Source organism: Scyliorhinus torazame, chromosome 5, assembly GCF_047496885.1.
Source record: "Scyliorhinus torazame isolate Kashiwa2021f chromosome 5, sScyTor2.1, whole genome shotgun sequence".
NCBI lineage: Eukaryota > Metazoa > Chordata > Chondrichthyes > Carcharhiniformes > Scyliorhinidae > Scyliorhinus > Scyliorhinus torazame.
The window spans coordinates 119,878,519-119,950,045 of record NC_092711.1 but is presented as its reverse complement, the minus strand read 5'-3'; the positions used below and the strand labels follow the sequence as shown (position 1 = coordinate 119,950,045).

Genomic DNA, 71,527 nt, shown 5'->3' with positions numbered 1-71,527 from the left:
TAAGGGAGTTTGGGGAGTTTTCGGGCTATAAGCTAAATGTAGGGAAGAGTGAGCTCTTTGTATTACAGGCGGGGGACCAAGAAAGAGGGATAGGGGACCTACCGCTGAGGAGGGCGGAGGGGAGCTTTCGGTATCTGGGGATCCAGATAGCCAGGAGTTGGGGGACCCTACATAAACTGAATCTGACGAGGTTGGTGGAGCAAATGGAGGAGGATTTCAAAGGATGGGACACATTACCGCTCTCGCTGGCGGGTAGAGTGCAGTCGGTCAAAATGGTGGTCCTTCCGAGGTTTCTGTTTCTGTTTCAGTGCCTTCCCATCGTGATCACTAAGGCCTTTTTTAAGAGAGTAGGCAGGAGTATTATGGGGTTTGTGTGGGCGAATAAGACCCCAAGAGTAAGGAGAGGGTTCCTGGAATGCAGTAGGGACCGAGGAGGGTTGGCGCTGCCAAACCTGGGGAGCTATTACTGGGCAGCAAATGTGGCGATGATCCGCAAGTGGGTTATGGAGGGAGAGGGGGCGGCATGGAAGAGGATGGAGATGGCGTCCTGTAAAGGAACGAGCCTGGGGGCGTTGGTGACGGCACCGCTGTCGCTCTCGCCGACAAAGTATACCACGAGCCCGATGGTGGCGGCAACGCTAAGGATCTGGGGCCAGTGGAGACGGCACCGGTGTGCAATGGGAGCATCGGTGTGGTCCCCGATCAGCGGTAACCACCGGTTTGTCCTGGGGAAGATGGACGGGGGGGTTCCAGAGCTGGCATCGGGCGGGGATTGGAAGTATGAGGGACCTGTTCATCGACGGGACGTTTGCGAGCCTAGGGGCACTGGAGGAGAAGTTCAAGTTACCCCCGGGAAATACCTTTAGCTATATGCAGGTGAGGTCTTTTGTGAGGCGACAGGTGAGGGAATTCCCGTTGCTCCCGGCACAAGAAGTTCTAGATAGGGTGATCTCGGGTGTATGGGTCGGGGAGGGCAAGGTGTCGGAAATACACCAGGAGTTGAAAGAGGGGGAAGCGCTGGTAGAAGAGTTGAAGGGTAAATGGGAGGAGGAGCTGGGGGAGGAGATCGAGGAAGGTCTGTGGGCTGATGCCCTAGGTAGGGTTAATTCCTCCTCCTCGTGTGCCAGGCTCAGCCTGATACAATTTAAGGTGGTCCACAGAGCGCACTTGACGGGGGCGAGGTTGAGTAGGTTCTTTGGGGTAGAGGACAGGTGTGGAAGGTGCTCAGGGAGCCCGGCGAACCATGTCCATATGTTTTGGTCATGCCTGGCACTGGAGGGGTTCTGGAGGGGAGTTGCGGGAACAGTATCTCAGGTGGTGAAAGTCCGGGTCAAGCCAAGCTGGGGGCTAGCAATATTTGGAGTAGTGGACGAACCGGGAGTGCAGGAGGCGAAAGAGGCCGGCATTCTGGCCTTTGCGTCCCTAGTAGCCCGGCGAAGGATCTTGCTAATGTGGAAGGAGGCGAAGCCTCCCAGCCTGGATAAATGATATGGCTGGGTTCATAAAGTTGGAGACGATTAAGTTCGCCTTGAGAGGGTCTGCGCAGGGGTTTTACAGGTGGTAGCAACCGTTCCTAGACTATCTCGCGGAGCGTTAGAGGAAGGTCGGTCAGCAGCAGCAGCAACCTTGCGGGGGGGGGGGGGGGGGGGGGGGGGACGTCCTGGGGGGGGGACGACGACTGACTGGGAGGGTGGATGAGCAAGAGATAAGATGAAGGGTTGGGGAAACTGGCACGTACGGGTGAGGGCCAGTATACAAAGCTGTGTAAATATATCATTTTGCCATGTATATATCTTGCTCTGCGCGATTTCTCTTTTTTTTTGTTACGAGGGGGGAAGGGGGGGGTTATTGTTTGTAAGGGAGAAAAATTGTGTTAAAAAACTTTAATAAATATATTTATTTTTAAAGTGTATACGGTCCCAATTGGGACGATGTGGGATTCGCAAAGAAGGTGTTTGGGGCCACCCCCGACTTGGACACACACAAACTGATAGCGGGGGGGGGACTGGAACTTGATGCAGGAGCCAAGGTTGGACAGGTCACGGCCGCGCTCGCTGGTCCCATCGGGGGGGGGGGGGGGGGGGGGGGGGGGCAAAGGCGTTGGCTGGGCTAATGGTGGAAATGGGAGGGGTGGACCCTTGGAAGTTTCTGCACCCGAGGGAGTGGGAGTACTCGTTTTGCTCAGCAGTCCATAAGGTATATTCTCGGATCGGCATTTTCGTGGTGGGGAAGGCTTTGTTGGCTGGGGTCGAAATACTCGGCAATTGCAGTGTCAGATCATGCTCCGCATTGGGTGGATATGGTGCTGGAGAAGGGGGTAGCGCAGAGGCCGGGCTGGAAATTAGATGTGGGACTTTTGGGGAACCAAGTGTTGTGTGAGAAAATTGAAAAGGTAATTGAGGAATATGTAGGTTTCAACTGTACGGGTGAGGTGTCGAAGGCGGTCGTCTGGGAGGCTCTAAAGGTGGTGGTGAGGGGTGAGGTGATTTTGTTTAAGGCCAGGGTAGACAAAGAGAGGTTGGAGTGGCAGAGGGTAATAGATGGAGTTATGTTGGAGGTAGATAGGAGTAATGCAGAGGATGGGGACCCAGCAAAGCTGGAAAAGAGGAAGGAACTAAAGGCGAGCTTTGACCAACTATCTACCTGGAAGGCGGTACGTCAACTGAGGCGAACAAGGGGTGCAGTTTATGAACATGGAGATAAGGCGATGTTAGCAGGTCAGCTCCGGAGGGAAGCAGCGGCAAGGGAAATTGTTCAGGTGAGGGATAGGGCACAGAAGTTGGTGGTGGCTCTGGATTTGATTAACAAGGTCTTTGAGGAATTCTATGAGAAGTTGTACAGGTCAGAGCCACCTGGGGCAGACCGGGTGATGCAGTAATTTCTAGATGGGTTGGAGTACCTGAGGTTAGGGGAGGGGGACAGGGCTACATTAGAAGGAGCGATAGTGGAGCAGGAGATAAAAGATGCGATTGGGAGGAATTGCAGTCGGGGAAGGTGGCAAGGCCGGATGGGTTTCCGGTGGAATATTATAAAAAATTCAAGGATAAGCTGGTACTGCTGATGGTGGGGATGTTTGAGGAGGCGATAGGGAGGGGGATGTTGCTGCAAACCTTGGGGCAGGCACCGATTTCCCTTTTGCTAAAAAAACATAAGGACCAGCCAGAGTGTGGGTCGTATAGGCCCACATCACTTTTAAACGTGGACGCGAAAGTACAGGCTAAGGTACTGGCGGGTAGGCTGGAGGAGTACCTCCCGAAGGTGATAAGTGAAGATCAGATGGGGTTCGTGAGAGGGAGGCAGCTCTTTTCGAACATTAGGAGGGTATTGAACATGGTTATGGTACCGGCGGAGGGGAAGGAAACAGGTGGTTGTGGCATTGGACGCCGAGAAAGCGTTTCATCGGGTAGAATGGGGGTACTCCAGAGCGGTTTGGAATTGTACCCAGATTTGTGGACTGGGTAAAGCTATTATATAAGGAGCCGAGGGCCAGGGTCCCCACAAACAATACCAGCTCAAAATACTTCCTTCTCCACCGTGGGACGAGGCAGAGATGTCCTATGTCCCCCCTGCTCTTTACACTTGCGATTGAGCCATTGGCTATTGCATTAAGATGTTTGGGGATATGGAAAGGGATAGTGCGGGAGGGGATAGAGCATAGGGTGTCCTTATATGCTGATGACTTGTTATTATACATGTCGGAACCAAGTGTGTCAATAGGGGAATACTGGAGCTGCTTCTGGTGTTTGGGTCTTTCTCGGGGTACAAATTAAATCGAGACAAGACTGAATATTTTGTGGTGTCTCGGCCGGGGGTGGTGCGGCAGGGGTGAGGGGCTGCCGTTCCGTAGGGCAGGGACCTGGGGGTGCAGGTTGCCCAGCAGTGGGGCGGGGGGGGGGGGGGGGGGGGGGAGGGGGGGGGCTCCGCAGGTACAACATTTCTAGTTTGATGGGGAGAGTGAATGCTGATCTGGCAAGGTGGGATGGTCTCCCTCTGTCACTGGCGGGTCGGGTACAGGCGGTTAAAATGAATGTGCTGCCGCGATTCCTGTTTATTTTTCAATGCCTGCTGATTTTCCTGCCAAAGGCATTTTTTAGAGAGATTGATAGGATGATTGATCATTCATATGGGGAGGGAAGGTGGCTAGAATTAAAAAGGTGCTGCTACAGAGGGGAAGGCAGGCAGGGGGTTTGGGTCTTCCGAACCGGATGTATTACTACTGGGCGGCGAATGTGGAGAAGGTACGGAGCTGGGTCAGAGGGGTTGACTCCCAATGGGTCAGAATGGAAGAGAGTTTGGGTAGGGGGTCGGGATTGAAGGCGCTAGCGACAGCGCCGCTCCCGACGGCCCCGGGAGATACTTGGGGAATCCAGTAGTAATAGCTTTGTTGAGAATTTGGAGACAGTTTCGACAGCACGGTAGCCTTGTGGATAGCACAAATGCTTCACAGCTCCAGGGTCCCAGGTTCGATTCCGGCTTGGGTCACTGTCTGTGCGGAGTCTGCACATCCTCCCCGTGTGTGCGTGGGTTTCCTCCGGGTGCTCCGGTTTCCTCCCACAGTCCAAAGATGTGCGGGTTAGGTGGATTGGCCATGCTAAATTGCCCATAGTGTCCAAAATTGCCCTTAGTGTAAGGTGGGGTTCCTGGGTTATGGGGATAGGGTGGAGGTGTGGACCTTGGGTAGGGTGCTCTTTCCAAGAGCCGGTGCAGACTCGATGGGCCGAATGGCCTCCTTCTGCACTGTAAATTCTATGAAAGCTATCTATGAAAGCACTTCGGGTTGGGGGCAGGGTCAATGGAAATGCCGATTCGGGGGAACCTGAGATTTGAACCAGACAAGTGGGATGGAAATTTTCGGAGATGGGAGGAGAAAGGAATTAGGATACTAAAAGATTTATTTCTTGGGGGTCGTTTTGCGGGATTGAAGGAGCTGGGAGTGAAGTACAGGCTGGAGCAGGGGGAAATATTTAGATACATGCAGGTTCGAGACTTTGCCAGAAAGGAGATACAGAGCTTCCCAGTAGAGCCGGCTTCCACATTGCTGGAGGTGGTGCTGACGACAGGGGGACTGGAGAAGGGGGTAGTGTCGGCGGTTTACGGGACTATTTTAGAGGAAGAGAAGACACCGCTTGAAGGGATCAAGGCAAATAGGGAGGAAGAGTTTGGTGAGGGTATGGAGGAGGGGTTCTGGTGTGAGGTGCTCCGGAGGGTGAACGCCTCCACCTCGTGTGCGAGGTTGGGGCTGACACAGCTGAAGGTGGTGTATAGCGCGCACCTTAAAGGATGAGGATGAGTCGGCTCTTTGAGGGGGTAGATGTGTGTGAACGTTGCGGGGTGGCACCGCAAACCACGTTCATATGGTTTGGTCCTGTCCACAGCTGGAGGATTACTGGAAGGAGGTGTTCAGGCTAATCTCTAAAGTGGTGCAAGTAAAACTGGATCCGGGCCCTCGGGAGGCCATATTCGGGTGTCGGACCAGCCGGGGTTGGAAATGGGTGCGGAGGCAGATGTTGTAGCCTTCGCCTCGTTGATCGCCCGAAGGCGGATTCTGTTAGGGTGGAGATCAACCTCTCCACCCTGTGCACTGGCGTGGCGGGGGGACCTGCTGGAATTCTTAACGCTTGAAAAGGTCAAATTTGAACTGAGGGGAAGGATGGAGGGGTTCTACATTTCATGGGCGTTATTCATTGTGCACTTTCGAGAATTGGATCACATCGAACATTAGTGGGGTTGGGGGTTGGGGGCTGTGTGTGTTATTGGTGACTATGGGGGATTCCTGATTCCTTTTTGTCATTTGTTTATGTTAACATGCGGGCTAATGTCTGGGGTTTGGTGGGAGGGTGGGATCGTTGTTATTGATATATGGATTCGTATTACATTCGTTACTGATTGTTTATTGTTGGGTGTAAATTTGGGCGAAAATGTGAAAAAGGAGAATAAAAAATATTTTAAAAAAGAAATCTACAAGTTGTGAATCTTTGGAATTCTCTACCCCAGAGGGCTGTGGGAGCTCAGTCATTGAGTGTGTTTAAAGCAGAGACTGACAGATTTCTAAATACCAATAGCACAAAGGGATATGGGGATAGTCTGGGGGAAAAGGCATTGAAGTGAATGATTAGCCATGATCGTATTGAATGGTGGAGCAGGCTCGACGGGCTGAATGGCCAACTCCTGCTCCTATGTTCCAATGGTACAAAGATAGGTAGGAAAGTAAATTGTGAAGAGGACATAAGGTTAAAAAGCCATGTGTTAAATGAGCAGGATAAAATCTGGCAAATTGAGAATAATGTGGGAACATTTGTAATTGTCCACTTTGACAGGAAGAATATAAAGGTTTATTATCTAAATGATGAGAGATTGCAGAGCTCTGAGATTCAGAGGGATCTGGGTGTCCAAGAGCATGAATCACAAAAGGCGAGTATACAGGTACAGCAAGTAATTAGGAAAGCTAATAGAATGTTATTGTCTATTGTGAGGGGAATTGAATACAAAAGTAGGGAGGAAACGCTTCAGTTATACAGGACATTGGTGAGACCACATCTGGAGCACTGTGTACAGTATTGCTCTCATTTAAGGAATGATGTCAATGTGATGGACGCAGTTCAGAGAAGGTTTACTGGACTCATACCTGGAATTGGAGGCTGGTCTTATGAGGAATGAGTGGACAGGCTGGGCTTGTGTCCGATGGAGTTTAGGTGACTTGATTGAACCAGATAAGATCCTGAGGGGCCTTGACAGAGTGGATGTGGAAAGGATGTTTCCCCTTGTGGGAGAATCTAGAAATTGGAGTCACTTCAAAAGCAATAACTTGCCCATTTACGGCAGAGGATAACTTTTTTCTCTCAGGGTTGTGAGTCTTTGCAACACTCTTCCTCAAAAGGCAGTGGAAGCAGAGTCTTTGAATATTTTTAAGGCAGGTTGGATAGATTCTTGAAAATCAAGGGGGTGAAAGTTTATCGGGGTAGGTGGGAATAAGACCACACTAAGACCATAAGGAATAGGAGTAGGCCATTCAGCCCTTCCAGCCTGCTCCACATTTCAATAGGATCATGGCTGAAACCAACATTTCTCACGTTCACTTTCCTGCCCTTTCCCTGTAATCCTCGGTTCCCTGACTGATCAAGAATCTATCTCAGCCCGAAATATACACAAGGACTCTGTCCCCTCAACTCTCACTGTTCCAAAGACTCTCCAAAAGAATTTCCTCCTCATCTCAGTCTTAAATTGACATCTCTTTATTCTGAGACTATACCCTCTGGTCCTAGATTCTCCCACGAGGGGAAACATCCTCTCAGCATTTACCCTGCGAAGCTCCTTAAGAATCCTGTATGTTTCAATGAGATCACCTCTCATTCTTCTAAATTCCAATGAGTAAAGTCCCAACCTGTTTAATCTTTGCTCTATGACAATCCCTCCATACCTGGGATCATCCTAGTGAACGTTCTCTAATCAGCCTCCAATGAAATAATATCTTTCCTTAAATAAGGGGACCAAAACTGCTCTCAGTTCTCCAGATGTGGCCTCACCAGCACCTTGTACAGCTGCAGCAAGACTTCCCGACTCCTTAACTCCAACCCCCTTGGAATCAGGGCCAATATTCCATTAGCCTTCCTGATTACCTGCTGCACCTGTCTGCTAGCTTTCTGTGTTTCATGCACAAGTTCCCCCAAGTCCCTTTGTGTTGCAGCTTTCTGCAGCTTTTCTCCATTTAAATAATACTGTTCTTTTGTTCTCCCTTCCAAAATGAACTTCACATCTTCCCACATTATGCTCCATGTGGCAACTTTTTGTCCACTTGCTTAACCTCTCAATATCTCTTTGCAAACTGTTTGTACCCCCCTCACAACTTACCTGTCCACCTATTTTTGTGTTGTCTTCAAATTTGGGCACAGTACGTTCGCTTCCTTCCTCCAAGTCATTATTATAAATTGTACACAGTTGTGGTCCCAGGACTGATCCCTGTGGAACCTCACTGGTTACAGGTCACCAACCTGAAAAAGAACCCCTTATCCCCACTCGCTGTTTCCTGCTCATTAACCAATTCTCTATCCAGGCCAACACCATGGGTTCTTATCTCATGACTTAACGTTTTGTGAGATACCTTGTCAAAGGCCTTCTGGGAGTTTAAATACAACACATCTACTGGTCCCCCTCTATCCACTCTGGTTGAGACTTCCTCGAAACACTCTGATAAATTAGTCAGACACGGTTTCCCTTTCACAAAGCCATGCTGACTCTGCTTGATTAGATTATGATTTTCTCAATGTGCTCCTATTACTTCCTCATAATTGATTCCAACATTTTTTTCAACAATAAATGTTAGTCTAATCATCCTATAGTGTCTCATTTTTTTCCTCCCTCCCATTCTGAATCGGCGGGTTGTCACATTGGCAGTTTTCCAATCCTCTGGTACTTCTCCAGAATCCAAGGATTTTTGGAAAATTACAATCAATGCATCCACTATCTCTGTAGCCATTTCTTTTAGGATCCTAGGATGCAGCCATCCAGGGGACATATCTTATCCCCATCGGTTTGTCCAAAATGACTTCTCCAGTGATGGTATTTAATTGCTCCATTCGTATTCTTTAGTATTAAATGGGATAGTCAAAGTATCTTCCACCATAAAGACTGATGCAAAAAAATCTGTTTAACTCCTCTGCCATTTCCTTGTTCCCCATAACACAGCGGCGTGGAGGCACATGGTGATTAGCACTGTTGCTTCACAGCTCCAGGGACCCGGGTTCAATTCCCGGCTTGGGTCACTGTCTGTGCGGAGTCTCCACGTTCTCCCAAAACTGCGTGGGTTTCCTCCCACAAGTCCCAAAAGACGTGCTTGTTAGGTGAATTGGACATTCTGAATTCTCCCTCTGTGTACCCAAACAGGTGCCGGAGTGTGGCGACTGGCGGATTTTCACAGTAACTTCATTGCAGTGTTAATGTAAGCCTATTTGTAACAATAATAAAGATTATTATAATAAAGAATATTATTACTATCGCCTGAGATGTATTTTCTAAGGGGCCTCTGTGGAGTTGAGGTTACAATCAGATCAGCCGGGAACTTATTGAATGGTGGAGCAGGCTCGAGGGGCCGAGTGGCCTACTCCTGCTCCTAATTCGTATGTTATCACATCCTTTATAATAGATTGTCGCATTTTTCCTCCTACCGATGTCAGGCTAATGGGTCTGTGGTTCCCGTTTTCTCTGTCCCTCCTTAAATAGTGAGGTGACATTTACCACTTTCCAATCTGCAGGAACCATTCCAGAATCTATAGAATTTTGAAAGATGATCACCAATGTATCCACTATCTCTACAGCCACCTCTTTCAACACTCTGGGATGTAGAGCATCAGCTTTTGGGGATTTATTAACTTTCAATCCCATTAATTTCTCCAGTACTACTTTTTCACTAATACTAATCTCTTTCATTCCCTCGTGCTCACTGGTCCCTTGGTTCTCTGGTGTTTTTAGGATGATTTCTGTATCTTCCTCCGTGAAGACAGATTCACATTGTTTAGTTTCTCTGCCATTTCCTTATTCCCCATTATAAACTCTCCTGTCTCTGCCTGGAATGGACCCACATTGGTCTTTGCTAATCTTTTCCTGTTCACATTCCGATAGGAGCGTTTCCAGTCAGTTTTTATGTTCTTCCCCAGTTTGCTCTCGTATTCTATTTTCTGTTTATCAGTTTCTTGGTCCTTTGCTGAATTCTAAACCAAGTTCCCAATCCTCAGGCTCACTAATATTTTAGCCACTTTGAGTCTCCTCCATTGATCTAATAGAATCTAACTTTTCTTGTTAGCCACAATCGCTTCATTTTGCTGTTTAATTTTTGCTTCTTAAAGGAATCTATATTTTATGTAAATAAAATGCGAGAGGTTGCCTGTCTATCGTCATACAAAGATGAACAAAGAACAAAGGACAGTACAGCACAGGAACAGGCCCTTCGGCCCACCAAGCCTGCTCGGATCATGATGTTTGTCTAAACTAAAACCTTCTGTGCTTCCAGGGTCTGTTTCCGTCTATTCCCATCCTATTCATGTATTCATCAAGATGCCTCTTAAACGTCACTGTCATACCTGCTTCCACCACCTCCTCCGGCAGCGAGTTCCAGGCATTCAACACCCTCTGTGTAAAAAAAACCTCCCTCACACATCTCCTCTAAACTTTGCCCCTCACACCTAAACCTCTGTCACCTGGTAATTGACTTTTCCAACCTGGGAAAAAGCTTCTGACTATCCACTCTGTCCATGCCACTCAGAATTTTGTAAATTTTTATCAGGTCGTCCCTCAACTCCGTCGCTCTAGTTAAAACAATCCGAGTTTATCCAACCTCTCCTCATAGCTAATAGCCTCCAGGCCAGGCAAAATCCTGGTAAACCTCCTCTGTACTCTCTCCAAAGCCTCCACATCCTTTTGGTAATGTGGTGACCAGAATTGTAGGCAATATTCCACGTGTGGCCTAACTAAGGTTCTGTACAGCTGCAGCATGACTTGCCAATTTTTATACTCAATGCCCCAACCAATGAAGACAAGCATGCCGCCTGCCTTCTTAGCTCCTTATCCACCTGCATTGCCACTTTCAGTGATATGTTTATTGTAATTTCCCAATCTACTACAGACAACTTGCCCCTCAGACCATGACAGTTTCCTTCTGCTAGAAACACCCAGATAAATTAGGCAAAAGCACCATGTAACCACCATAGCCCATCTTCATGGCAACATGGCTGCTTTGGGAATTAAATATCTTCCAACGTGCAAACACCTTTTCATTCTGTGCTCCTCGTCACACATGGAACCAGGTAATCGCAACTAGCCTTAAAAATGGTCAGCCCACCGGAGGCAGAGGTGTTAGACCGGCCAGTCCAGCAGAAAGAAACCCTCCAATCATCACCATTCACTAGATGTCAGAATGAACAAAATGCAGTCCTGGATGTCAGTGAGAACAGAAACAATAACAACGGAGCCAACATCTGTAATTTATTGTGAACTTGTTGGAGTCACAACAGGTGTGATGAATCACAAACCCCCTCCCCACATTGAGAGCAGATGAATGGTCTCTCCCCAGAATTAACTCGCTAGTGTCTCGGTAGTTGGGACGGATCATTGAATGTCTCCCCTGCTCAGAGCAGGTGAATGGCCTCTTCCAGGTGTGAACTCACTCGTGATCCCGCAGGGTGTATGGATATCTGAATCCCTTCTCTCACTCAGAGCAGGTTAACGCCTTCTCCCCTGTGTGAACTCGCTGGTGTCTCTGCAGGTTGGATAACCAAGTGAATCCCTTCTCACACTGAGAGCAGGTGAACGGCCTCTCCCCAGTGTGAATTCGCTGGTGTGTCTGCAGGCTGGATAACTGAGTGAATCCCTTCTCACACTGAGAGCAGGTGAACGGCCTCTCCCCAGTGTGAATTCGCTTGTGTCTCTGCAGGCTGGATAACTGAGTGAATCCCTTCTCACACTGAGAGCAGGTGAACGGCCTCTCCCCAGTGTGCACTCGCTGGTGTGTCAGCAGGTGCGATGAAGTAGTGAATCCCCTCTCACACTGAGAGCAGGTGAACAGCTTCTCCCCAGTGTGAAATCGCTGGTGACTCTGCAGGCTGGATAACTGAGTGAATCCCTTCTCACACTGAGAGCAGGTGAACGGCTTCTCCCCAGTGTGAAATCGCTGGTGTCTCTGCAGGTTGGATAACTGAGTGAATCCCTTCTCACACTGAGAGCAGGTGAACGGCCTCACCCCAGTGTGAACTCGCTGATGTGTCAGCAGGTTCGATGAAGTAGTGAATCCCTTCTCACATTGAGAGCAGGTGAACGGCCTCTCCCCAGTGTGAACTCGCTGGTGTCTCTGCAGGCTGGATAACTGAGTGAATCCCTTCTCACACTGAGAGCAGGTGAACGGCCACTCCCCAGTGTGAACACGTTGGTGTGCCCGCAGGTCGGATGTTTGAGTGAATCCCTTCTCACACTGAGAGCAGGTGAACAGCCTCTCCCCAGTGTGAACTCGCTGGTGTTTCCGCAGGCTGGATAACTCAATGAATCTGTTCCCACACTGAGAGCAGGTGAACAACCTCTTCCCAATGTGAACTTGCTGGTGTTTCCGCAGGCTGGATAACTCAGTGAATCCCTTCCCACATTGAGAGCAGGTGAACGGCCTCTCCCCGGTGTGAACTCGCTGGTGTGACTTCAGGGCGGATAACTGAATGAATCCCTTCCAACACACCGAGCAGGTGAACGGCCTCTCCCCAGTGTGACTGCGTCGATGAGCTTCCAGCTGAGATGGGAATTTGAATCCCTTCCCACAGTCCCCACATTTCCACGGTTTCTCCATGTTTTGGGTGTCCTTGTGACTCTCCAGGTCTAACTATCAGTTGAAGCCTCGTCCACACACAGAACACGTGTACGGTCTCTCCCCGCTGTAAATGTGTGATGTCTTTTCAGGCTGTGTAACTGGTTAAAGCTCTTTCCACTGTCAGTGCTCTGGAACACTCTCACTCAGGTGCGTGTGTCTCGGTGCTTTTCCAGTCACAATGATGGTTAAAACCTTTTGAAGCCGACAGATTGGGCAAACATTTCTCCTTCTAGATTCAAAGTCCAGTGATATCCAGTTCCAAGGAATTGAGACTCAGCCAGATCGAGACGTGACGTTTGAGATTTCTGTCTGTAATTCCTCCTCTTCAAATATCCTGTCAAAACAATTCACAAAAGACATCACTGTCAGTACAGGATAGAAATTCAGAACAGACAATTCTAGTTCCTCGAGAACATTCTTTCCTCTCTCATTCCTCAAAATTAGTAAATCTCCATCCCACACACCCTCCCTCCATTCTCACTCTGCTGCATCTAATATTCACCCTCCCAATTCTCCTGACGGTGCTGATTCAGGCTGATTGACAGATCCATGCTCACTGCTTCCTGTCCTGGGCACAGAGATCATAACAAATAGGAGCTGCAGTTGGCCATTCGGCCCATCGAACCTGCTCATTTATTCTGTGGGATCATTGGTCGGTCTATGTCAGCGACATTCTCCGTGTTATTGACCAGAGGCTGGGTGTGCTGACTCAATATCTGTGAGCTCATGAAGCCGAGCTGTAAAACACCATGAAGAGGCTCGATGATGCGGAGGAGAAAATCCTGAACATTGAGCAAGATGCCTCCTCGGCGGAGGCAAGAATTCAATCCTTGGAGAACCAGCTGAGTGGCGTGGGGGAAGCCTGGCGAACTTGGAGAACAGAGGGTCAGAGAAAGAACATCCGAGTCGTCGGCCTGCCAGAAGGTGTGGAGGGTGAGGCTCCCGTTAGGTTCTTCAAGGACCGGCTGCCACGTTTTCTCAAGCTGGATGTGAAGCCTGGGTGTTTCAAATTAGAAAGGGCATTGGATCCTGTCTTTGAGGCCCAGGGATAGTTTTCATCCCAGGCCTGTAACCCTTCACTTCCACAACTTGAAAGATCACCAGAGGGTCCTGGAGACAGGTAAGGTGAGGTGGGACGTGGCTCCATAAGGAATGAGGATTTTCCTTATTCCAGGATTTTTCAACAGCAACGCAAACGAAGCATCGAGACTTTGATGAAGTTTGAAGGGAACTATGTTGCTTTATCCTGTGACCCTGAAAATTATATTGACAACTCCGTCAAGTCTTTCAATAATCCAACTACTGCCTTGGCCTTCATTAAATCCACGAAGCACAAGGATTTGGAGGGATGGTTTGCAGCTCAGACTAACTCAGGCTCTAATCTAGACTCTTTCCTTATCACTGTTTTGTTGTCTGAATTTGTTATCTTTTATCCTGTTGAAGGGAGTTGTTATTCTGAGAGAGCCGATTGAATGTCTTCTTCTTCTCCTCGAGTGTCCCAGGGACTCGGATTATCTTATCTCAGTTATGGTAGATGTGCCATATGCTTATTATCCGCCGTCTTTCTTCTATTATCCGAGCGTTAATCATGGCAGAACCGAGTGGGGCCATTGCTGAAGGGTGGGTGGTGGTGGATGCAGGTCTTCACAGGTGGGTATAAAATGCGGGAGGGACATTCGATCCCCATTCCCTTGTTAGCCCTTTTCTTCTCCTCATTTTGGAGAAGGTGTCCTGAGGGTAACGACAGTCTGGCCGTGGGGTTAATCCTCCGGGTCCTCAGTCTTATTGAGGAATGTCCCCTTGGATCTATTGTGGTGGTGATTCTTTTGTATTTTTGTTATTATGGAAGGGTTTATGTGTTGTTGACTTTATCCTACTCTGGTACAGATGGGGCTTTTATCTGTGAAAGGAGCAGTTTGGGGAGACTTTGGTGCCTCTGGTGCAAAGTGAGTTGGAGGAGGACGTAATGGCGCACGCTCGATTGTGGTGTGAAAATCTGTTCCTGTTCTCTCTGTCGTCTGACTAACGGCGGCAGTTAATCTGCAAATTTTCCCAGGGAATGTACGGGGCATCCATCACCCTATCAGAAGGAAAAAGATCCTCTCCTTACTTAAGGAGAAAGTCGACATAGGTTTATTATAGGAAACTCATCTGGATTACATAGATTACATAGAACATACAGTGCAGAAGGAGGCCATTCGGCCCATCGAGTCTGCACCGACCCACATTAATCCCTCACTTCCACCCTATCCCCGCAACCCAATAACCCCTCCCAATTGCACTACGGGCAATTTTTTTAGCATGGCCAATCCACCTAACCTGCACGTCTTTGGACTGTGGGAGGAAACCGGAGCACCCGGAGGAAACCCACGCAGACACGGGGAGAACGTGCAGACTCCGCACAGACAGTGACCCAGCGGGGAATCGAACCTGGGACCCTGGCGCTGTGAAGCCACAGTGCTATCCACTTGTGCTACCGTGCTGCCCACAAGATGATGGATGATGAGGAATACTTTAAATTGAGGCGGGATTGGGTGGGTCACGTTTTTTGCCTCCGTTTCGTCAAGCAGCAAGAGTGTGGCAATGCTTATTAATAAAAATATCACTTTTAAGGTTGAAACCTGCTCCAAGGACAAAGAAGGTGGATATGTGATCATTAGAGGTTCGGTGAATGGAGGTGTTGTTTCAATAATGAATGTTTCTGGATCCCCGGATTACTCCCCGGAGTTCATCATAAAGGATTTTGCAGAGTTAGCTTCAATTAACTCTTTTGTGGTTGGTGACTTCAACTGCCACTGAAATCCTCTGGTAGATAAGCTCCCGGTTACCACCAACATCCCCACGCTGCAGGCTTGGGCGTTGGCCTTGGCTTTTAATTTGATGACTGTAGGAATTTCAGAGTTTTTGTACTCTAGGTATTTGGCGCAGTAAGGGCTAAAAGCCTGAGTTAGTGTGTGTGACTGCTGCAGCCATGTTTCTAAAAGAAATCCTAGTTTGAAAGACAACTAGGTTCTGGAGCCAGAGGTGCAATTAAAGCATCATAAACATGTGGGCTCATGGTAAGTTGTTTTGATGAAGGGTATTCCCTGTGGAGTTAATTAGATTTCAGCTTGGTAAGATGATGTCAGTTCTGGGAGGAGCCACGGTATCAGGCGTTTGGCATGCAAGAAGTGTTTTAGTTGAGAATTAGTTCAAGATATGAGCAGAGGTCAAGCATCTCAGTTCAGTCTGGAGCTAGATTCGCAGTTTCTTTCCAAGCAGTTCAGAAGGTGAGCTGAAACAAGCTCACGTAGGCAGTAGGTAGCATAGTGGTTAGCATAATTGCTTCACACCTCCAGGGTCCCAGGTTCGATTTCCGGCTGGGTCACTGTCGGTGCGGAGTCTGCACATTCTCCCTGTGGCTGCATGGGTTTCCTCCAGGTGCTCCGGTTTCCTCCCACCATCCAAAGATGTGCGGTTTAGGTGGATTGGCCATGCTAAATTGCTCTTCGTGCCCAAAAAGGTTAAGTGGGGGTTATGCTGATAGTGTAGATACGTAGGCTGGAGTAGGGTGCTCTTTGTAAGGGCAGGTGCAGACTCGATGGGGCGAATGGCCTCCTTCTGCACTGTAAATTCCATGGTCTATGGTCTAAGCTGAAACAACTTCCCAAGTTTCTTCATGGTTCTGACAGGATTGAGACCTTGTCTTTAAAGCGGTGACACAAGATCTCTCTCAAAGAATATCTGCGTAAAGCAGGTATTGCTGAGGGCTAACTGTGTTTAACAGTGGATTGAGAGCTGAGATGGTGTTTTTGTTGTTCGAGTGGGAATAAAGGTAGCAGTTAAGGGTTACTGTATTCACTGTATTGATTAGCATTGTTTAAGGGCTAATTGTCAGCGGTTTCCTGGTGTGGTGTTAAATTTATTTTAATATTGTGTCAGTAATAAAGTTTGTTTTCATACAGCATGGCCCTATTTTTTGTAAAATCACTCCTGGAGTGAGGTATCCTTTCCTCACAGTCTGACAAAACACAAATAAAATATTAGGGTTTGTGTCCAGTATCCGAGCCACTGTTGGGGTCTGGTCCGGGATCATAACAGTGAGGAGGTGGGTTATGTGGATGTTTAGAGAACTTTGTACCCGAGGAGCAGAGATTTTACCTTCTTTCCAGCCCCACAGCAATGTCAGACTAGAATCGACAACTTTTTTGTGCCGAGGACGATCCTACACCTGGTGTCCACTTGCATCACAGGGAGCATCGTAATCGCAGACCTTCCCCAGTTTGTCTGGAGTTTCTGCTCGAGGGCTCACCCCCAGGTCGAGAACGTGGAGGTTTGGAGCCTCCCCGAATTCATTTATTATGCACTTTCAGGAAGAGTTTGAGTTCTTCCTTTTGGTTAACTCGACTCCTGGGATTTCCCTCTCCATTTTGTGGGAGACGTGTAAAGTTTATGCTCAGGGCTGATCATTTCTCACACTGCTAATAAAAGGTGCAGGATGCTGGAGAACCAGCGGCTTCTGGAGGTTTGTTTGGCGAAGGTGGAGGAGAATCATATGGAGGGCCCGAGTAAGCTATTGCTGAAGGAGGTTAACGCAGCAAGAGTGGCTTTGGACTCCCTGTTGACTCAGCAGGCCGAGAAAAGTTGAACGTTTGTGAGGTCGAAGTTTTCGAGTTTGGGAATAAGCCGAGCAAATACTTGCCTGTTTGACAAAGAAAAAGGCCTACCTTCGACCGAATCCCTCTGTGTGGCTTGGGGGATGGAAAAGGGTCATGAAGACGGAGGAGATAAACAGGGATTTTGGGAATTCTATGCGGGATTACACAAGTCTAAGCAGTCTGGTGATGTGTTGGTGGGTGTGGAGCATTTTCTCTCTTCCCTGAAGCTTCTGGAGGCCTCAGAAAATCTTAATGCTCCTTTTTCTTGGGGAGAAGTGTCAAAGGCCGTGAAGGAGTTGCAGCCAGGTAAAGCCCCGGGACCAGGTGGCTGTGGGTGTGAATTTTATCGGGGGTTTGAGGATTTGTTATTGGATCCGTTGGTGGATCTGTATTGTCACTCTTTTGACTCGGGGATGCTGCCACTGACTCTTTGTGAGGCTAATATCTCTTTGATTCTGAAGGTGGGCAAGGACCCAGAGGAGTGGGCCTCTTATTGCCAAATCTCTCTTTTGAATGTTGACTTGAAACTGCGATCTTATGTTTTGGCGAGAAGGCTGGCGGACATCCTTCCGACAATCGTGCGGGAGGACCAGACTGGGTTTATACGGGGAAGAGTTTCCAGTAACAATGTTGGAAGGTTGCTGAATGTGATTCAGGCTTTTCAGAAATATGCATTGAATGGGCTGGTGATCTCCTTCGATGCAGAGAAAGCTTTTGCTCGAGTTGAGTGGAATTATCTGGCGTATCCGCTGTGAGGCTTCGGGTTGGGTGAGGATTATATTGAGTGGATTCAATTGTTATATCACAGACCGGCAGCGGCGGTGCTCACCAATGGTATAAGGATGTCAAATTTTAAGCTTCAGAGAGGGACTAGACAGGGCTGCCCTCTGTCCCCCTTGCTGTTTGCGTTGGCCACTGAGCCCTTGCCGGAGGATATTAGATTGGATCCTCTGATATCGAGCCTGGAGGGTGGGGTGAGGCAGCACAAGATCACTCTGTGTGCAGATGACAGGCTGCTGTTTGTGTTGAAGCCCAGTGTTTCAGTCCTGGACATTATTGGAGCAGTGGATAGATTTAGTGGCTACTCTCGTATCAAGATCAATTTTGCTGAGTCGGAGGCCATGCCCGTGGGGAGGGGTTGAGGGGTAATCCCCCTCCTCTCCTCCTCTTGCTAACTTCCCCTTCAGGTGCACACCCACCCCCCCCCCCCCCCCCACTCCCTCCAAACCTGGGGATGTCAATGGCCCCTCTTTTAGGCAGCTATGTGAGGTCAACTTTCCACAGCTGATGATGACTATTAGGTGGGACCTTGCCTGGTGGTTGGCTCTTCCGATTTCATGGTGAGGGAGGATTGCCTTCATTAAAATGAATGTGTGCCCAGACTGTTGTACCCTCTGCAAATGCTGCCTATACTGCTGTCGACCAGAGTTGTTTGGGAAATTAATCAAATCAGGCCAGGACCTACTCAGTTAATGGTAGGGAGTTGGGGAGAGTTACAGAACAAAGAGATCTAGGAGTCCAGGTTCAGAGCTCCTTGTAGGTGGAGTCGCAGGTGGACAGGCTGGTGAAGAAGGCAGTCAGTATGCTCGGTTTTATTGGTTAGAATATTGAATACAGGAGTTGTGATCTCTTATTGAAGTTGGACAAGACATTGGTGAGACCGCACATGGATAGGCTGGGACATTTTTCCCTGGAGCGTAGGAGGCTTAGGTGTGACCTTATAGAAGTCTACAAAGTGAGGAACATAGATAAAGTATATAGTCAACATATTTTCCCAAAGGTGGAGGAGTCTAGAACTAGAAGGCATAGGTTTAAGGTGAGCGAAGAGAGATACAAAAGAGACCAGAGGAGAAGTTTCTTTACATACAGGGTGGTGAGCATCTGGAATGGCTTCCATAGTCAGTGGTAGAGACGGGTACAATTTTGTCCTTTAACAAGCAGTTAGACAGTTACATGGGCAGGGTGGGTACAGAGGGATACGGGCCAAATGCTGGCAAGTGGGACTAGCTTAGTGATAGAAACTGGGCGACATGGAAAAGCTGGGCTGAAGGGCCTGTTTCCAAGCTGTAAACATCTATAACTCCACCTGGAACAAAAATAAACCTCGCGTCAAGTTTGTTAAGCTCCAATCACCAGGAGCAAAGGGAGAAGATGGTCTCCCGAAAATCAGGCTTCATCAATTGGCCTCTCGTCTTATGTTCATAAGGGATTGGATTAGGATGGAGCCAACATTTATCTAGCTCAATACAGAAGCAGACCAGTCAGTTCTCCCTCTATCCAAAACTGGCATAGGCTGATTATGGAATGCATCTCCATTCAATTTTTAGTGTCTGTAATTCATTCTGAGTCTGATGCATTGTGTAAAGTGTGGTACTCCTATCTCAAATACATAGCCTCCAATTTGACTGACTTGCTCCTCCTGGGCTTTCCATGAGTGAATTCAATTTAACTTAGGGCACAGTGGTTAGTACTGCTACTTCAGTGCCAGGGACCCAGGTTCAATTCCATCCTTGGATGGCTGTCTGTGTGGAGTTTGTATATTCTCCTTGTGTCTTTGTGTATTTCCTCCGGGTGCTCCAGTTTCCTCCCACTGTCCAAAATGTGCAGCGAAAGTGGATTGGTCACGCTAATTTGCCCCTTCGTGTCCAAGATGTGTAGGTTAGGTGGGTCGACCATGATCAATGCACCGGCTTACGAGGATAGGATGGGGAGTGGGCCTCAGTGAAATGCTCTTTCTGAGTCTCAGTGCAGATGTGAAGGGGCGAATAGCCTTCTGCACTACAGGAGTTCTATGTCATCTATGTTGTGTTATTCATTTTAATTTGATTATGCGGTTAGTCAGTTTGTGAAATTTTTGGGTTTACAAACTGAATTGTTATATAATCTTACCCTCTTTCCCCACTCACTACTTTAACCTGTTAACTGGTTCTTCAATTGATCTGGTATTTCATCTTGAGGCTCTTGTCTCTCAAATATCCTGTTCCAAATTAATTCTGCAATGTGTTGCTTGGATTTATGTTGGCAATATCTCTTGTTCCACTCTGTGCCCACGATTCGTTTTGTTATTCTGTTGCATTCAGTGTTTAAAAATTATTTAAAACATAACAATTTATTAAAAATCTGTCCAACTCATCTGTGAATATATTCAATGACCCCCACACCCCACTGGTCCCTGTGGAAGAGAAATCCAGAGATGAATAACCCTCCAAGGGAAGAGATGACTGGATTGTACTTTATTACAGAACCGTAAATAATTTTTGTAATGTGTACCATATAACAGCACGAGAAATGTCTCTGTCTGGTATTAATTTACTGTCCCCTTAAATGTCAGCCATCACCTGGAGTAACCAGCACTTTAATGGTGACCATTAGGAAAGGGACCATCCTTTTACCCAGACAAATAAATGTGAGAAGCTGAGGGAACAAAGGATGTCAATGTCTTTCACAGAGAGAGAGACCTGGGCCAAGCTTTGCAGAGTCTGCACCCTCCCTGGATTCACTTCCTTTCCCTTCAGTTGCTGCAGGTGACCAATTAAAGGTCAGAATGAGAAAAGAAATGGAAAGAGGGAGAAAATAAAGTGTTTTACTCACAGATGTTGGAGACAAGAGGAAGTTCACAGCTGTGTGAGGCCCCAGTTTTCCTCATTGTCCAGTTTCCACGTTCGAACAACGGGGGAGCTGATTGGATGGTGGAAGTGAGTCCTTCCGGTTCACCAACTCTTCCCATTGGCCAACAACCTTCCTCCGCCCCACTTATTGTTCCCCCTGCTCGAGACAAGGTTTCCAGGCAACCGGCTGACAGCTCCGGCCAGACCGAGAAGTCTCACGGTGATTTCCCCTCCCCCCGGCCCGGGGATGCGCATGTCCGAGGGAGAGGAGTGAATGCGCATGTGCGAGGGAAATCTCACCCCTGACCTTCCTGCTGAAGCGTTGACCAATGGGAAAGATTGGATGACCGGAAGGACTGTGGTACTCCAGGCAATCAGTGCGGGCTTTGTGTGAATGGAGATTAACCTTCACACAGACTGAAACATCCTCCTGTCTGCAACATCTGTGAGTAAAACACTTTCTTTTCTCCCCCTTTCCATTTCTTTTCTCATTCTCACCTTCAATTGGTGACTTGCAGCAACTGAAGGGAAAGGAAGTGAATCCAGGGAGGGTGCAGACTCTGGAAAGCTTGGTCCAGATCTCTCTCTCTCTCTTAAAGACATTCATGGAGGCTCGAGCAAAAGCTTTCTCTGCATCGAAGGAGATCACCACCCCATCCACTGTGTATTTCTGAAAAGTCTGAATCACATTCAGCAACCTTCCAACATTGTTACTGGAAAGTCTTCCCCCTTATAAACCCAGACTGGTCCCCCTGCCCCCACACGATTGTTGGAAAGATGTCCTCCAGCCTGCTCGCCAAAACTTTAGATCGTAATTTGAAGTCAAGATTCAAAAGAGATATTGGCCAATAAGAGACACACTCCTCTGGGTCCTTCAGAATCAAAGAGATAGTAGCCTCCCGAAGAGTCGATGGCAGCATCCCTGAGTCAAAAGAGTGACAATACATACCCATCAATGGGTCCAACAACAAATCCTCAAGCGCCCGATAAAACTCACCCACAGCCATTGCGGTCCCGGGGCTTTACCCGGCTGCAGCTCCTTCATGGCCTTTGAGACCTCTTCCCTAGAAAGGGGAGCATTAAGAGGCTCACACTGGCTTTCTGAGGCCTCCGTAAGCTTCAGGGAAGAGAATAAATGCTCCATATCCAACAACACTTCACCAGACTTCAGAGACTTTATAATCCTGTATAGAATTCCCCAAATCCCTGTTTATCTCCTATGTCCTCACAACCCTTTTCCCTCCCCCACGTCACACAGAGGGAATTGTTCCAATGTCGGCCTTTTTCTTTGTCCAACAGGTCAAGTATTTGCTCAGTTTATTCCCAAACTCGTACAACGTCTGCCTCGCAAACCTTTCTCAACCTGCTGAATCAATAGGGAGTCCAAAGCCACTCTTGCCGCATTAACCTCCTTCAGCAATAGCTTATTTGAGATCTCCTCATAATTCTGCTCGGCCTTCGTGAAACAAACCCCCAGACATTGCTGGTTCTTCAGCATCCGAGCATAAACTTTACATGTCTCCCATAAAATGGAGGGGGAATACCAGGGGTCAAGTTAATCCAAAGGAAGAACTCAAACTCGTTCTTAAAATGCAGAGTAAATGAAATATCTCTTATCAGAGAGGCAGCAACCGTCCACATTCTCGACCTGGGGGTGAACCGTCGAGTAGAATTCCAGAGAAACAGGGGAATGGTCCACAATCCATGTCCACTTCGGTGCAAGAGGACACCAGGTGTAGGATCGTCCTTGACATAAAAATGTCGTTGATTCTAGTGTGACATTGATTAGGACTAGAAAGAAGGTAAAATCTCCTCCCCTCAGGTGCAAAGTGCTCCAAACATCCACATAACCCACCTCCTCACAAGTAAAGGCCAACGCCCTAGCAGCATGGGGGGGGGGGGCTTTCCTGGTAACCGGGAGCTTATCTACCAGAGGATTTAAGGGACAGTTGAAGTCACCAACCACAAAAGAGTTCGTTGAAGCTAACTCTGCAAATCCACAAAGGCCTCCGGGGAGTAATTTGGCGATCCATAAACATTCATTATTGAAACAATATCTCCATGCACCGAACCTCTAATGATCACATATCTACCTCCTTTGTCCTTGGTGCAGGTTTCAACCTTAAAAGAGATATTTTTATTAATAAGGATTGCAACACCCCTGCTATCAAGTAGATGAAAAGGAGATGAAAAAACCTGCCCCACCTAATCCCACCCCAATTTAAAGTGTTCCTCATCGTCCAGATGAGTTTCCTGTAATAAAGCTATGTCGACTTTCTCCTTCAAAAAGGAGAGGATAACCATAGATTTGAGATAGGGAAGTGGGGTTGGAAATTGTCGGAGATGGGATTGGAAAGGAATTAGGGCACGAAAAGATTTATTTCTTGGGGGTCGTATTGCGGGACTGAAGGAACTGGGAGCGAAGTATGGGCTGGAGCAAGGGGAAATATTTAGATACATGCAGATTCGAGACTTTGCCAGAAAGGAGATACAGAGCTTCGAAGTAAAGCCGGCTTCCACATTGCTGGAGGTGGTGCTGACGACAGGGGGACTGGAGAAGGAATAGTATTGGTGGTTTACGGGGCTATTTTGGAGGAGGAGAAGGCGCCGTGTGTATTTATGTTTGCCCTATGTATTGTTCTCATGTATGGAATGATCTGTCTGAACTGTACACAGAATAATACTTTTCACTGTATCCCGGTACACATGACAATTAACAAATCCAATCCTCACCATTGAGGTGATAGTATTTCTAATCAGTAAGGCTACTCCACCCACTCTGCTGTATTCTCTGTCCCTCCTGTAAACTTTATAACCGGTATATTTGTCCAGTCCAGACCATCCTGCTACTTGTTTTTGGAACTGTATTGAGTTCCCCTGAGACCTTCCCCTCCCCCACCATTTGTTAGTTTAAAGTCCTTGTTACCTCCTTATCTATCCGTTCCGTGAGGACACTGGTCCCAGATCGGTTCAGGTGGAGACCGTCCCAACTGTACAGATCCCTCCTGTCCCAATACTGATGCCAGTGCCCCATGAAATGGAACCCTTCCTTCCTGCACCACTCCTTTAGCCACGTGTTTACTTCCCTAATTTTCTCGTCCCTATGCCAAATTACACATGGCTTGGGGAATAATCCAGAGATTATAACCCTTGAGGATCTGTTCTTTAATTTTGTTCCGAGTTCCTGATATTCCCAAACAGGTCCTCTTTCCGAGTCTTGCCGATATTGTTTATCCCAATGTGGACCCCAACAACTGGATCCTCCCCCTCCCTCTCCAATATCCTTTCAAGCCGGTTAGAGATGCCCCTCACCCTGGCACCAGGCAGGCAACATACCATGTGGGACTCTCGGTCCTGCTTCCAAAGGGAATCAGTTCCCTAATTACAGAATCCCCGTCAGCTACCACTTTCTCTCCCCGCTTGAATGGCCTCCTGTACCAGGGTGCAGTGGTCAGCGAGCTCATCCTTCCTACAGTCACAGCTCCGAAACTCCGTCCCTCCAAGTCCGCTCCCTGGAGACTAGGTCTGGGGAATAGGTATTGGAGACGAGGTATTGGGGAATGAGAGGAAGCAATGTTCCATAGAAACTAGAATTCTCGGATCTGAATTTCTATCCTGTACTGAGTGTTGACTTTTGTAAACTCCTTTTACAGATATTACAAGAGGAGGAATTACAGACAGAAATCTCAATTATCACGTCTCGGTCTTACAGAGTCACTCGATACCTTGGAATCTGAGTATCATCGGCCTTTGAATCTAGAAGGAGAAATGTTTGCCCAATCTGGCGGCTTCAAAAGATTTTAACCATCAGTGTGACTGGAAAAGCACCGAGACAGACACACCCGAGTGAGAGTGTTCCAGAGCACTGACTGTGGAAAGAGCTTTAACCTGTTACACAGCCTGAAAAAGACATCACACCATTCACAGCGGGGAGAGACCATACTCGTGTTTAATAATAATCTTTTATTGTCACAAGTATGAAGTTACTGTGAAAAGCTCCTCGCCGCCACATTCCGGCGCCTGTTCGGGTAAGCTGGTACGGGAATTGAACCCGCGCTGCTGGCCTTGTTCTGCATCATAAACCAGCTGTCTAGCCACTGAGCTGAACCAACCCTTCACCAGTTTGTGTGTGGTCAAGGCTTCAACTGATTGTCTCTCTGACCTGGAGAGACACAAGGAGACCCAAAACATGGAGAAACCGTGGAAATGTGGGGATTGTGGGAAGGCATATAGTGTCCCATCTCAGCTGGAGATTCATCGACGCAGCCACACTGGGGAGAGGCCGTTCACCTGCTCTCAGTGTGAGAAGGGATTCGCTCAGTTCTCCAGCCTGAAGAAACACCAGCGGGTTCACACTGGGGAGAGGCCGTTCACCTGCTCTCAGTGTGGGAAAGGATTCACTCAATTTTCCAGTCTGACATCACATCAGCGAGTTCACACCAGGGAGAGGCCATTCCCCTGCTCCCAGTGTGGGAAGGGATTCACTGAGTTATCCAGCCTGAAGAAACACCAGCGAGTTCACACTGGGGAGAGGCCATTCCCCTGCTCTCAGTGTGGGAAGGGATTCACTCAGTTATCCAGCCTGTGGAGACGCCAGCGAGTCCACACTGGAGGGAGGCCATTCATATGCATGGTGTGTGAGAAGGGATTCAGTGATTCATCTACCCTGCGGACACATCAGCGAGTGCACACCAGGGAGAAACCGTTGACCTGCTCCCAGTGTGGGAAGGGATTCAGAGATTCATCCCACCTGCGGATACACCAGCGAGTTCACACTGGGGAGAAGCCTTTTACCTGCACTCAGTGTAGGAAGGCATTCACTCAGTTGTCCAGTCTGAAGTCACACCAACAAATTCACACTGGGGAGAGGCCATTCCCCTGCTCTCAGTGTGGGAAGGGATTCACTCAGTTATCCAGCCTGAAGAAACACCAGCGAGTTCACACTGGGGAGAAGCCGATCACCCCTCGGTGAGGGAAGGGAACGCTTGATTCATCACACCTGCTGAGACACCAACAAGTTCACAAGTGATTACAGGGATTGGATTCTGCTGTTATTGTATCTGCTTCAATTACATCCAGGACGGCATTGTGTTCATTCTGACAGTTGGTCAATGGGGAGGGCCGTGGGGTTTCTTTCTGCTGGACTTGGCAGTCTCATGGCTTTGCCTCCGGTGGGCGGACGCTCTTTGAGCCTTGTTGCAAATTCCTTGTTTCAAATTTCACAAGGATCAGAGTGAAGGGGTGTTTGGAAGTGAGCCGATATTTAGTTTGCATTTCTGTTTGGATCCTCCCAAATTATACCACATTGCCATGACGATGGGCCCTGGTGGTTACATGTTTTTGTTTAATTTATCTGAGTTTTCTTCTGTGAGAAACACCATCAGGGTATGAGGGGCAAGTTGTCTGAGGGGGACTGGGAAACCACATTAAATGGTATGATGGGAGACAGGCAATAGCTAATATTTAAGGAATTATTATATATCTGCCGGGGGGGGGGGGGGGGGGGGGGAGGGGGGTCAGTTAGCTGGATGGCTGGTTCACGATGTGGAGTGATTCCAATAGCAGGGGTTCAACTGTCGTACTGGCTGAGGTTATCTATGAAGGGTCCACCTTCTCAACATTGTCCCTCGCACGAGGCCCTCTCTCCCTCTATTTCACTTTCTCCCTCCCCCTTGCCGGAACTTTGGCGCCTCTCATTTCTCATATATACACCAAATATAGATTCTTTTTGGGAACAGAAATCCAACAGGAAAAGTGATACAACCGTTGCTAACAAGGAAAGTTAAATAGTAGTAAGCCTGAGGATTGGGAACTTGTTTTAGAATTCAGCAAAGGAGGATCAAGAAATTGATAAAGAGAAGATAGAATATGAGAGCAAACTGGTGAGAAACATAAAAACTGACTGGAAAAGCTGCTATAGGAATGTGAAGAGGAAAAGAGAGGGTGCAGAGGAGATTTACAAGAATGGTACCAGGGATGACGGACTTCAGTGAGTTGGAGAGACTGGAGCATCTGAATTTTCTCTTTTTAGATCAAACAGGAATTAGGGTTGTGAATGGGGCCAATGGGCCCATTGAGTCCATGCTGGCTCTCTGTAGATCTCACCATCGCCTTGTTCTATCCCTGTCATTTTATTTCCCTCAGGTCCCCATCCAATTTCCTTTTGGAAACATTCCATCATCTCTGCTTCTACCCCCATCGTAGGGAATGGGCTCCAGATGTTTACCAATTTCTTTAAATGCAAATTGGTTTCAGAGAGCGAAGGCCATTCTGCCCATCGTCCCCATTCTGCCTCTTTGAATGAACTATCTAATTAATCCCAGTACCCTGAAAGTTTATACTTCTTTCCAGAGTGTGTCAAGTTCCATTTTGAAAGCTATAGTTGAATTTACTTCCAGCACAATTGTCAGGCTGTGAATCTCAAATCAGAATAACTCGTTCTGTTTCAAATTAAGTAATTTCACAATATCCTATGTTTGGTTTTTCACAAGGTATTTGAAATGGAGTGAAAGGCATGGTTGTTACACAAAACTACGACTCAATCTTTATTAATGATCATTGTGAGTGGGCCGAGGATGATATGTCCAAGTCTGGGGACTATTTCTAAACTGACATTTCTATGACACCTTTCATGACCACAGGATCTCCTAACACATTTTACATCCAGTGAAGTGCTTTTGAAGTGTAGTCACTGCTGTCATGTGGGGAACGATGGGTATGCTTCGTGACAAAATTTAATTTAAAAATAATCTTCATCCATAAGTAACAAGGTCAAGGAAGCTGTGTTAAACTCTAGCACATGAGTGGACTTCTAATTAAAAAATGAATACTGTATAAATCAAAATGTTTCCAGAAACTGCTGAAGTAGTGGAAATTGTTTAAACTACTCATTCCAAAATTTTGAAAAGCTACTGGGTCATCATATACTGCCAAAATCTGGCTCAAGAATAAGATTCATTGTTCCATCTGATCAAAATTAGTAAGAAAGTAAGCTATTGTATTCTACAAAACTGTCTCTTTTGAACTACTGTATCCTGTATTAACCAAATGTATTAATTGAAGATTACTGTATTAATTAGCTGCCTGTCAGAAACAGATGATTGAATAAGTAGTGAGCTTTAATTGAGTTAGTTAATAAATCAATTGTTACGTTAAAAGACAGTTTTAATTGCTGTAAAAATGTAATGCTCACTTTCTGAGTATGTAAAGAATGTGCAATGAGGATAAATGTACTGGCAAGAGAGACCTTCAAACTCTGATTAGCCTCAACATTTGAAACCATAAATAAGGGATTATATAGAATCAGATAAAGGGATAGTAACAAACAGTTCTGTTGTATTCATGTCTAAGTAATGAGAGATGTGTGGAGTTTGTATGTTCTCCCTGTGTCTGCTTGAGTTTCCTCCGGGTGCTCTGGCTTCCTCTCATAGTCCAAAGATGCGCAAAGTTTAGGTGGATTGGCCACGCTAAATTGACCCTTAGTATCCAAAGTTTCCACAAACAGCAAATGATAATGAGCAGATGATGTGTTTTTAGTGATGTTGATTGAGGGATAAATATTGACCAGGACACCGGGGATAACTCCCCTGCTCTTCTTCAAAATAGTGGCTGTGGGAACTTTTACACCCACCTGAGAGGGGCAGACAGGGCCTCAGTTTAACATCTTATTTGAAAGAACGCTGTTCTGACAGTGCAGCACTCCCTCAGTGCTGGGACCAGGAATGTTGGATTGGAGTTTTGTCCTCAGGTCTCTGGACTGGGATTTGATCCCACACACTTCTGACTCAGAGGTGAGAGAGCTGCCCACTGAGCCACGGCTGACACGATAGACTATGGGCGCGATTCTCCGGCCTCGTTGCGCTCTCGATTAAGAGGAACGAGGCCGCTGAACAGCGGGAAATGCCGAAAACGAGATCCGCGCCAGGCGCCAAACAGTTTGCGATGCAACCGGCCCATTCCCCTTGGTGAAATCAGGATCTCGCCGTAGCGAGGTGAGAAACCAATTATCACCACTTCAGCCCCATTTCTATACAATTAACAAGAGCTACCCCAGATCCAATGGCCTCCCGTCATTCAGCGGCCTCTTCAGCAAGTGCTCACACTGGCGCCGAATAGTATTTCTTTTGAAAAGCTGAAACCAGTGTCATGTTAGAGTACCTTTAAGAAATTAACCTTTAACAGATTAAGCTGATCATATTAGTGAAGTGATGTCACAAGGAGGAGCTGAGCTCACTTCTGCTTTTGGTTTCAGTTTGAGAAAGCAGCTTGGATGTGTCTGTGTGTTTCCAGAGAGCTGCAGGAAGAAAAGCAAGGTGCTGGAGCTCAAGTCAACCAAGCTGCTTCTCTCTCCCACCCAACAGAAAATATATATATTCTGTGACCTGGTGTGTTACTGTTTTGAAGGTTTGAAGTCTTTTGGATGTTTGAAGGAACATTTTGAGGGATTATTTAGTGTTGTATTATTTTCGGGGTTGTCTTTGAAGTAAGGGGTGTTAAGGGATCCAATGTTTATTTAAAAGGTTAAGTTGAGTTCATAGAATAAACATTGTTTTGTGTTAAAAACCACATGTTCATAATTGTAATATCACACCTGGGGAACAAGCCACGTGTTTCAAAAGCAGCAATCCATTAAAGGGGGAGGTTGGTTGAACTCCATGATACATTTTGGGGTTCTGAAAACGCTTCTCCCATAACACCAGGCAGAAGGACTCCTGTGGTGAGCCGAGGTGAGTAGCCATCTTTGCTCACAGGCAAAGAGCCCGGGGGCGCTGGGCATGCTGCCCCAGTACTCGGGGGGTGGGGGACCTTCTGCAGGGGTGGGTCGCCAAGGGGTGAGGGGAGGCTCTGGGGGTGGCAACTACATGGGCACCACCATGCCAACCCCTGGATCATGTGTTCCCATTCCAGAGCCAACCCTTGTCCCTGCCCATCTGCCCCAACGACCACCGATAACCCCACCGACTGCTGAGGCCTCTGGCTGTGTGGCTGAAGGCTATTGCTGATCGGGAATTGGCAATTGTGCGCCCTTAAAGTGAGCCCTTCACAGATGCCAAGTGGATTCCCGTGGGTGGGCAGGCCTTGTAGCATGTGGGAGTCATTGCCTAGCATTGCAATCAAACCTTGATGCCTGGACACTGTGCCTGAACACTGCAGGAGACAAGAGCATACACGCATCATCTGCACACCCAGGGGATGGGACAGAGCCTCAGGGACGTCCACGGCCAGAGGGTGGGTGGGTGCCACATCAGGCGGGGGGGGGGGGGGATGCCTGGAGAGATGGGCAAAGGGACCGGGGATCAGCCCACATTGCAGAAGAAAGTGACAGAGGCATCATAATATAATGTTTGTGCAAAGAGGTATTTATTGTGCTGTACATTATCCCACTCCTGGTGGCGTGGTGCCCCCCCCCCCCCTCCATTCCCGCACCCAGTGCCCTCAGTGATCCTCGACGTGCCTGGCCCTCCTAGCTCGAACACTGTGTCTAGCTGTGACCAACATTGACAAAGCTGCACAGGCGTGACTGACGTTCATTCAAGTGTCTATCTGAAACCGCGCACCAGGGAATGAACGCAGGCGGACCATTTTGGTTGAAGCCACGCTAACGTGACTGACGGATTCAAAGCCGCGGAGATGGGCCAACGCTCACTCGAGCGTCTGGTTGAAGCTGCACAGGTTGTTGAAGCCATGCAAGTGGGCCAATGCTCACTCGAGTGTCTAGTTGAAGCCGCATAGTTCACTGCATTTTCTTTACTTTTGTCTATTTGTTATATTTCTTTCTCCATCGCATCAGAAAATAAATAAATAAATAATGCCGAATACAAAAAGAAAGAGAATGTCCCGGATTCTGATTGAGGAGCCGTGAGCTCCATCACAGGGTTCATAGCGGAACATCAATCTCAGTTAATGCAGAAAGATGGTTGGGACCCACACCTTACGGCTGGGGAACAGGAAAGCTGGCGGATGGGTCAGAAGAAGGATAGAGAACAAAAGGGGTAATAATTCTGAGCAGCCTATATTTAGTGAATAATTAGACAAAGGAATGAGACAATCCAGTCCAGCCGGTGGCTGCAGTTTGCAGCAACACAGTTGGGCAGATAGGGTGGGGCCGCCCCAGTGGATAAAACACAATCACCAATCGCCCTTGGGCCGAGGATACTGAGCCTCATCTCCGTGGCCAGAACCAATAGATATTGAGAATTGAAGGAAAAGGAGAGACATTTAGTAAACCCACAGGGTAAGACTGATCCTGAAGGAACACAAATTTGCTGAGGAAAGGCAATGGTGTCACTTTACCTGCCTGAAGACACAGGAAACTGAGCGATAAAATGAAACCATTCAGCTGGACTGCTGGAAATGAAATACAGGCTTGTGTCTCAAAGGAAAACTCCGTCTGTGAAAAAGCATTTTTGCAAACTTTAAACCAAAGTTGACAAGTTGACAAGGACAAGTACAGCTCCTCCTGCGATTACCAAGGGAGAGGCTGCCCTAAACATTCAGTCATATATTCTCCCCTCGTCCTGGCGAGTTAACAACAGTTATAGTTAAAAATGTAACAAATGAATTTACTGTTCCCTTTGAGATGCTAGTAAGAGGTTCTAAAAAAATGTTTACAATTAGTTTGGATAGGAAACTAAACTTCATCTAATGTGAAACTCTGATTTAAATAAAATTCCAACCGCTTGGATTTAAGAGATAGGTTTGAAAGTAAGTAACCCATGTTTCGGTCAGTCTGTTCCAAAACAAAGATAAGACGAGTTTGGCAGCAATCCAATTTTAACTCCCCAGTACATTTGGGTGATAAAAATGTTGAGAGTCAGTTAACAGCTCATTTCACAAAATATCGCTTGCAACTTTGGTTAAGTAGCAAATATTGGAAATTGAAGGGGAAAAAGGATAGACAACAGAAATGAAATTGAAGCAAATAGGACAAAAGATGTTCTAAATTGCGAAAGGGGACACACATTGCGTGCCAAGTCTTCCTGTCCCTTTAGGTTCTGTAGGGAAATTAACCATTTCAGGAGACAGCAGATTTGTTTTAAATCGCCTAGAAAATTGTGTGTCTGTGATTCTGTAGATGTCTATTTTAATTTAAATAAAGTTTAATTGTGGATTTGCAGGAATTCAACAAGACCAGTTAAAAGTGGAAATTTTAAGCGTAATTCAGGGCAATTTGGAATCAGTGTGAGAAATATATCATGTTTATCACATCTCCCCAAATAAGGAACAAGCATTTTTGCAGGTGGTAATTTCTTTATTTTTGACAAAATGTAACAATCTGTTCCCCACAATCTAAATCCCACCCAGTCACTAGTGAGGTTAAGATAATTAAGAAAGAGGGTTCCGGGTGCGGCGATGACCAGCTGAGTCGCACGTTTCGGCAGCTCCCTGTGAAACGGACTTTTGGGCTCTTGATAGGGGCCCCAACGGCAATTTTAACGGCTGAAAACACCGTGCGGTAAACCAGAAGGGTGTTCCCCCTGGACACGGATGGAAAAAGGAGAGGAAAGTGGCCGGATTGCAGCGGATCCTTTGGAACAACGGCAAGGAAGGCAAGCAGAAACCAAGATGGCGTCGGAAGGTGGCAGTTTCATATGGGGCCCTGAACAACAAGAGTTTTTGAAACACTGCGTGGAGGAGATAAAAAAGGAAATGAAGAAAGAGTTGTTGGCCCCGATATTACAGGCGATTGAAGGGCTGAAAGAGGAACAAAAGACCCAGGAGCAGGAGCTTCGGGTCGTGAAGGCGAAAGCAGCAGAGAATGAAAACGACATACAGGGCCTGGTGGTGAAGTCGGAGATACAGGAGGCACACCAGAAACGATCTGTGGAGAGGTTGGAGGCACTGGAAAATAACGCAAGGAGGAACAACTTGAGGATTCTTGGCCTTCCTGAAGGTGTGGAGGGGGCGGACGTCGGGGCATATGTGAGCACGATGCTGCACTCGTTAATGGGAGTGGAGGCCCCGACGGGTCCGTTGGAGGTGGAGGGAGCATACCGAGTTATGGTGCGAGGACCGAGAGCAGGAGAAGCTCCCAGAGCCATAGTGGTGAGATTTCTCCGTTTTAAGGATAGAGAAATGGTCCTTAGATGGGCGAAGAAAACTCGGTGTAGTAAATGGGAGAACGCGGTGATCCGCGTCTATCAAGATTGGAGTGCGGAGGTGGCGAGAAGGAGGGCGAGCTTTAATCGGGCCAAAGCGGTACTTCACAAAAAAAAGATAAAGTTTGGAATGCTGCAACCGGCAAGACTGTGGGTCACATATCAAGGGAGGCACCACTACTTTGAGACGGCGGATGAAGCGTGGACTTTTATTGTAGAAGAAAAATTGGAATGATTGGACTACGAAAATGAACGTTTGGACAAAGTGGTGGGACGAGTGGGGGGGGGGGGGCGAAGAGGGATTGTATGATTAATCCTGCGGTATGGTAACTTTTCTTTCTCCCACAGGTGGCGATGGGGGGAGGTGGGGAGGGAGAGGAGATGGGGCGTTGGCCATGGGAGGCGGGGCCGAGGGAGAGGCGCGGGCTTGGTTCCCGCGCTATGATAATTATGGCGGGAATAGAGAAGCAGGAAGGAGGGGGCGCCTCACGGGGCGAGCCGTGATCACGGGGGGAAGCCGAGGTCAGCCAGAGTTTGCTGACTTCTGGGAGCAACATGGGGGGAGTAATTACGCTAGCGGGGGGTCTAGCGGGGGGGGGGAGGGGGAATTACTGGGTTGCTGCTGCTGGGGAAAGGGGGGAGTGGGTGCGGGAAAGGATGGGCGGGGGGGCACCGTCTGGGAGAAATACAGCCGCGTGGGAACTGGGCGAGAAGCTGGAAAAAGATGATGGCTAACCGGCAAGGGGGGGGGGGGGTGGGAAGCCCCCCAACTCGGCTGATCACGTGGAACGTGAGGGGGCTTAACGGGCCGATAAAGAGGGCACGAGTACTCGCACACCTTAAGAAACTTAAAGCAGATGTGGTCATGTTACAGGAAACGCACCTGAAACTGATAGATCAGGTTAGGTTGCGCAAAGGATGGGTAGGGCAGGTGTTCCATTCGGGGCTGGATGCGAAAAACAGGGGGGTGGCTATATTAGTGGGGAAGCGGGTAATGTTCGAGGCAAAGACTATAGTGGCGGATAACGGGGGCAGATACGTGATGGTGAGTGGCAAATTACAGGGAGAGATGGTGGTGTTGGTAAACGTGTATGCCCCGAATTGGGACGATGCCAATTTTATGAGGCGAATGCTAGGACGCATCCCAGACCTAGAGACCGGAAAGCTGATAATGGGGGGAGACTTTAACACGGTGTTGGAACCAAGGCTGGATAGGTCGAAGTCCAGGACTGGTAGGAGGCCGGCAGCAGCCAAGGTGCTTAAGGATTTTATGGAGCAGATGGGAGGGGTGGACCCGTGGAGATTCAGTAGACCTAGGAGTAAGGAGTTCTCGTTTTTCTCCTATGTCCATAAAGTCTATTCACGCATAGACTTTTTTGTGTTGGGTAGGGCATTGATCCCGAGGGTGAGGGGAACGGAATATACGGCTATAGCCATTTCGGATCATGCCCCACACTGGGTAGACTTGGAGATAGGGGAGGAAACAAGAGGGCGTCCACCCTGGAGAATGGATATGGGACTAATGGCGGATGAGGGGGTGTGCTTAAGGGTGAGGGGATGCATTGAAAAGTACTTGGAACTCAATGACAATGGGGAGGTTCAGGTGGGAGTGGTCTGGGAGGCGTTGAAGGCGGTGGTTAGGGGGGAGCTGATATCAATAAGGACACATAAAGGGAAGCAGGAGAGTAAGGAACGGGAGCGGTTGTTGCAAGGACTTTTGAGGGTGGACAGACAGTATGCGGAAGCACCGGAGGAGGGACTGTATAGGGAAAGGCAAAGGCTGCATGTGGAATTTGACTTGCTGACCACAGGCACTGCAGAGGCACAATGGAGGAAGGCGCAGGGTGTACAGTATGAATATGGAGAGAAGGCGAGCAGATTGCTGGCACACCAATTGAGGAAAAGGGGAGCGAGGGAAATAGGGGGGGTGAGAGACGAAGATGGAGAGACGGAGCGGGGAGCGGAGAGAGTGAATGAAGTGTTTAAGACATTTTATAAAAAATTGTGTGAAGCTCAACCCCCGGATGGGAGGGAGAGAATGATGGAGTTTTTGGATCGGCTGGAAATTCCCAAGGTGGAAGAGCAGGAAAGGATGGGATTGGGAGCACAGATCACGGTAGAAGAAGTGGTGAAAGGAATTAGGAACATGCAGACGGGAAAGGCCCCGGGACCGGACGGATTCCCAGTTGAATTTTACAGAAAATATTTGGACTTGCTCGCCCCGCTACTGACGAGGACCTTCAACGAGGCAAAGGAAAGGGGACAACTGCCCCCGACTATGTCAGAAGCAACGATATCGCTTCTTTTAAAGAAGGAAAAGGATCCGCTACAATGCGGGTCCTACAGACCAATCTCCCTCCTCAATGTAGATGCCAAGGTCTTGGCCAAGGTAATGGCAATGAGAATAGAGGAATGTGTCCCGGGGGTGGTTCATGAGGACCAAACTGGGTTTGTGAAGGGGAGACAGCTGAACACGAACATACGGAGGTTGTTAGGGGTAATGATGATGGCCCCACCAGAGGGTGAAACGGAGATAGTAGTGGCGATGGATGCCGAGAAAGCATTTGATAGAGTGGAGTGGGATTATCTGTGGGAGGTGTTGAGGAGATTTGGGTTCGGAGAGGGGTATGTTAGATGTGTGCAGCTGCTGTATAGGGCCCCAGTGGCGAGTGTGGTCACGAATGGACGGGGATCGGCATATTTTCGGCTCCATAGAGGGACAAGGCAGGGATGTCCTCTGTCCCCATTACTGTTTGCACTGGCGATTGAGCCCCTGGCGATAGCGCTGAGAGGTTCCAAGGGATGGAGGGGAATACTTAGGGGAGGAGAAGAACACCGGGTATCTTTATATGCGGATGATCTGCTACTATATGTGGCGGATCCAGCGGAGGGGATGCCAGAAATAATGCGGATACTTGGGGAGTTTGGGGATTTTTCAGGGTATAAATTGAACATGGGAAAGAGTGAGCTGTTTGTGGTGCATCCAGGGGAGCAGAGTAGAGAAATAGAAGACCTACCGTTGAGGAAGGTAACAAGAGACTTTCGTTACCTGGGGATCCAGATAGCTAAGAATTGGGGCACATTGCACAGGCTAAATTTGACGCGGTTGGTGGAACAGATGGAGGAAGATTTCAAGAGATGGGACATGGTAGCATTGTCAATGGCAGGGAGGGTGCAGGCAGTTAAGATGGTGGTCCTCCCGAGATTCCTTTTTGTGTTTCAGTGTCTCCCGGTGGTGATCACGAAGGCTTTTTTCAAAAGGATATAAAAGAGTATTATGGGTTTTGTTTGGGCCGGGAAGACTCCGAGAGTGAGGAAGGGATTCTTACAGCGTAGTAGGGATAGGGGGGGGCTGGCACTACCGAGCCTAAGTGAGTATTATTGGGCCGCTAATATTTCAATGGTGAGTAAGTGGATGGGAGAGGAGGAAGGAGCGGCGTGGAAGAGATTAGAGAGGGCGTCCTGTAGGGGGACCAGCCTGCAGGCTATGGTGACAGCCCCATTGCCGTTCTCACCAAGGAACTATACCACGAGTCCGGTGGTGGTAGCTACACTGAAGATTTGGGGACAGTGGAGGCGACATAGGGGAAAGACCGGAGCACTGGGGGGGTCCCCGATAAGAAACAACCATAGGTTTGCCCCGGGGGGAATGGATGGGGGATATGGAATGTGGCAAAGAGCAGGTATAACGCAATTGAAAGATCTATTTGTGGATGGGAAGTTTGCGAGTCTGGGAGCGCTGACCGAGAAATATGGGTTGCCCCAAGGGAATGCATTCAGGTACATGCAACTGAGGGCTTTTGCGAGGCAGCAGGTGAGGGAATTCCCGCAGCTCCCGACACAAGAGGTGCAGGACAGAGTCATCTCAAAGAAATGGGTGGGGGACGGTAAGGTGTCAGATATATATAGGGAAATGAGAGACGAAGGGGAGACTATGATGGACGAACTAAAAGGGAAATGGGAAGAAGAGCTTGGGGAGGAGATTGAGGAGGGGATGTGGGCAGATGCCCTAAACAGGGTAAACTCGTCGTCCTCGTGCGCCAGGCTAAGCCTGATTCAGTTTAAGGTATTACACAGGGCACATATGACTGGAACACGGCTCAGTAAATTTTTTGGGGTGGAGGATAGGTGTGAGAGGTGCTCGAGAAGCCCAGCGAATCATACCCATATGTTTTGGTCATGCCCGGCACTACAGGGGTTTTGGATGGGGGTGACAAAGGTGCTTTCGAAAGTAGTAGGAGTCCGGGTCGAACCAAGCTGGGGGTTGGCTATATTTGGGGTTGCACAAGAGCCGGGAGTGCAGGAGGCGAAAGAGGCCGATGTTTTGGCCTTTGCGTCCCTAGTAGCCCGGCGCAGAATATTGCTAATGTGGAAAGAAGCCAAGCCCCCGGGGGTGGAGACCTGGATAAATGATATGGCGGGGTTCATAAAGTTAGAGCGGATTAAGTTCGTCCTAAGGGGGTCGGCTCAAGGGTTTACTAGGCGGTGGCAACCGTTCGTCGAATATCTTGCGGAAAGATAGATAGGGGAGAACAAAGAAGGCAGCAGCAGCAGCCCAGGACTTGGGGTGTGGGGGGGGGGGGGGGGGGGTGTGGCCTGAGACAAGGCAGTTGCCAATTAGGGCTAGTTTTTATTTTTTGTTATTTAATATTTATTTATTTGTTGTTGTTTTCTTTTGTTCTTGTTTAAATAAAAAAGGTCATTATTATCTGTATTGTTATAATGTTGTGTAAAGGATGCACAATGTACTGTGTTGGTTGACCAAAAATTTTCAATAAAATATTATTTAAAAAAAAAAGATAATTAAGAAAGGACAACAAAGAATAGAGAGAAAATGAACACAAATCCTTTCCTGTGTGAATGATTCCTTGTGTGTGTATGATTCCTTGTGTGTGTGTAAGTGCTGTTTGTGTGAGCGATCTAGTGACTTGTTAGCTCCCTATAGTCTGCTCGTGTGTCGTCTCAGTTTTACTCCTTGCCTGTTTAATATGTGTCCCATATTTCTAGGGAATTATGAAAAGTGATAACTGTGTGTGTCTAAATTTGCAGTGAGGGATTGGGAGTTTGCAGTGTTCTGTCTTTGAGGTCCTCGAGCGACAAGAGAATGAACTGTTTGAAATTTACAGCTGTGAAAATGGTTGTTGTTTTTGAAAACAGTGTCAGACGCTAGAGGGAAGAGTCTATTCCTTCAGTGGGTGAATTACAGTAGTTAAGGATGAGGGAAACATCCCAGTATCATTGAGTGGGATCTCTGGACATTCAGGAAAAGGGTCATGTCTGTATTTGCAGATGGAAGCTGAGGAAGTGAATAGGGTAAAGATCCGTTCGAGGAGGTTGATGTGACCCTGTTTGTCGCCGGATTACGGCGGAGTGAATGGAGAGCAAGATGGGTGATAGTTGGACAAGGCGGGATGAAAGTAAAAGGGAATTGAGATGGTTTCTATGGATACAAGGACAAGGCTTCTTTTGAAGAGGAGATGAAATACATGTAATGGAAATCTAAAAGCCAACCACACTGCTGTTTGAATTAGTGACAATTCTGGAATGCGAAAACTACTTTAAAAGAAAATGTTATCAGCTGACAAACCCGGATTCCACCCAAGTGAGTGGGACCGTGCAAAGTAACTATGACCAGGGATACATGCTGGACATCCAAGGAGGTGGGCGCTAGAAACACTGGTCACAACCAAAGCACCTCACTAATTGATCTTGTTTTTTTAGAACATTAGCAGTAGCCAACCGGTGACGACTGGGGCGGGCATTTAAGTTTATAGAATGTTAACAGCCGTATCGATTCTCGTGGGACTGATGACCACAGGAATGGGAGGTGTACCCGCTCGCTCGACATCACCACAGAAGAAGCAGTCAAGACCTCGTCACCACCCGTGCCAACTGGCCCACTTCATCCAACCACGAGTCCAGGACCAGAGATGGGGTTGTATTAATTAATGAGAATAAGATTTTCTATGATAATGTACACCATGAGCTGGTGCCCATAGTCCTAAACATTACAGACATAGCCCTACCTCAATGACCGAAGCTGCCCATTATAACGGCGGGACATGGCCAATAGCTGCACCGAGGAACAAAACAGGTTAAAATGCAGCTTGACGAATACCACTACGGCATTTAATACCAGAATTACAATGATTAATTCTATTGATTTAGCAACTGTTAACCTGAAGGTCCGAACGTTCAGCTTACAGCAAAAAGGATTCTGGGGAAGGGGAAAGGGATTCAGTGAACTCAACTGGGTACAGACCTGGGTAATTTAAAACTTAGCCGCTCTATTGGGAAATCATGCAATCTCCATTAATAAATTAATTGGGGGGGGTGGCAGCACGGTGGCGCAGTGAGTAGCACTGCTGCATCACGGCGCCGAGGTCCCAGGTTCAATCCCAGCTCTGGGTCACTGTCCGTGTGGAGCTTGCACATTCTCCCTGTGTTTGCGTGGATTTCACCCCTACAACACAAAGATGTGCAGGGTAGGTGGATTGGCCATGCTAAATTGCCCCTTAATTGGAAAAAATGAATTGGGTACTCTAAATTTCTTTCTTTTAAAAAAAATTAATCAATTAATTGGGAAAAATATTTTGGATGATGAAAATAAGAACGATGTTTGTAGCACCAATGAATCATGGGTGCTTGATCAGGTGTGAGAAAATCTGAGGCAGATTAGCGAGGGAATGGTCCCACTGTGGGTTACAAATGAACATCTAATTAGCCCGTCACAACCATAGGTTGCCTGGATGCCAGCTCAGGGGATTAACACATGTATATAGTATTGATGTTGAATGTATTATGAATAACAATTTGTTAATGGGTACTGTTTTAGCGATACCCATTATAGCCATGTTGTAAGGAACCTCTTATGAATCCTTACCTGCCCCTTGTTTTCCTTTTTAATTTCTGTCTTGTTGGCTGCTATGAAATTGCAGGCTTTGGTTTTAAACTGAAACCCCTCTGGTGCTACTTGAACTGGCCCAAGAGAACTGCGCTCAGTGCAGTGTGCTATGTGGCATAGTCCAGTGATATCATTTTGATGGACTTGGCTAGCAGCTAACCAATGCTCCTGAAATTCCAGGGCACATTCAGTTTACAAGTTTGATTGGGAGAGTGCTTCCGAGATTTCTGCGAAGAAGCAGCGCAGAATCCATTTTAATTTAGTTCTGTTAAAACCCTGGAGTGAGCAGCTCTGGACTCTCACTATCAGCTAAGGCTGGTGATTAAAACATTCATAGCCAGGCGTCATGTGAGAGTACATTTAAAAAATGGGTGTTTAAGAAATGTACCTTTAAGAAATGGGTGTTTATCAGTGATGTCAGAGTGTGGGTGGAGCTGGGCTGTCTGTCAGCTTTTTACTTTCGTTTTAGGCTGTTTGCTGCAGGGTATGTTTTAGTTTCATTTTCAGAGCTAGATAGCCGCTGTCACAGCCAGAAGGTGTATTAGTCTCGCTCTCTGTAATCTAAAGACTGTAAATCGATCCTTTGGTGATTTAAAACTGATAATTGCTCTCAATAGTGAATTTCAACCTGATCTTTGTGTTTTAAAGGTTTTTTTAAAGTCTTATGCATGTTAAAAGGATAGCTTAAAGGATTACTTAGTGTTGCATTCTTTGGGGGTTGTATTTGAATTGATGGTTGCTAAGATGTTCACTGTATGTTTTAAAAAGGTTAACTTGAGTTAATAGAATAAACATTGTTTTGCTTAAAAAAACTTTTCAATTTCTGCTGTATCACACCTGTAGAGTGGCCGTGTGCTCCCCATACCACAATCTATTAAAACCTGTGGGTAAGGTGAACTCCATGATACACTTTGGGGTTCACTAAACCCTGGCCCATAACACAGGCCTGTGAAAGTGACTTCGGATTGCAATGCTGCAAGCGGTCTCTCCAGCCAAGCCTGTGAAAGCTTAATCCTCTGTTGAAAGGCTGGGAAAAGCGTAGTCTGATATTTCTCTCCTGAGAACCCCAAAAGGTCCTGAAGACCAGACCCACCTCTCTCTCTTCATACCACAGCTAGAAACTCTGCACAAAGACCTGACAAGCAGTTGGAAGGCAGAGTGGATGGAGAACTGCTGTAAACTCTCAGGTAGAGAATTCTAATGTTATCTCAGTGATACTGAGAGTCAATCTGGCAAAGGCGACTCTCCAGAGGAATTCCTGCAGCCCGCAAGGTCTCATTGAAGGCAGGAACTAAAAGATCCAAAACCAATTGGTGGTTTTCAACACTTCATGTTCTGAGAAGAGCACTACCTACAAAGATCACAACCTCAGCAAAGATACTCATCTCACATTCCCAGTTTAATGCCCTTTTTTTTTTAACCCTTCCTTTCCCCCCACTGTGTGCCTGCCATGTGTGTGTGTGTGTGTGTGGGTGGAGGATGGGACAGTGAGGGGAATAATTAGATTAGCAGACCATTGTTCCAATTACATGTTTATCTCTTCTTATAAATAAACACATTTTCATATTTTACTTACAATCTTGTGCCTGTAAGTCACATTGATTGGAGCAGTCAATGGTCAAAGATCTCAGGAAAATACACATACTATTGGTTAATTCACTTATGTTGGGACTCTGGGGTCTGTGGGGCTGGAATTGACCGTGTTCTCACCCAGGGTGTCGTAACAATGTCAACACTAATTATACAGAGTGGGGAATATTGGGTACTTAGAGGAAGTCGTTATATCAGATATCATAACACTCCATCGTATGCTCCTCTTTTAATAGAGGATATTATGGTTAGTACAATATAATGGGGTACAGATAGAAGCCACTTCTGTAGTATTTGCACATCTAACATATGACCGTGAAGAAGCAAGATGTAGATTTAATGCTACAATAATTTAACAATGGAAACGATGTGGGCTGCAAAGAACATAGAACATACAACATACAGTGCCGAAGTAGAACATTCGGCCCATCGAGTCTGAACCGACCCATTTAAGCCCTCACTTCCACCCTATCCCCATAACCCAATAACCCCTCCTAACCCTTTTGGTCACTAAGGGCAATTTATCATGGCCAATCCACCCAACAGCACGTCTTTGGACTGTGGGAGGAAACTGGAGTATCCGGAGGAAACCCACCCAGACACGGGGAGAACGCGCAGACTCTGCACAGACAATGACCTAGTGGGGAATCGATCCTGGGACGCTGGCGCTGTGAATCCACAGTGCTAGCCATTTGTGCTACTATGTATCACATTGCATACATTTGATGGGAGATATTGTACAACCATAGGACAATGAGAACCCCAGTGGCAACAACCGGGTATACCCCCTGTTCAATCGCTCTGTTTGTTTATACCCCCAGATACCAAAGTGGAACTGGTTGAAATATATAACAGAGAAACAGTCGATATTCAAATTATGGAAAACATAAAAGATAACACAACACTTGAATCACAACACAATATCTGAATCAATAAACACAATACTTGAATCACTTCTCTTATACAATCCCACACTACCAGAGCACCTGATCGGAATTCAGATGCAAACCCAACAAGTGTACAGGTCATACTATCCACTCCAACAATGAACCAAGGCTTTTACAAACGATATTGAACAAATAGACTCCTCTACATTGTGGGAGAGTTTGTGGAATTGGTGCTCAAATGTCCAAATACACTTATGGATTTGCACCATCTCCATGCCCCAGTCATAACGCAAATGATATTGATTATATACCTAATGTATCTTATTCTCCAGACGAGGAAGAAATGGCAATGGGGAATTAGGCTTAGTAGCTTTTACATCGTACTTGAGGTAACAAGGTAAAAGATCAAATGTCTGTATAAAGGGACAGTATAATACAGATGGTCTGAACACATGCCTTTATCCTCTTTATCTGCGTCTCTCGCTCTTTCTGACACTTCGTGTGGTTGTTTGATTTCTGTCTCTGGTCTGTGTTTGACTTCACAGCAGCCTGTAAATCGCTACTTTTGCCCTATACCCACAAACCTCTTCTTAGGTGCATATCTCTCTCTAAGCTTTCTCTCTCTCTAGTTTCCTCCTCACACTGTCTGAAATTGACTCATCTGTAGCACCTGCATTTCATTCCTCGGTTCAGTTTCTAAGGCTCTAACGCGCTATGTGTCGGTTTCCTGTTTTGCAGCACTCAATTGCTATTGTAACCTTGCATTTTCTACCTCCTCATACAACTAGCTTTCGCTGTAGCCTTCCTCAGCTTGGAGGCACGTTTCGCTTGCCCCTTTCTCACCCCTTCGCAGTGTCCAAAGGATCCCGGACGCTTGAATGCCTTATTGGCATCTTCGACTCATTTAGGCCATTTATTCTTTCGGTAATCTTGGGAGTACTCTTTCCCAATCTGGATTATTACCAGCCATAATTTTAATTTGGACACAGTGTGACATTAAGGTGATCACTTAACCATGCCCACCCAGGGACGCCAAATGTTGACCCTCAGACGACGATATCAACTGACGTGGCGACAAAGAAACACTGACACAAGATATTAAGTACAACTCATTCTTTATTAATGTTTAAAACAGGGGGCAACACGGTGGCGCAGAGTTAGCCCTGATGCCTCATGGCGCAGACGTCCCAGGTTCGATCCCGGCTCTGGGTCACTGTCCGTGTGGAGTTTGCACATTCTCCCCGTGTCTGCGTGGGTTTCGCCCCAAAGGATGTGCAGGTTAGGTGGATTGGCCATGCTAAATTGCCCCTTAATTGGAAAAAATGAATTGGGTACTCTAAATTATTTTTTTTTAAATTAATGTTGAAAACAAAAGGTCAACATGAACTGTTCTTTATCTCACTTGTTAAAGTACTGATTACTTGTTACAATGAATCGCAAAACTCGTGGCTTGGGCCCAAATACTACTCATTGCAAGGTGAGGTGGTCAGTCTCCCTTTGATAGATTGTCTTCTTTTCTGAGCCCAGGACCCAATGTTTCCCTGCGTGATGGTTGGTCCTGTAGATCTTTGCTGTGGTGGCTCTGAGCATCCCCGCTTTTATCCCGTTTCTCCCAGTATCGTGAATGTTCTTAGTCACATACACCCGTGTCTAGGGTCATCAGTTTGTACATTACCAGCTGAAAACAACAGGGCACAAGTGCTGTCCATGTTCTTCTTATCTGTCCTTGCTGAGCAGTCTCTGCAGCTGCAGCAGTTTCATGTTGAGTATATCTTATCACACCCTGCTAACTCAACAGGCTGGTTCATTAAACTGCAACTGTGTTCACAGTCCCTGTGCAAGATTGGCTACTTTTCCCATCATGCTTTGTGGGTGTTTAGCAGATTGTCACCCTGCTGCATTCTGTATTTAGTTTTGATCTTCCTGTATGTGTAGGAAAAACACTATTTACTCTCCAGGATAAAATAAATATCCTTCATCAGCTTTTGTGGATCATTTCAGTGGCAATCTGGTCTCTCAGGCTCAAAGAGCATCTTGAGACCGGCCGTCCCGCAGAGATTCTGACCCTCCCATTTCGCCAACTTGTCAGAATGAACATGGTTCATCCTGGAAGTGATTAACATCAGCAATTTGTTTTTTAAATTTTAGACTACCCAATTCATTTTTTCCAATTAAGGGGCAATTTAGCCCCTACCCTGCCCTGCACATCTTTGGGTTGTGGGGGCAAAACCCATGCAGACATGGGGAGAATGTGCAAACTGCACATGAACAGTGACCCAGAGGTGGAATCGAACTTGGGACCTTAGCGCCGTGAGGCAGCAGTGCTAACCACTGCACCACCATGCTGCCCTGATTAACAGCAGCAATAACAGCAGAATCCAACCCGTACCGTCATTCGTGGACTCGCTGGTGTCTCAGCAGGTGTGTTGACCGAGTGAATCCCTTCTCACACACTGAGCAAGTGAATGACCTCTCCTCAGTATGAATTCGCTGATGTGTCTGCAGGCTGGTTAACTCAGAGAATCCCTTCCCACACTGAGCGCAGGTGAACAGCTTCTCCAACGTGTGAACTCTTTGGTGTGACTGCAGTTTGGATGAGTGAATGAATCTCTTTCCACACTGAGAGCAGGTGAATGCCCTCTCCCCCGTGTGAACTCGCTGGTGCGTCTGCAGGTGGGATAACTGAGTGAATCCTTTCCCACACTGTGAGCAAGTGAACGGTCTCTCCCCAGTGTGAACTCGCTGGTGTGTCTGCAGGTGGGATAACCGAGGGAATCCCTTCCCACACTGAGAGCAGGTGAACGGCCTCTCCCCAGTATGTATTTGCTGGTGTGTCTGCAGGCTGGATAACTGAGTGAATTCCTTCCCACACTGAGAGCAGGTGTACGGCTTCTCCCCAGTGTGAACTCGCTGGTGTGTCTCCAGACTGGAAAACCGATTAAATCCCTTCCCACAGTCAGAGCAGATGAATGGCTTCTCCCCAGTGTGCATTTGCTGGTGTGTCTGCAGGTGGGATAACTGAGTGAATCTCTTCCCACACTGAGAGCAGGTGAATGGCCTCTCCCCAGTGTGAATTCGCTGGTGTTTCTGCAGACTGGATAATTGAGTGAATCTCTTTCTACACTGAATGCAGGTGAATGGTCTCTCCCCGCTGTGAACTCGCTGGTGGAACATCAGTTCCTGAGAGCTTTTGAAGCTATTCCCACAGTCAGAACATTTAAAAGGTCTCTCGTTGGTATGAGTGAGATTGTGTCTCAGCAGGTTGGATAACTGAGTGAATCCCTTCCCACACAAAGAGCAGGTGAAGGGCCTCTCCCCAGTGTGACTGTGTCGATGATATTCCAGCTTGGATGGGCAGTTAAATCCCTTCCCACAGTCCCCACATTTCCAAGGTTTCTCCATGTTTTGGGTCTCCTCGGGTCTTTCCAGGTTGGACAATCAGTTGAAGCCTTGTCCACACACAGAACACGTGTACAGTTTCTCCCCACTGCGAATAGTGTGATGTTTTTTCAGGCTGTGTAACTGGTTAAAGCTCTTTCCACAGTCAGTGCTCTGGAACACTGTCACTCGGGCGTGTGTGTCTCGGGGCTTTTCCAGTCACACTGATGTTTCACATTTGTTGAAGCCAACAGAACAAACACGTCTCCTCCTAGATTGAAAGGTTGATGATATTCAGGTCCTGATGAATCGAGTGATTCTGTCAGATCTTGACATGACATTTGGTTAGAGATTTCTTTCTCTAAATCCTCACTTTGTAATATTCTGGAAAAGAAGTTTACAGAAGACATCACTGTCAGTACAGGATAGAAATTCAGAATAGACAATTCTAGTTTCTATCGAACATTCTTTCCTCTCTCATTCCCCAAAAGTTGTAATTCTCCATCTCACACACTCTCCCTCCATTCTCACTCTGCTGTATCTAATATTCTCCTGATTCAAGCTGATTGACAGATCCAAGCTCACTGCTTCCTGTCCTGGACGCAGAGACTGAAAATCTTCATGCAGGCTGCTAGTCAGATATATGTCTATATTAGTGGGCTAAAGATGCGTTTAATGTATAGGATTGTTTCAGTTGGTTAAGATACAGGGGGTTGTGATTGATCATTATCTTGAATTTGCTGCCGATGAGAGTAATCAGCAGAAATGATGAATAATTTCTACATGAAACTGGATGGGCTCTGCTGGCTTACAGAATGGGACACACTCGAGACTGACAGAATTGCTTGCCGATTTGGCATCGATTTGATTTGGTTTGGCATCTTCCCTTCCGTTATAAATCTGACTGGAAATATATAACATAGCTACTGTACTATGTTACAAGAGTAAAATAATTAATGTACTTTATGACAGAACCATCAATAATATATCTAATCTACAGCCTCCCCGAACAGGCGCCGGAATGTGGCGACTAGGGGCTTTTCACAGTAACTTCATTTGAAGCCTACTTGTGACAATAAGCGATTTTCATTTTCATTTCAATCTGGATAACAACACCAGACATATCCCCGTCCTCATGGAATCAGAGTTTTACAGTACAGCACGAGGCCCTTCGGCCCTTCATTTCTATACTAGCCATCAAGCACCTATTTACGATCATCCCATTTCCCAGCACTTGGTCCGTAACCTTGCATGCTTTGGCTTATCCAGTGCACACCTCAATGCTACTTCAATGTTGTGAGGTTTCCCGCCTCTGCCACACTTTCAGTCACTGAATTCCAGATTCCCACCACCCTGCCCTTCACCTTGTTACTGACGGGTCTACCAAGGGGAAAGGTTTCTTCCTGGGCCAGAGAAAATGTGAAAATTGTCAGAACCTCTGCAATCTCCTCCCTTGACTACCACAGCAGCCTTGGATACATCTCATATGGGCCTGGGGATTTAAACAAGTGAACAACTGAAAGCCAGAAAAAGAGCATAAATGCAATGGGGAGAAAAGAATGTGTTTTACTCACAAATATTGGAGACAAGAGGACGTTTCAGCCTGTTGGGAGTCAATCTTCATTCAGAGGCAGAAGAGTAACAGCTTTCCTGGGCAGGAAGAAGCTGTATAGCCATTGACAAATCCCAGATTCTGATTGGCTGGATGACCAGAGCCCTTCCGGTCTTCCGTGAGTTTCCATTGGTCAATCCCCCTCATGGCGACAATAAAGGGGTGGACCTCGACTCACGTGGGGTGGGAGGGCATTTGACCTCCAGGCGTGCTGAGCTGTTGACCAATCCGCAGTATTTATTTTCTGCAACCAGTGATATTGCCCCCAATGGGACATTGTGTACTCTGAGTCATTGTGACGTCTCATGGTTCCAGTGCGCAGACTCGGTGCCAACACAGGAGCCCCGCCTCACCAGTTATTCCCCTCCCCCTGTACCTCCCCGAGACAAGGTTTCCAGGAAACCGGCTGACGGCTCCGCCAGAGCGAAAAGGCGCTCGGTGATTCGCTCTCTCTACCGGGACTGCACATGTCCAAGGGAGAGGGGAAGGTGTCCATGTGCCAGCCAGAATTCACCCCCTCCCACCTTCCTGCTGAGGGTTGACCAATAGGAAGAGTTGGGACCGGAAAGACTCTGCTCCTCCAGCCAATCAGAGCGGGCTTTGTGTGAATGAGGATTGAGCTTCACACTAACTAAAACGTCCTCCCGTCTCCAAAATCTGTGAGTAAAACACTTTCTTTTCCCCCCCTTTCCAATTCTTTTCTCATTCTGACCTTCAATTGGTCACTTGCAGCAACTGAAGGGAAAGAAGTGAATCCAGGGAGGGTGCAGACTCTGGAAAGCTTGGCCCAGGTCTCTCTCTCTCTCTCTCTTAAACACATTGACATATTTTGCTCTCTCAGCTTGACACAATTATTTGTCTGGCGAAAAGGATGGTCTCTTTCCGACTGTTCACAATTAAAGGGTGGTTTCCCCAGGAGATGGCTGACATTTAAGGGGACAGTAAATTAATATCGGACGGAGAAATGTCTGTTTCTATGGTACACATCAGATATATTATTTCTGGTTCTGTAATGAAGTACATTTGTTTTCATTTCTAGTCTTGTAATACTGTAGTGTAGCTACGTTATATATTTCCATTCGTCACTTCCCTGAGAGAGCTGTTCGTCTCTGGAATTCACATCCATCGGGACCAGTTAAGGCCGGGAAGGTCATTGAATATTTTCACAGATAAATTGGACAGATTTTTAAAAATCTGTTTATTATAGTTTTTAAAACTATTTTTTAACGATAAACACAACAGAGTAACAGAAAAATTGGTAGAAAATGAGTACAGAGCAGAACAAGAAATATTGCCAGCACAAATACAACAACATGTTGCAGAATTAATTATGAACAGGATATTTGAGGGACCAAAACCTCCAGATGAAATGCCGGATCAATTGAACAACCAGATAACTTGTTAATATCGTGGGCTCGATTCTCCGAAGAGGGAACAAAGTCCCCTAGCTTGTTTAGCTGTGCATTTCCTGCCACTCAGTTCCGAGAAACACATGGCTATTCAACGCAACTCGCGTTGTATAAGGGACCTGAATGGGAACACGCGACCAAGGCCACACATAGCCACATTTTGTAAACTGGGGAGCTCGGCTGGCTGGATCTCCCCCTTGCAGTGAGAGATCGGGACATCATTTTTAAAGAGTGCCTCGATCTCCGAAACAATCCCCTCCCCTCGTAACTCTTTCAAGACCCACACCGGGCACCTCATGCCTGATCATGCGCATGCAGAAAATGCCAGTTTGGCACCTTGGCAGTGCCCATTCCCACTGGCAGTGCCATACAGGCACCTTGGCAGTGCCAGGCTGGTACCCAGGTGGCACCAGCAGTGCCAGGGTACCACCTGTCCAAAAGGCATGCATTTGGGGGCCTTGGATCCCCTGGGCGACCCCCATAAGTGCTGCTCCATCTGGTCCCCGTTTTAGTGCTGAACGGTGCTCGCCCAAGGTCTCTGAGGTGAAGGGAATGAATCCCAGAGCCTCCAGTACCTCGGCAACATGCACATTAGAGTGGGGCTAATTCCTTGCTCTAATATGCAGATTTGCCAAAAAGTGATCTTGCTAACAATGGCTGGGATTTTACATCACAATGTCTTGCGAGAACGCGTTGAATCTCGCGAGGCATGGCGAGCCAGGTAGATCCTGGGAGCGGGGTCTCCTGGGTTTCATCAGCCATGCTGCACCACGGTGAGATGTTCTGCCAGCGCAGCGTGGCCATTGGATCACAACCAGTGACTGAGGAAAGAGGGTAAGATCATGTTAAAACAGGAGGATAACTGCCAGTTGCACAATCAGAGCATTGCAAAACATACTAACAATATGATCATATTCAAATGAATAAGTTAAATTGAATTCGCTCATGGAAAGCCCAGGAGAAGCAAGTCAGGCGAATTGGAGCCGATGCATTTGAGATAGGGGTCCCATACCTTCCAGAAAACATAAGACTTAGAATGGAGTACAGACTTTGAAAATTCCATCGGGATGCATTCCATAACCAGCCCATGCCAGTTTTGGATGGAGGGAAAGTTGTGGCTAATCCAGGAGCAAAGATCAGGGTATTATATCACCTTTTTTCATTCGAATCAGTGATTTCCCCATCTGGGAGACCCAGGATCAGGAATACAGGATCAGGCTCAATCAAAAATTCTCTCCAATTCCCTGACTACATTTGACCAATAGGATTGAATCTTGATGCAGCTCCATAGACGATGTATATAGTCACCCACGACTACCAGGCACTTTAGGCTCACAGGGATTGGATTTATTTATTGTCATGTGTACCGAGGTACAGTGAAAAGTATTATGCTGCGTACAATCCAGACAGATCATTCCATACATGGAAATAAAACATAGGGCATAGATAAATACACAATGTAAATACACAGACAAAGGCATTGGGTAAAGCATACAGGAGTGCAGTACTACTCAGTAGGGAAAGGGGATGTATTAGGATCAAACATGTGTCTAAGACTGGGTGTCAAATGAAGGCTGTGTAGTATCTTCAACTGGGTCTCCTTCCTATTATTGCTGTTCAAAATTTCATCAGCCATAGTCCTATATGTTGCCCTGGATCTCCACATCAATATTGACTGCTAAGTCCCATGACTACGAGGATCTCAGCATTGAAATTCAGGATATGGAATCATAGAACTGGCTCATCAATTGTTTAGGCTCCACAGAATTCAGGGTTCTTTTCACTGGGGAAATTGAGGAATCAAGAGGCAAAGATGTCTTGTTACAGATAACGTCTCTAAGCTGTAAGTACTTAAAAAGGACAGTCTAGGGATGTCAAACTGTTGGCAAAGTATGCCCAAAGGATGAACATGTCTCCCAGCCTCAAAATGCCTCTATCCAGGTATCAAATCCATGGTCAATGGGACCGGGTGAGATGTCTGGACTGCCCTGGACAGGAGAGACAGTGGAAGTCAACTTAGATTTCCCTTCAAATTGGCGGACCAACCTCCACGCTCCTGAGAGTATTAATAATAACAGGATTATCACACTTAGCAGAACCTGTCTTAATGTCACCAGAAAACAACAAGACCTGTAGAGGGAAACCTGACTGGTCTGCTTCTATATCGAGCCAGATGGATCTTGTGTCTATCCTAACCCAACCCCTTACGAACTTAGATGAGAGGCCAATTGATATAACCTGATATTCAGGAGACCCAAACCTCCTTTAGCTCCTGGTAATTGGAGCTGCACAAACTTGAGGCTAGGCTTTTTAAAATTCCAGATAAATGTACTAATCATTCCATCAATTTCCTTAATGACTGGTTGACAGCAGTTTAGGCAGCATCTGCAGAGGGTACAACAGTCTGGGCAACACATTTCATTTTACATGAAATTGGAAGAGCCGACCACTGGGCAAGGTCCCACCTAATAGCCACCATCAGCTGTGGAACGTTGGCTGCATATAGCTGTCTGAAAGAGGGGGGGGGGGCGGTCATTGACATTCCCAGATATTTAAATCCCAAGGGGGGTGCCATCTGAAGGGGAAGTTAACAAGAGGAGGGGGCTTACCCTGCCCCACTAATTAAGGGGCAATTTAGCGTGGCCAATTCACCGACCCTGCAATCTTTGGGTTATGCGGGTGAGACCCACACAGACACAGGGAGAATGTGCAAACTCCATTCCGGACAGTGAACCTGAGCCGGGATCGAACCCAGGTCCTCAGCACCATGAGGCAGCAGTGCTAACCACAGCGCTGCCCATGTAAAATTGATCATATAACCAGAGAAGTCACTAAATCTATCCACTACTCCAATAATGGCCGGGACTGAAACACTGGGGATCGACACAAACAGCAGCCCGTCATCTGCACACAGATGTGATCTTGTGCTGCCTCACCCCACCCCCCAGTCCCGATATCAGAGACTCCGATCTAATAGCTCCCGGCAAGGGTTCAATGACCAATGTAAACCACCAGGGGGACAGAGGGCAGCCCTGTCTAGTCCCTCTCTGAAGCTCAAAATTCAACGACCATAAACCATTCTGGAGCACCACTGCGGATGGTCTGTGATTTTTCACAAAAACTTAGAGTACCCAATTCTTTTTTTCCCAATTAACGGGCAATTTATTGTGGCCAACCCAGTTACCCTGCACATCTTTTTGATGAGACCCACACAGACACGGGGAGAATGTGCAAACTCCACACGGACAGTGACCTGGAGCCAGGATCGAACCCGGGACCTCAACACCATGAGGCAGGACTGCTAACCACTGCGCCACCATGCCGCCAAGCGTGTGCTGTTTCAAGATCAAGATTGCCACCCTGAACTTCTGCATGGTTTATATGCCACAACATTTTGTCTCGACCTAAGTTTAAAAACACAAATGCCAAATCTTCAGAAAAAGTATTTTATGGGGAATCTTGTGTGATGCAAGTTCTTCACGCAGAATGTACAGCACAGAACCAGGCCATTCAGTCCCTGTCATTTATACTGTACACAGGGCTCCTCCCATTTTACTTCATCAAGCTTCAACAACATTCGAACCGTTACTGGAAAATCTTCCCCTTATAAACCCAGTCTGGTCCTCCCGCACAATTGTCGGAAGGATGTCCTGCAGCCTTCTCGCCAAAACTTTAGATAGCGGTTTCAAGTCAACGTTCAAAAGAGAGATTGGGTGATGAGAGACCCACTTCTCTGGGTCCTTGCCCACCTTCAGAATCAAAGAGATATTAGCCTCACGAAAAGTCGGTGCAGCATCACAGAGTCAAAAGAGTGACAATACATTGCGGAAGGAGGTTGCTGGGAGGTAAGTCAACCTTTAAAAGCACTTGTCTTTGCAGGGGCAGGCCAGTCGATTTCGGCGGGAGAACAGCTGGTGAGTCAGTTTCAGCGGGAGCATTGCGGAAGGAGGTTGCTGGGAGGTAAGTCAACCTTTAAAAGCACTCGTCTTTGCAGGGGCAGGCCAGTCGATTTCGGCGGGAGAACAGCTGGTGAGTCAGTTTCAGCGGGAGCATTGCGGAATTCTCAGCAGGAGCTGAGAATTTTTCTTTTTTTTTTTTTAAATTAGTTTTTTAGGCGGGAACAGGAAGTCGACCCGCGGACGTCTGGGAAGATCCTCACCAATAAATTCTGGTGGAGAGCGCCAGGTGGCCATATTGCTCACCGCCTGCGGCCCGCGTACGTTTGGGGTGATTAGGAGCCTTACATACCCAGCTGCGCCGGACACCAAAACGTTTGATGAACTTGTGAATATAGTGGGGCAACACTTTAACCCAACCCCGTCCACGATAGTGCAGCGTTACCGGTTTAATGCCGCTGAGAGGACCCCTGGAGAATCCCTTGCCGATTTTCTATCCAGGCTACGCAGGATTGCGGAGTACTGTGACTATGGTGAGACCTTGTCAGAAATGTTACGCGACCGTTTGGTTTGCGGTATTAACAATGCAGCCACCCAGAGAAGGTTGTTAGCGGAGCCAACATTGACTTTTCAACAGGCCATTCAAATAGTCTTGTCCCGAGAGAGCGCAGAGCGAGGAGTACAGGAGCTACAGGTAATGGAAGTGCATGCCTTGGGGCGCAACCCTTTCCGTCCAAAAATGTCCCCCCGCACTCCTGCGGTACCTTGGGCGAGGCAACGTCCAGACTGACGCCAATGGCCATCGGACATTCCTCCCCGAAGGGAGCCTTCTCCAGAGCCAATGGATGAGGAGTCATGTCCATGTCAGACTTGTAGGCGCCGACCCCGTTGCGGACGGCGGTCCTGGGGATGCCAGAGGCGCCGTCGTTCCGACCGAAACTGGGACCAGCCCAGGGGCCGTAACTGGGACCAGCCCAGAGGCCGTACCTTCCATGTGGATGAACCTGCGGCGACTACTCCTGAGGACGTGGAGACGGAGGACGACTGCCTGCAGCTGCATTGTGTGGCTGCTCCCCGTGTGGCCCCCATTAAGGTGACAGTACGGGTCAATGGCCACCCGCTTGAGATGGAGTTGGATACTGGCGCAGCGGTCTCAGTGATCGCCCAGAGGACATTCGACCGCATCAAGCAGGGTATACAGACCCTTACATTAACCGACTCACAGGCCAGGTTGGCCACCTACACGGGGGAACCACTGGACATTGCAGGAACTACAATGACCCCTGTTGTCTATGGACGCCAGGAGGGGCGTTTCCCACTTATCGTGGTGCACGGCCATGGGCCCAGCCTGTTGGGTCAGGACTGGTTGCGCCATTTGCGGTTGCAATGGCAGCACATCCTCCAAACAGTTTCTGAAGGGTTGACTGAGGTGCTAGGACGATACCCAGATGTATTCCAGCCTGGTTTGGGGAAAATAAAAGGGGCCGTAGCCCGTATCCAAGTTGAACCAGGAGCCACGCCGCACTATTTCCGTGCGCGCCCAGTGCCTTACGCCTTGCTCGAGAAGGTAGAAGGGGAGCTCACTCGTTTGGAGAGTTTGGGTATTATCAGGCCCGTCCGTTTTGCTGACTGGGCAGCACCAATTGTACCTGTAATGAAGCCAGATGCCACAGTTCGCTTGTGTGGCGACTATAAACTTACAGTGAATACAGTTTCCCAACTCGACCGATATCCAATGCCTCGCATAGAGGATCTCCACGTGAAACTTGCAGGTGGACTCTCGTTCACAAAATTAGATATGAGTCACGCCTACCTGCAGTTGGAGCTGGACCCTGCCTCCCAACCATATGTAACGATTAATACACACCGGGGCCTGTATGAATATACACGGTTGCCCTTTGGAGTATCCTCTGTCTGCGCAATTTTTCAACGTGTTATGGAGGGCATTTTGAGAGGTTTACCACGTGTGGCTGTCTACCTAGATGACGTTTTGATTACAGGGACGTCGGAGCAAAAACATTTGGAAAATCTGGAGGCTGCCCTTAGACGCCTTTCGGAGGCTGGAGTCCGTTTACGTCGCACAAAGTGCGTATTTCAGGCAAAGGAAGTAGTCTACCTAGGTTATCGGGTGGACCGCGAAGGTCTGCACCCCGTCGCAGAGAAGGTGCGTGCAATTCAATATGCCCCCACCCCGACTGACACTTCGCATCTTCGTTCTTTTCTCGGTCTCGTAAACTATTACGGGAAGTTCCTCCCCAATCTGGCAACTACGCTGGCCCCTTTGCACCTTCTGCTGAAGAAAAATCACACCTGGGTTTGGGGTCAGCCGCAAGAAACCGCTTTCCGGCGGGTAAAGCAACAATTGTCGTCGTCTGGGTTACTAACCCACTATGATCCTGGAAAGCCTTTGCTCGTCACATGTGATGCATCCCCGTCTGGTATTGGGGCCGTCCTGTCCCACAAGATGGAGAACAGGGCCAAGCGACCGATAGCTTTCGCCTCCCGCACATTGACTGCAGCGGAGAAAAAGTACGCGCAGATAGAGAAGGAGGGCCTGGCAGTGGTTTTTGCGGTGAAACGCTTCCACCAGTAGGTGTACGGCCGCCATTTCACTATCGTGACTGATCATAAGCCCCTGCTGGGACTTTTCAGAGAGGATAAGCCAACACCGCCCATTGCTTCTGCACGGATCCAGCGCTGGGCTTTGTTGCTTGCTGCATACGAGTATTCTCTGGAGCACAACCAGGAACGCAGATAGCAAATGCCGACGCACTGAGCCGATTGCCTTTATCAACCGGCCCCATGTCGACCCCCACGACCGGTGAGGTGGTTGCAACCCTAAATTTTATGGACACCTTGCCTGTCACGGCATCACAGATCCGTGAGTGGACCCAGACGGAGCCAGTCCTGTCAAAGGTTCGACACACAGTCCTGTATGGTGGGCAGCATAGACAGCTCCCAGGCGAGTTGCGGGCATTTTCCTCCAAGCTGTCAGAATTCAGCGTGGAAGACGGCATCCTCTTGTGGGGGACGCGTGTGATTGTCCCGGAAAAAGGCCAGGAGCTGATACTATCAGACTTGCACAATGGGCATCCAGGTGTGACCAAGATGAAAATGTTGGCCCGGAGTTATGTCTGGTGGCCAGGCCTTGACACCGACATTGAGAAGGTGGCCCAAAACTGCTCCATTTGCCAGGAGCATCAGAAGCTTCCGCCGGCCGCGTCTTTACATCACTGGGAATGGCCAGGGCGGCCTTGGGCACGCTTGCATGCAAATTTCGCAGGCCCTTTTCAAGGATCCATGTTCCTTCTACTAATTGACGCCCAGTCCAAATGGCTAGAGGTGCATAAGATGCAGGGGACAACGTCCTGCGCAACAATTGAAAAGATGTGTTTATCGTTTAGTACGCATGGCCTCCCCGAGGTGCTGGTCACGGATAATGGCACTCCATTCACGAGTGAGGAGTTTGCTAGGTTCACAAAGATGAACGGTATCTGCCTTACCCGCACTGCCCCGTACTACCCGGCTTCAAATGGGTTGGCAAGGCGCGCAGTGCAGACATTCAAAAGAGGTCTAAAGAAGCAGTCTTCCGGATCAATGGACACGAGACTGGCTCGCTTTTTGTTTACGTACAGGACCACCCCCCATGCAGTGACTGGGGTAGCTCCCGCAGAACTCCTAATGGGCCGGAGACTTCGCACCCGCCTTAGTATGGTTTTCCCGGACATTGGCGCAAAAGTACGCCGCACACAAGAACGGCAGGGACAGGGATTTTCTCGGCATCGTCCGATTCGGCAGTTTGCGCCCGGTGACCCAGTATTCGTTTGGAATTTTGCTGGTGGTGCCCAATGGGTTCCTGGTGTAATCTTTCGCCAAACGGGCCCTATATCTTACCAAGTGCAAGCCCAGGGTCGTCTCCAGCGAAAACATGTAGACCACGTCCGGTCCAGAAGACCATCCCCTCAAAAGATTCCCCGCCCCCGGAGCTCATTTCAACAGCCGCAGAGACCAGAGACAATCGAAGGTAGTCCTCACAATCTTCCACTGGTGCCTCACTCGAAGCCTACGCAGGTCGTTACGGGACCGAATGGAGATAGCGACGCTGACATGACGGAGGCAGCAGACTCTGACTCCGAGATGGAGACACAGGATGCATCAGAGGGGGAATCCTCGGGTCCACGGGCCGTGGATGTCCAACCGCGCCGTTCATCACAGAAGCGCCAGTCTCCGTCTCGTTACACGCCGCCTGATCCAGCGCCGCGTGCAAATGGCGCCAGCCTGCATCCAAACGAGTCCGACGCCTTCCTTCGCCAGGGTCTTAGGTGGATTCCTTGGACTTTGGGGGGGGGGGAGGGATGTTATAACCTGCCTACTTACCATTGGCTGGGGACTAATGACTATCCCACAATCCTGTGGGAGTATGAGCTTCCCCAATGAGGAGGGCGGAGAAACTCCTAGTATAAATAAGCTGGCCAGTTCAGGAACCAGGAGGAAGGAGTATGTAGCAAGGGAAGTTACTGCTACTGTTATGTATATATGTTATAGTAAATAAATGTTATTACTTTGTATCCTTAAAACTCGTGCTGGATTCTTCGTGGCCCTTACAAAACCCGATGTGGTGAAGCTTTAGAATTCTCTACCCTAGAGGATTGTGGGGCCTCAGTCATCAAGTATTTTCAAGTCAGTGAATGATCGGTTTCTCAATATTGAAGATATCAAGTGAGATGGGTGTAGTGTGGGGGAATGGTACTGAGGTAGATCGGTAAATGGTCTCATTGTATGGTTGAGCAGGCTCGATGGGCCCAATGGCCAACTGCAGGTTGGATAAGTGAGTGAATCCCTTCCCTATTTGTCCTAATGTCTACATCCAGGACAGGAAGCAGTGAGCATGGATCTGTCAATCAGCCTGAATCAGCACCTTCAGGAGAATTGGGAGGGTGAATAGTAGATACAGCAGAGTGAGAATGGAGGGAGAGTGCGTGGGACAGGGATTTACAGCTTTAGGGGAATGAGAGAGGAAAAGTGTACTATAGAAACTAGAATTATCTGTTCTGAGTTTCTATCCTGTACTGACAGTGATGTCTTTTGTAAATTGTTTTTACAGGATATTAGAAGAGGAGGAATTACAGACAGAAATCTCAAAGATCACGTTGGCTTCAGAAGATTTTAACCATCCGTGTGACTGGAAAAGCACCGAGAAAGAGACACACACCCGAGTGAGAGTGTTCCAGAGCAGTGACTGTGGAAAGAGCTTTAACCAGTTGCACAGTCTGTAAAAATATTGCACCTGCTGAGACACCAGCGAGTTCACAAGTGATGACAGGGGTTGGATTCTGCTGTTTTTGCTGCCGTTAATCACATCCAGGACTGAACCATGTTCATTCTGACACTTGGTGAAGTGGGAGGGTCGAAGGGTTTCTTTCTGCTGGACTGGCCGGTCTCACGACTTTGCTTCCAGTGGGCTGACAGGACTTTTATCCTGCAGAGTAAATAGTCCTACCTCCTCGGGTAGAATGAAAAGAAACACATTTGTCTCTGTTCCATTGAGTCTACAACACAGGGCCAGGCCAGTTGGCTCAATTGGTCTCTCTGTATTTATGCCCCACATGAGCCTACACCCAGCTCTCTTCATCTCCCCCATCAGCATATCCTTCTATTCCTTTCTCCCTCATGTATATATCTCGCTTCCCCTTCAACGTATTCAGGAGAGGCAGTGGCGTAGTGGTATCGTCCCTAGTATTCCAGAGGCCCTGTGTAATGTTCTGGGAGTCCGGTTCAAATCCCATGAGGTAGATGGTGAAATTTCAATTAAATAAAAATCTGGAATTAAAAGTCTAAAGGTTAGACCATTGTTGATTGTCGCATAAACTCGTGTGGTTCACCTTTAGGGCTGGAAATCTGCCGTCCTTGTCTACTTGGGCCTTGTGAAATGGCCCAAGTTCCAGGGCAATAAATGTTGGCCCAGCCAGTGATGCCCACATCCCATGACTGAATTTTTAAAAATTCTGTTCACCTCAACCACTCGCTGTGGGAGTGAGTTCCACATTCTCACTCTCACTGGGTAAAGAGGTTTCTCATCAAATGCCTATTGGATTATTGAACCCCTTCATCATCTTAAAGACTTCCATCAGGTCACCCTTCAATCTTCTCTTTTCTAGAGAAAAGCAGCTCCAGCCTTTCCTGAGGGTGAAATGCTCTCAGTTCTGGTATTATTGTTATGAATCTTTGTTGCACCTTCTCCGCTGCCTCGACTTCCTTTTTCTAAATGGAGATCACAAATGTTGACAGTGCTCCCAGTGTGCAGGCGGTGCTGATGGGAGTGGGAGGTGAGGAATATGCGGGAATAGTGATTTCGGACCACACCCCGACTATCGAGATGTGAGTTTGTTCGGGACAGGCGCAGAGGTTGGGGAGGTATTGGCAGCCACGCTTTTGGAGGCCTTGAAGGCCACCGTCCGGGAGGAAATTATTTTGTCCAAGGCCCATAAGGATAAGATGGGAGGGAGGAGCATTGGTGACTGTTGGACCAGATAGTTGAGGTGGATAGGAGGTATTCTGTGGCCCCCACGATGGGGTTGTTGGCGGAAAGGAGGAGGTTACAAGGGCAGTTTGATCGGTTGACAATGGGAAGGGCGGTCGGTCAGCTGCAGAGGGAGTGGGGGTGCAGTGTGAGTAGGGGGAGAAGGTGAGTCGCACGCTGGCCCACCAACTGTGATGACTGACAGCGGTGAGGGAAATTCTTCAGGTGAAGCTGGAGTGGGGGGAACATGGTGTCGGATCCGGAGAGTATAAATGAGGTGTTCCAGTCAGTTTTTAGATGGGCTGGACTTCCCGGAGTTGGCGGAGGGGAAGAGGCAGGCACTGGATGAGCTGTAGGACTAAAGGAGGTGATGGAGTGCATTGGCACGATGCAGTCAGGTAAGACGGCGAGGCTGGATGGCTTTCCGGTGGAATTTTATAAGCAGTTCCCGACGGAGAAGGGGGGGGGGGGATATCCGGCTATGTTGACGCAGGCGTCGTTTTCACTAATCTTGAAAAGGGGGAAGAATACATTGGACAGCGGGTCCTATAGACCCATCTCGCTGCTGCATACTGATGTGAAAATCCTGGCAAAGGTATTGGTGAGAAGGTTGGAGGGGTGTGTGCCGGAGGTGGTCTCCAAGGATCAGACTGGGTTTGTGAAGGGGAGGCAGCTCCCTCCTGCAATAGTAGGAGGTTGTTAAACATAATTATGACCCTGTTGGGGCGAGGAAGTGGAGGGGGTGAGTGCCAGAGGTGACTGTGCCAATGGACTAAGAGAAGGCCTTTGACTGGGTAGGGTGGAGGTATTTGTTTGAAATCCTGAGGAGGTTTGGGTTCGGGCCAAGGTTTGTGGTGTAGGTCGGTTGCTGTATGTGTCCCAAATGTGACCAAATTATCCTGTTACAACAGGCCCAACTCTGACGTGAGATAATGGTCACTTTGGGGATAAAAGTAGAGGTTCCGAACGTTTTTCTTGCTGGCCAAGTACTGAAGACTCCCGAGGCCGAGTTCCAAGGAAATTACTGTCAAAGAAGGAGCCAGACTCCCGAGGCTGAATTCCACAAGAATTACTGTCAAAGAAGGAGCCAGAGAGGGTTACGCTTCTACAGACTGATCACCCACATGAAGTTATAAAAGTCAATGTCTTAAAGTTGTTCAGAAAACCTTTTTCATTTAATAAACTTATTTTAAAATTTACTATCCAGAGAATTCTGCCTTTGTCTTAATTGGTTAAAGTCTTGTCTGAACCAAAGTGAATTTATTAAATGGTAAGTTGGGGGTGGCTGAAATCAATTAATTTCCAGATAATGAGATCAGATAACAAATCTTCAATTTAAAAACATGCATTACTCTAGCGCCTTCCACACCCACAGAACGTCCCAAAGTGCTTTACAGCCAATGAAGTACTTTTGAAGTGCAGTCACTGTTGTAATGTAGGAAACACAGCATCCAATTTAAACACAGCAAGATCCCACACACAGCAATGTGATAATGAGCAAATGTTTTTAGTGATGTTCATTGAGGGATATTGTGGAGGTGGCGATGGATATTGTGGAGGTGGCGATGGTTCCTATGGAGTCTCCGTTTAAGAGCGCAGACTGATTCCCTCCTCAGTAACCAAATCGTGTTTGGTATTAAAATTGAAAAACGTTGCGAGCATTTGCTGAGGCAGCACAATGTATCGTTAGAAGATGCAATATGTTTGTGCCAAGTGAGTGAGCTTGCCACGAGTCAGTCTGCAGATATACAGTCCCGGGAAAAAGGCGCAAAAGAAGACAACGTTGCTGACGCCATTACAGCTGTGGCGCAGTTTAAAAAATGACGCGCTGCAGCTGGCAGCCATTTTACAAATGACATAAGCAGCTTGGTGATGTGTGCTCGCTGTGGCCACGCCCACCAAGGAATAAAATGCCCAGCCATTGGCAAACTTTATCATTACGCCTCACAGTGCCGTTCAAGTACAAAAAAGCCTCCAATTAATACAAAAAACTTTTTTAACAAGGCCATGAAAATTCAAAGTATGCAAAACAAAGCAAAATGTTCTCATTTTGATGTTGAAGCACAACAATACGATTTAGAAGACACATTCTTTGTTGATGCAGTCAACAAGATTGATAATGCTGAAAAATAACATAAAGCAGATATCATCTGTTCATATTAAGAAAGATTGGAACACATCATTGAAAGTAAAGGGGTCCAAAATATTTTTCAATTTGGATACTGGAGCTCATGCAAATTTGATCACTGTATCACACCTCTTTCCTCCAATTGAAGCTACTAAATGTCAATTGAGGGACTACAGTGGCAACATCATCAGCACAAGAGGGTTGTGTTGTCTAACAGTAAGTAACAATGATATCCACCTGCCAGTGCGATTTGAAATAGTTGATGCCAATAAATCATCTCTACAAGGTGTTGATGCTAGGGGCTGGTTTAGCACAGTGGGCTGAACAGCTGGCTTGTAATCCAGAACAAGACCCAGCAGCGCGGGTTCAATTCCCGTACCAGCCTCCCCGAACAGGCGCCGGAATGTGGCAACTAGGGGCTTTTCACAGTAACTTCATTGAAGCCTACTTGTGACAATAAGCGATTATTATTATTATTAACAACGCCAAATCTTGTGAAAAAGATTCACAGCGCCAATCGATCTGTTAGTTCACAGCAAGATAACATACAGGACATCCTAGCTACGTTTCCAAATGTGTTCACTGGTTTGTGTATGTTACCGTTTACCTATAAAATACAGCTTAAAGAAAATGCTACACTAGTAATACATCCTCCGAGAAGAGTACCAGCCCCTCTCAAAGAACGTCACAAGCAGGGACTTGACCGTATGCAGAAACTGAACATCATATAATCGAACCTACTGGTTGGGTTAGTTCCATGGTAAGGGTATGAAGACCTAATAGAGATCTACGAAGATGTATAGACCCAAAGGATCTGAACTGGAATATCAGGCGAGAGCACTATCCAATTCCTAAGTGCGAAGAGATTACACGTGAAAAGTTTTTTAAAAGTTAGATGCCTCGAAAGGATTTTGGCAACTACAATTTGATAAGTCCAGCAGAAAGCTCTGTACTTTTAATACGCTGTACAGAAGATATTGTGTCAATCGCATGCCCTTTGGAATCATCTCTGCATCAGAATATTTCCATAGAGCAACAGAAACCATTACAGAAGGTATTGGTGGGGTACGGGTGTACGTCGATGATATTATTATCTGGTCTGCAACACCAGAAGAGCACAATTCCAGATTACTACAAATGCTAAGAAGCATTGATTTGTATGGATTGAAGCTCAAATCTAAGTGTCAATTTGGGATTTCCAAACTGGGTTTTTGGGAGATCCCATATCTAAGGATGGTGTACAACCGGACAGTGCTAAAGTTAAAGCTATACACAAAATGCCTGTTACGACAGATAAAAAAGCAGTCTTGAGAATGCTTGGAGTTGTCAACTTTCTTGGCAAATTTGTTCCGAACCATTCGTCTAGAACAACAGCTCGTCGACAATTGATCAAGAAATATTTTTCTTTTTCTTGGACTTCACAACATGAAACGGAAAAGTCCAACCTCAAACCCGCACTGACCTCAGCCCCACTTCGCACATTTTACGATCCGACAAAGTAGACAAAGATCTCGACGGACGCGAGTCAAGTCAGGATGGGAGCTGTTCTTCTACAGAAGACTTCAAAATGATCTGTGGAGACCGGTAGCATATGCTTCTCGAGCCATGATGCCCACCGAACAATGCTGCGCACAGATTGAGGAAGAATGTCTTGGGTCTGGTGACGGGTGTTGAAATATTTCCCTGTGTTTATGGTCTACCTACATTTGTGATTGAGACTGATCATAGGCCGCGTGTGTAAATAATTCACAAGAGTCTTAATGATATTCGCCCAGATTACAGAGCATCCTAATGAGACCAAGAAGATATGATTTTTGTCTAGTATATACTCCAGGAAAAGTTCTGATCCGTGCAGATACATTATCACGTGCTACTGAAATGAAGATAAGATTCCAGATCTTGTGCAGGTGATAGATGCTCAAGCTGACATGCTAGTTGACACACTACATGTTTCTGATTGCAAATTAAGATTAATTAAAGAAGAAACTGCAAAGGATGAAGTTTTGCAGTGAATGATTCATCACATGACTGATGGATGGCCAAATGCAAGCCGTTCTTGCTTCAGAAATGTTAAAAATGGCCTTTCTGTGGTAAATTGAGTTTTCCTCAAACTGGATAGAATAGTCATTCCTACAAAGTTGAGAAGACAGATTCTTACCCAGATCCATGAAGGACACCAGGGTATTGAGGAATGTAAATGACGCGCGAGGCAATCCGTATATTGCCCTGGTATAAATTCAGACATTTAAAATTATGTTTCTGATTGTGACATTTGTCAAAGAAACTAGTCTGCTTAACAAAAAGATAAATTCCCAATGATGAATATTGTACAATTCAATGTTCTAAAGTGGGAATAGATGTTTTCTACTTTCAAGGCAAAGATTACCTCGTCATTATTGACTACTACTCAAATTATCCAGAAGTGATTAAACTTACAAACTCAAGTTCAAAATCAGTCATCAAGTCAACTTAAAGATGTTTTTTCTAGACACGGGATAACATTGATCGTCGAAAGGGACAATGGACCTTGTTTCGACAGTTGGGAATGGACCCGGTCCAATGGGAATGCTGAGAAAGGTGTAGGTAGCGTGAAGAAATTGTTGAAGAAAGCATACGAGGCGAGACTAGATTTTGTGCTAGCTTTATTAAGTTATAGAGCTGCTCCTTTATCGACAGGTCTTTCGTCAGCGCAACCTCTTATGAACAGACTGCTACATACAACATTGCCAACCTAACTGTACCAAATCTTGATGATAAATCAATTGTAAACAAGATGAGACAGCAACAGCAAACTCAAAGCTTGTATTACAACAAATCAGCCAAACAGCTGATTCCGCTAATTCCAGGAGATTGTGGACGTGTACAAGATCCAACAGGTGGATCGTGTTTTAAGTCAGGCAGCTCCACATTCCTATCTTGCAAAAACATCTGAAGGTTCGATATTCAGGAGAAATCGTCGTGCATTGTTGAAGGTGAAGCAACCTCCAACTCCAATTCAACCTCAACAATTGTTTTCCAACAGTAGGTTTCCTGGACATTGGTTAAAACTCAGTACTTCATCATCTGATGCTCAACTTACTGATGCAAATATGAATCAAAAGAAGAAAAATTCTGACTCAATGACAGTTGGATTGAGAACATCAACGAGATGAAGGAAGAAACCTGATCGTCTCAATTTATGAACTATAAAACACTGATTTAACTCGTATAACTTTTACTGATGTTCATTACTGTACATTGCCATTACACTGCCTGTATGTAACTTTGAATGCAAGAATCAAATTTTTCAAAGAAAGGGGGCTATCACAATATGTGGATTTTATAAAGCACATAAAGGGTTAATGTAATGTTACTACTCTACTCACTAGATGGTGCCATAGAGCAACCATATAAATATCACTGGCCTCCTTGACTTCTGGGAGAGAGTGGAAGGGAACCAGACAGAGTAGGTGTGAGATAGTTTAACTGATAGAATAATTTAGTGTTGTAGAAGTGTAGTGTCATCTTGACTTGTCTAATTCCTTAGTAATATGTTCGAATCTAATTCAGTGTAGTGTAATAAATTAGCTTTGTTAAACGCTGCTTGCTGTTCTTTGTTAACACTACAACCTTCACCATCCTGAAGGACAAAAACAAAGAACACAACAATCTCTTACTCTGAGATGATGCTCTCTGGTCCTAGGCTCTCCCACAAGAGGAAACATCCTCTCAGTATCTATCGTGTCGAGCCCCCTGAGAATCCTGTCTCAATACGGTCGCCTCTCATCCTTCTAAACTCCAATTAGTACAGGCCCAACCTCTCCTCATCAGAAAATCCCTTCAAACCCTGGATCGACCTTGTGAGCATTCTCTGGGCTGCCTCCAATGATAGTATATCTTTCCTTAGATAAAGGTACCAAAACTGCTCGCAGTATTTATGGTGTGGTCTAACTACTGCCTTGTATAGTTTTAGTAGAACATCCCTATTTTTATATTCCATTCCCTTTGAAATAAATGCCAACATTCAATGTATCTTGGCAATTACCTGCTGAACTTGCATGCCAACCTTGTGATTTATGCAGGAGGACCCCCAAATCCCTCTGTGCTGCAGTGTTCTGCCGTCTTCCTCCATTTAAATAATGCTCAGCCCCTTTAGTTCTCCTACCAAAATGCATAACTTTACATTTTCCTACATCGTCTTCCATCTGCCAAGCTTTTAGGCACTCACTTTAAAACAAAACTATTTTTATTGAAAGATTTTCATTTTATGACAGACAGACTTATCATCCACACACTCCGACTGCGCAATTGTATCTGCCCAGAGAGAAAAAAACCACACAGGAGTAAGAATAATAACAAAAACATAACACAGGATTCACCATGGTAACAGAAACAAACATTTTGCATCTTTAACTCGTTCTAGACACAGTGCGGTTAGGCTGTACATTTGTGCTCTACATCTTGCTGGTGTGGTCTATGTTAGTGCATCATTAGACCACAGAATTTACAGTGCAGAAGGAGGCCATTTGGTCCATCAAGTCTGCACCGGCCCTTGGAAAGAGCACCCTGCTTAAGCCCACACCTCCACCCTATCCCCATAACCCAGTAAACCCACCTAACCCTTTGGACACTAAGGGGCAATTTAGTATGGCTAATTCACCTAACCTGCACATCTTTGGACTGTGGAGGAAACCGGAGCACCCAAAGGAAACCCACGCAGACACGGGGAGAAAGTGAAAACTCCACACAGACTAGTCACCCGAGGCAGGAATTGGACCCGGGTCCCTGGAGCTGTGAGGCAGCAGTGCTAACCACTGTGTCACCGTGCGTGCCCAGCATGGTAACTTCATGGCTTGAGAACCCCCCCCCCCCAGTTGTCACCTGTGGGGGAGTGGATAGTCCCAGCGCTGTGAGGGTGGTGAGGCCTCACCAGGAGAACTTGACCTTCTTTTGGGGGTGGTGCTCGTGGGCCCTGCACCCTGTTGTATTATATATTTCCCCTGTGTTTTGGGTGCTGCCTCTTTCCCCCCCCCCCCCCCCGCCCTATACCTGCACGTTTACTCTCAGCGACTGATGCATGAGGACACCAAAGTCTCACTGAGTCTCCACCTCTTTCAATTAACACCCATTGAAATAATAATCTGCCTTCCTATTTTTCTACCAAAGTGGCTAACCTAACATTTATCCAGGTTATACTGAAACTACCATTCATATGCCCACTCACTCAGCCTGTCTAAATCCTGCTGAATAATCTCTGCATCCTCCTCACAGATCATCTTCTCCCAACTTTGCATCATCTGCAAACTTATTTCCCTTGTCCAAATCATTAATATATAATGTGAACAGTTGGGGTTCCAGCACAGTACCTGTGGCACTTCACTAGTCACTGCCTGCCAATCGGAAAAAAACATTCATTCCAACTTTTTGCTTCCTGCCAGCGAACCAGCTTTCTATCCATCTCAAGACACTACCCGTAATCCTATGCCCTTTGATTTAGCAATCTGCTGTGTGAGACCCCTTGACATCCGTCTGCACAACGAATGCATCCATTTTATTTCAAATGCTCTGAGCATTCAAGTACAAAACCTTGGGTGGCACAGTGGTTAGCCCTGCTGCCTCACGGCGCTGAGGACCCGGGTTCGCTCCCAGCCCTGGGTCAGCGTTCGTGTGGAGTTTGCACATTCTCCTTTGCCTGCGTGGGTTTCACCCCCACAACCCAAAGATGTGCAGGTTAGGTGGATTAACCACGCTAAATTCCCCTTTAATTGAAAAAAATAATTGGGTATCCTAAATTTATGGGAAAAAAAAGATAGTCCTTTTAACATTCCTTGACCGGTCCCTACTATTTATTACAATGTCGTTATCTGATACAGGCCCTTGGTTTCTCTGCTTTTTTATTCTCTTTGCTGTATTTTTCTTGTGTTTCTGATTCCCCCTGCTCTTAATCCTGACATAGGTTCCCACCCCTTGACTATTTTAGTTTAAACCCCCCCCTCCTCCTCTTGATTCTGTAAAACTTCTAGACATATGCTCAAAGGAATCATTAATTCAAAGTCCCATTTCTTATGAACATATTTATTTTAGATCTACCTGTAGTGTTAGGAAAAACACTATTTATTATCCAGGATAAAATAAATGTCCTTCATCAGCTTTTGTGGATCATTTCAGGGAAATGTGCTCTCCTCGGCTCAAAGAGCATCAGCCCACTGGAAGCAAAGTTGTGAGACCGGCCAGTCCAGCAGAAAGAAACCCTGTGACCCTCCCACTTCACCAAGTGTCAGAATGAACATGGTTCAGTCCTGGATGTGATTAACACCAGCAATAACAGCAGAATCCAACCTGTCATCGCTTGTGAACTCGCTGGTGTCTTAGCAGACTTGACAAGTGAGTGAATCCCTTCCCACACTCAGAACAGATGAACGGCCTCTCCCCGGTGTGAACTCGCTGATGTGCCAGCAGGTTGGATAGATCAGTGAATCCCTTCTCACACCCAGAGCAACAGAATGGCCTCTCTCCAGTGTGAATTCTCTTGTGTGTTAGCAGGTTGGATAACTGAATGAATCCCTTTCCACACTCGGAGCAGGTGAATGGCCTCTCCCCAGTGTGAACCTGTCGGTGCTTCCGCAGATTGGATAACTGAGTGAATCTCTTCCTACACTCTGGACAGGTGAATGGTCTCTCCCCAGTGTGAACTCGCTGGTGTGTTAGCAGGGTGGATGAATCACTGAATCCCTTCCCACATTCAGAGCAGATGAATGACCTTTCCCTAGTGTGAACCCGCTGGTGCACCAACAGGTTGGATGAATTAGTGAATCCCTTTCCACACTCTGAGCAGGTGAACGGCTTCTCTCCAGTGTGAACTCGCTGATGAGTCTGCAGGTGAGATAACTGAGTGAATCCCTTCCCACAAACAGAGCAAGTGAACGGCCTCTCTCCGGTGTGACCACGTCGATGAGTTTCCAGTGCAGATGGGGTACAAAATCCCTTCCCACAGTCCCCACATGTCCACGGTTTCCCCATGGCGTGGGTGCCCTTGTTTATCTCCACGTTGAACGATCAATTGAAGCCTCGACTTTACAGCGAACAAAGGTGCAATCTCTCCCTGCTGGGAACGTTGTGATTTTTTCAGACTGGATAACTGGTTAAAGCTCTTTCCACAGTCAGTGCACTGGAACACTCCCACTCAGGTGTGTGCGTCTCAGTGCTTTTCCAGTCACACTGAAATTTTAAATATCTTGAAGCCGACAAAAGAGACAAAAATTCACCCTTGAGATTCAGATCCTGATGAATTGAGTGAATGCCATATCTTGACATTTGGTTTGAGATTTCTGTCTGTAAATCGTCCTCTTTGAACATCCTGTAAAAGGTGTTTTCAAAAGTCATCACTGTCAGTACAGGACAAAAATTCAGAACAGACCATTTTATATTTGATTCAGTTGTTCCCCCATCTTGACTGTAATCCTCCCCATGCACCCTCACTTCCCCCGCTCCTTCTGTCGCCATTGTTTACTCCTGATAATTCTTATAACATTAGAACATGAGAAACTGGAACAGCAGGAGGCCATTCAGCCCCTCAAGACTATTCTGTCACTTCATCAGATAACGGCTGATCTTCACATCCCTGCGCTCACCCCAAGTCCGTTCATTCCTAAAATATCCAAAATTCCTCTATTCTCTGTCTTGAACAAACTCAGTGACTGAACATCCACAACACTCTGAATTTATTATTCCTTCTTAAGATAGCGGCATCACTGGCATGACCAATATTTGAATAGACATGATAAATTCGACTTTAAATAGCTGATACATCAAAAACAGGTTTCACAAAATCACAAACATTTCTCCTGTCAGTTACAGAATGGATTGCTTCTGTGACTCAATGACTCTGTGTCTGGAAATATAAAATGTAGCGACAATACAATGTTACACAACTAGAAATAATAAATGTACTTTATTACAAAACCATAAATAATATATCTAATCTGCATAATATAACAATACTGGATATTTCTCTGTCTGATATTAATTTACTGTCAGCCACCTCCTCGGAAAGCAGCCTTTTAATTGTGAACATCAGGAAAGAGACCACCCTTTTAGCCAGACAAATAAATGTGTCAAGCTGAGTGAGCAAAGGATGTCAATGTCTTAGAGAGAGACCTGGGCCAAGCTTTGCAGAGTCTGCACCCTCCCTGGATTCACTTCCTTTCCCTTCAGTTGCTGCAAGTCACCAATTGAGGTCAGAATGAGAAAAGAAATGGAAAGGGGGGAGAAATGAAAGTGTTTTACTCACAGATGTTGGAGACAGGAGGACGTTTTAGTCTTTGACTCAATCTTCATTCTCAAGAAAGGCCGCACTCTGGCTGGAGGACCAGAGTCCTTCCGGTCCTCCAAGTTTCCCATTGGTCAACATCTCAGCCGAATTGGGGGGGGGGTGAAACTTCCACACATGCGCAGTTTCCATCTCCCTTGGACATGCGCATCCCGAGACGCCTGCGCGGCGGATAGAGCAGTTTCCCGAGCGTGAGGGATTGTGGGAGTTATACCCGCCATTATTCATACGGAACCCAGTGTGGCTAACATATTGGGGAGGATAATCAGCACCTTCAGGGGATGAGAACTGGGGGCGAATAGTGGGATTAATTAGTCTTAAAATCAATAGGGAGAAAGGAGTGTGTGGCCGACAGCATTTTCTGTGACAACTGGAACTGTCAGTTTGGAATTTATATCCTGTGATCAGTCATGACTTGATGATGTCAACCCCATCACACCCATTAAAATCACTATCAGGTCAGTCTTCAACCTTCTCTTTCCCAGAGAAAATATCCCCAGCCCGTTCAATCTATCCTGTAACTCAGTTCTGGTATCATCCTCGTGAATCTTTCTCTGTCAGATTTTAAGGGGTATATAATTAATATTTAGGCTCAGTTTAATTTGGTTACAGGTGCCAATTACTCAGTTCCAAATTGACCCTCTAAAATGCTTCAATTTGAAAGAAAGGCAAGACAGAACTCTGAAATAGTAAATATTTATCCGTATTTATTTTTTAAAGATAGTATGCTGATGAAAGACACAAGTGATTTTCATCTCCTGAATTTGCGACCATTCAATGTGGATCTGTGAATCTTCCTCCGATTCCTGAGCCAACAGTCATTTTGCAAAATTGCCCCAGGGACATTCAGTATCTCCAGGACTAGAATCCAACTTAGCTCAAGACCGTTCTGGAAACCCACTTTAAACACGTGAATGAGCATTACCCAATCTGGAATCAGACTTGTTTTAAGCAGACAATTGCTCATTGCTGTCACTGGGTTAATTTTATTGAATGTAAGCTTTTATGTAAATTGTTCCATGGGCAGAACAATGGGACTGTTCAGGACCTTTCTTTTAAATGAATTTGGACAAGATCATGACTGGTTTACCTCAAATAAATAAAGGGAAACTGTTTCCACTGACAAAGGGATTGTTAACCAGAGGACACAGATTTAAGGTGATTGACATAAAAGCCAGAGGGGAAATGAGAAAGATAAATCTTTACACAATGAGGTGTTGTGATCCGGAATGCACTGTCTGAAAGGCTGGTGGAAGCAGATTCAGCAAAGGGAGTTGGATAAATACTGGAAGGGGATTAGTTTGCAGGGTTCATGGGGAAAGGACAGGATCATGGGACTAATTAAGTAGCTCTTTCAAAGAGCCAACAGAGGCACGATGGGCCGAACTGCCTCTTTCTGTGAGGTGAGATTATGTGATCGCAGATAAATAAATATGTGGCTGCAATATAGACAGTGATGTCAATAATATCTGGAATTCCCATCGTGCCCCTGCTAGCCAAGATTTTATGGAGGTCCTTCCATTAGCTTTCGGATGAACAACCCTCCAACTTTCCTTTAATACCTCAAAATTGTGGACCTCTCAGTCCAACGTGGGCTTCACTACCTTCTTACTAAAAGACTTAAACATTAGCAACACCCCTGGTTCCTCACGGCCCTCTTGACTTCTGGTCTCACAGCTCCTGGTCCCACAGCTGACTACTTCCAAGCGAACTGCAGATTGCCAGCTTTCCATGAGAAACACCCAGAATTCAAACCAAGGCTCCACCCTGAATCACTTATCCCCATGGCAACACAGACTCTTTGGGATGTCCAACAGATGTTTAAAGCGTTCAGCTTCAAAAACCATACCTTTCGACCCGGAGGTCTGCATGACGAATTCACCTCTGTGACAAAGACAGGGCAGTAATTGTCAGACCCGATGTCTCCAGGAAAAAGAGCTCAGCTGCCCTTTTACAGATCTTACCCTTCCAGCTTTGACTTCTTAAGTCAACATGGGTGATTGCGAATTCCCTGAGGGTGTTTCTGTAAGATTCTCAACCCAGGTTTTCCATTTATCTTAAATTTGAAAAAATCCAATTCCCAAACTAAAAGTTATATTTCTTAAACATGAATCATGAAACTAGATCTTCACAACATCTTCCCCAGGAAGAAATGAAAATGTATCACCCTCGTAATACCCCATTTAGAATATTACAATTTACACCCTTCTGT

At 46.9% G+C, this 71,527-nt stretch overlaps 3 protein-coding genes across 4 annotated transcripts; 1 reads left to right on the top strand and 2 right to left on the bottom strand.

Annotated features, from left to right (window-relative positions):
* Window positions 1-10,954: 10,954 nt before the first annotated feature.
* On the bottom strand, window positions 10,955-20,820 carry LOC140421753 (uncharacterized). Its single transcript, XM_072506605.1, has 2 exons — window positions 20,569-20,820; window positions 10,955-12,674 (listed from the first exon to the last, which is right to left on the bottom strand). Exon 2 carries the CDS (start codon window positions 12,317-12,319, stop codon window positions 11,198-11,200), a length of 1,122 nt encoding a protein of 373 aa, XP_072362706.1. The 5' UTR covers window positions 12,320-12,674; window positions 20,569-20,820; the 3' UTR covers window positions 10,955-11,197.
* On the top strand, window positions 20,737-26,071 carry LOC140421763 (uncharacterized). The gene is made up of 2 exons (XM_072506624.1): window positions 20,737-21,030; window positions 24,239-26,071. Exon 2 carries the CDS (start codon window positions 24,775-24,777, stop codon window positions 25,555-25,557), a length of 783 nt encoding a protein of 260 aa, XP_072362725.1. The 5' UTR covers window positions 20,737-21,030; window positions 24,239-24,774; the 3' UTR covers window positions 25,558-26,071.
* A 17,091-nt stretch (window positions 26,072-43,162) lies between these two features.
* LOC140421758 (uncharacterized) lies at window positions 43,163-69,343 on the bottom strand. Of its 2 annotated transcripts, none has more exons than XM_072506617.1 (2): window positions 69,277-69,343; window positions 43,163-45,826 (listed from the first exon to the last, which is right to left on the bottom strand). In XM_072506617.1, the coding sequence occupies exon 2, from the start codon at window positions 45,464-45,466 to the stop codon at window positions 44,456-44,458; it is 1,011 nt and encodes a 336-aa protein (XP_072362718.1). In that variant the 5' UTR covers window positions 45,467-45,826; window positions 69,277-69,343; the 3' UTR covers window positions 43,163-44,455. The 2 variants fall into 2 exon arrangements, with proteins under 2 accessions (XP_072362718.1, XP_072362716.1); XM_072506615.1 differs by lacking the exon at window positions 69,277-69,343 and adding an exon at window positions 47,017-47,254.
* Window positions 69,344-71,527: the final 2,184 nt, after the last annotated feature.

Excerpts from the sequence above, each read along its gene's own strand:
- LOC140421753 (XM_072506605.1), bottom strand. The coding sequence starts at position 12,319 with ATGGAGAAACCGTGGAAATGTGGGGACTGTGGGAAGGGATTCAAATTC.
- LOC140421763 (XM_072506624.1), top strand. The coding sequence starts at position 24,775 with ATGGAGAAACCGTGGAAATGTGGGGATTGTGGGAAGGCATATAGTGTC.
- LOC140421758 (XM_072506617.1), bottom strand. The coding sequence starts at position 45,466 with ATGGAGAAACCTTGGAAATGTGGGGACTGTGGGAAGGGATTTAACTGC.